The following is a 72,089-nucleotide window of genomic DNA, read 5'->3' as shown; positions in this document are numbered from 1 at the left end:
TTTAGTGTTGCAAACAATAAAAATGACTTTGAGCTGTGTAGTGTGCTAAATAAGCTTCTGCCCTGATCAGTGCTGTAGCAATATTATGTTGATATTCTTCCAGTATCATTTAGGCAACTCCCTGTTTCTTTTATCCCAAAAATAATGTTGATCTGTTAATTTTGTTGAAATACATAATAACTAATCTTCATAGTTATATTCTAAAAAGATCTTTGTTTCTTGCTGAGATGGGCAGGTTAGTAGTGAAAGATAAATTTTTTTTAAACAATATTTTATCTCAAAATTGTGCATATCAGTTACAGTCGCCTGTTTATGTGGTCAAGGAGTTTTAGGATCCTGCTGTTTGGAAATCTAAGCCTTCATGCTAATAGCTGCATGGCCTGTCACAGAAAAAAAAATTACTGTCATATCTTTCTGCTTGAAGAAGTTTGAAATAACTAATCTGCTCAAACTATTTGCCTGATATTTGTAAAATACTCTATATAGTTTGAAATAACTGTTATTATAATTTTAAAGGAACACAATTTTTATGTGCTTTGTTTTACCAAAGTTTTAATCCTAAGAGGAAATAGCTTTTAAGCTTTATGTGAAGCTGTGGGTGTCTTCTGTTGAATCATGTAATTTGAAAATATTTTAAAATAAATATTTGTTTCCTTACAGATGGCGGAGTTTGACCCCAGTCGGACAGCCAATACCAGGAACTAGATTTATTGCATTCAAAGTACCTTTAAAAGGGGTATGTATAAAGAGCAACTACAGATTGGCTCTATTTGATACAGTGCAAAAGTAACAAAAAATAGTGTCGATATTCATGCAAACTTCAGGAAAGCTTTAAGAAACAATAATTCAGATTTAGCCTTTCTAGTCATCTATTAGTGCCTTTTTACATGCTATTGTACTTTTTTCTCTTTTAAAATTTGTGTTTGGAGTTACTCTTTTTTTCTTTTTAAAATATAAAATACTAATCAAATCAGCGTTATTAACTTGATCACTATTAAGTGGCCTAAATTCATTATCATATTTAACATCTTTTTATGACTGTTCTAAGAAAATCACATGGAAGGGGTTATAATATGAGTAACAGGCTTCCCCATGTAAGCCAAAATGTAATTTTATGGAAATCAAGAAACTCGTTAAGGAGTACCAGCCACTGCAGTACCTTTAAAATTATAGATCCAGATTACAAATTGCATAAGCAAAAAGCTTCAGTGATCTGGAGGAATACAGTATATTTCAAAAAGATGTCTTCATAGATTTCTTCTGTTAATCTGTTAGTACTTCCTTTTAGATTGACAGTAGCATAGAATGCCATCTTAATCTGTTAGATATACTGAATCAGACCTTTTAATTCTTTGTGACAGTACAAAACGTGGAGGCTGTCTTTTTTACATTGTTCAGCGCTTTGGTGGATTAGAGGCATAGGGTAAATGAGGGCAAATAGGGCAAAATTATGCTTCTGTATAAATTGGCCCAAGTACTGTATACATTAACTCTTACAAGTCCTTGCTTCAGATACAGGAAATAAAAGTTTCAGCGTTCTTTTAAAGTACAGTGGCTAGGCATATCCTTAGCGGTTAAGAGTAAATATTCTAAGCTGTTGTCTACAGATTGCACTCTAGTTTTCATATACAAAACATTGGTTCTTTAGTGCCCATTACATTTACAGTCACAGTTCAGTTCACTTTTCTCAGCAGAGACTGAAGTGGACTGCTTGCAGGGTTTGCTTCCTGCAGCTGCTTCTACAGCTTTCGTGTGACATCTGGTTCCTTTGATACCAAGGATCTCATACTTGACATTGGTCATGTTCTCCATGGTGTCTTTCTACCAAAGCTGCCAGTGAACAGATGTAGCAGTGAAAATAAAACTCAGTAGATTTACAATTAGCTTCTTTGCTCTTGGGGTATTGGAGAGAGGATTTTTTGCATTATCAACTCGAATAATCCAGCGGCAGTTTTTTGCAAAGATGGACTATTCTAGACAGGATTTGTGTAGGTCTCTGTCACTCCAGATTTCAGAGGAAGATACGTTGTTGCTAACTTTACTCTCCCTGTAGCTCCTGTGATAATGTGAAGGGAGCTTCATAAAAAGAGCAACCATTCTGTGGGAACAAGTAGGCACTCTACCTCAGTGTGTTGCTCACTTCCAGTCCTGCTGATCTCTGGGGCATAGAATCCTGTTCTGTGAAGCTGTCTTTGAACATAGTCAGATATAAAGTCAGGTACCCAAGAAAGCAAAACTTGTAACGTTTCTGTCCCTTCAGTTTGTTCACTCTCAACTGTGCAAGATAAGTGCTCCAGAGACTTTACGCTTGAAACTCATGGAGTTTATGACACGTTGCACATAAAATGCATAACTGGCTAAACTGTGATGTCTTTGCAAAGATGGTGGAGATCAGTAAATCTGTCCAGAAGTGCTGAAGTCCTGTTTTGTCATAGGCTGTTGGAAGTCCTATTATTAAATTGCTGGAACAGACCTCTTAAATATGCAAGAGTTTCCTTCTTTGCTACCTACTAGGAAATTGGTGGTGATTTCACCCAAAAGGGGAAAACATTTTCAGTATTTCAAGACTCAAGGCTTGTTTTAGTAGATGTGTTGCTAGTAAAGGCTTTAAGATCATGGGTTTACATGGAAGGATTTTCTTTACTTCCTTTCATTGTAATGTTGACAGTAACATTGTTGGATAATAAGGACTGGGCGAGTTTTTTCCCGTCACGTAGAATGGTTTTGGATAACAGATTTCTCACATTTTCATAGCTCAAACACCTAAACTAATGAATACTTGCAGAAGTTTTTCAGAAAATTCTGACTATTCCCATAGCACATGTAAGTGATCACTCAAGCAATATGTTTAGAGAAGTTATTTTTGTAAATTGTATTCCACCTCAGTGTGTGTGACTTCACATAGTAAAAGGAAAAATTCTTATAACATTCTACCCTAGCCCTTTTGCAAACTTACTGTTGTCACCTCAATGTTAGTAAGCTCAGTTTCAGATATTACTAAAAGTCACTGCTGAATGACTTGTGCTTGTTTTGTTTGAACCTCATCAACTCTGCCCTGGTCAGACCCCACCTGGAGTATTGTGTCCAGTTCTGGGCTCCTGAGTATAAAAAGGACAGGGATCTCCTGGAGAGAGTCCAGAGAAGGGCTACGAAGATGATTAAGGGCCTGGAGCATCTCCCCTATGAGGAGAGGCTGAGTAAGTTGGGACTGTTCAGCCTTGAGAAGAGAAGACTAAGGGGGGACCTAATTAAAGTCTATAATTATCTGAAGCAGGGGATGCAGGGGGAATCAGCCAGACCCTTTTCAGTTGCCTGTGGAGACAGGACAAGGGGCAATGGCTGCAAGTTGGAGCACAGGAAGTTCCGCACCAACATGCGGAAGAACTTTTTCACAGTGAGGGTGACAGAGCCCTGGGACAGGCTGCCCACGGAGGTGGTGGAGTCTCCTGCTCTGGAGATATTCAAGACCCCTCTGGACGCCTCTCTGAGTGATATGTCCTAGGGAGCTACTTTGGCAGGGGGACTGGATGCCATGATCTCTTGAGGTCCCTTCCAACCCCTACAATTCTATGATTCTATGATAATTGCCACTTTTTTCAGCAGTGCACCAGTATCTGAAATACATAGGACTGAGTTCTATATGCTTTTTACCCTTCCCTTTAGCACAAGCTTCCTAATCACATAGCATCTTTGATAGGACCTGCTGTTTCTTCTTTAATTTGGTTTCCTGTCTGTTTCCAGACTGAAGATGAATGCTTGCTAGCATCTTCGATTATAATCTGTACAGTCAAAAGAAGGAATGGTTAGTTACCCTGTAGCATCTGTGGTTCTGAGAGGTATATGGTCTGTGGCTGCCTTCCTTTCAATTAGTTCTGAGTTCAGTCTGCTTGAATTTCTTGTTGACAAAGGAACTGAGAGGTGGTTGAGGCTGCTGCATCTTTTGCCACTGTCTTTATTGGTTGTGAGTGAGCCTATGTCAAAAGGCTCTCACAATGGACAAGCGCACTATTCAAAGAGAATCCAGTCTTGCGTATATGAGCCATTTTCATACCTAGAGTGAAGAACACATTCAAAAAACACAGCTACAATAGGGTGAGTAAACATTTTTCCATAACATGTTTCTGTCAAATGAAAGTAATTATTCATTACCCACCAACACGCAGCTTGTTTAGTCACTGTATTTTAGTTCCATTTAATATTTCCCAGTGCTAAGTGACATGCAAGTACACTCTGCCAAGAGATGAAGCAGGGATAAAAATGTCTGCACAACATTTGTCCGGAGAAAGATAAAACCTTTAGAAGAAATGAACTCTTATGTCACAACTTATGTAAAACACTGTTCATTTTGTGTTGTGCGGGACAAAGTATGTTTGGGGAAGAAGGGGATTGGGATGTTTTACTTTTTGCTGATGTTTAGTTACTTAAAATCAGTATATTCATGCTGCATTTTGCAGGATATTGTGTCTATCGTTAATGCTTATTTTAATAGTGTTTGTTAACATTGTGCAAGTGGAAATTCTCACATTTTCTTGCATTTTCATCTGAATAGGATTATATGATAAATTCTTGGTTTTATTTGGTTCCTTTTAATTTTTTATCTGTATAATACATGGATATAGTTCTGATACTGTAAAAATTTCCTTTTGAATACAGATACTTCCTAGTCCCAATTAAAACAGCTGAATATTACGAATATTACATTATTAGAACATAAAACGAAAGTCTTTTCCATTTTCATTGTAGGCAATTAACCAGAGGCTTACTCCAACCCAGAAATTTACACCAAAAGACTTAATTGCTGCAATGAAAGCCCTAAATGTGGAGCTTGGATTAATTATTGATTTAACATATACCACACGATACTATGAAGTTAAGGTAATGTAAGCATAATAACAAAATAAATTAGTTACTGCAACCTTTGTTTTAAAGAATTTAAGCATTTGCTTACCTGGAATTGGAAGACAAGTGAGCTGTCTAGACTTACTGTGTGTCTCCAGTAGAAACTAAATGCTTTATCACAGAGGGAATAACTCCTCCTCACAGCTAGTTGCATCTGTGGCTTATCTGTATTGTGGTAACTCAGAGTAATGGATAAAGACTTCAGTGCCAGGCACTACAGAAAGGGTGCAGAAGACTTAGTCTTTGCCCAGAAGACATTCTTACATTCTTCTTTATTCCTGGGGCCTTTTTAAACTGATTTCTTGTAGAATCTACTAAGAAAGTGTATGTTTTTTCAGCTACTTAATTTATTTAACTGGGGGGGGGGAGTGTGGTCCAAACAACTGTGATTAATCAGCCTCCTGTTGAAAAGGAGAATAAATAGCAGCGTTATCACTGAAAGTTAATCTTTGAAGGTGCATGGGCTGTAGTGGGTGGTAGGGACAGATATTGCTGATAATTGTAAAATGGAATTACATTACATTACAATTGTAGAATGGAATTACAATAATCTGGTCTCCTTAGTTAATGTGCTGCCTTGTTAGCAGGGATAAATATGTTTTCTGTAGAAAACTTATTTGTTTCAGATCAGGTCTTCAAAGTGGAAATGTAAATTACAGTTTCTGAGAATATATGTCTATAGAGTTGTGTCAAGACTTTTCAATTTCTACTCAGGGTTTTGAGTTACTGTTTTACATTGGTGTTATGCTAGATACTGCTTAAGAGTTTTCATTGATGCAAGACTTCAATAATTTTTACTTTTTTTTTTCCTTCTTGTTGCTAGGATTTACCTAAAAGTGTGCAGTATAAGAAACTTTATACTGTTGGACTTGAAGTCCCCGATAACGCTACTATCCTACAGTTCAAAAAATGGGTCAGAAAGTTCCTATGGGAAAATGTGGGAAATGGTAAATATCAGCATCTTATGCTGTAAAAACCAATAACTTGTATTTCAGTGCTAACTGTTATTTATTAATTTCAATAGATATTTAAGACATCAGGGATCTCAGACTTTCCACTTTACTATCATCATCATAATGTACATTTTGTCAAGGACTGAATATCCCTTTTGCATGCGAAGCATGCATTTTTCAAAAATTACTAGTAACATAAATGACCTTCCTAATACTTTAGATATGTGTAGAAGCAACTGCAACAAGACTTTGATCTGTCTGACCCAAGTTGCCTATCATCAGCTTAGTGTTGTAGCTGCCAGCTCTTTATGGATGTTCTGAATAGCACAAGATTTCTCTGATGGCACTGGGCACCAATATGTCTGAGCAACTTAAGTCCATTTAGTCTGCTGTAGCAATTTTTTGATTCATGAGTCCATTATTGCCCTCATATCCTAGCAGTTCTTAAAAATTATATTACACAGTGTCAGTGTTTCCACAGTGTGGATCTGCTGCTGGTTTAGTGTTTATGTAACAGTACAATTCTTGCTGAGATGGTGTACGGCAGTTTTTGTGGAAATAAATTTGTGTGTATTTTGCCACAGCCTGTGTTCAGCTTCTACCTTCTCACTTTTTTGACTCATGGTTTTTTGTAGGCAGATTTTAACTGTTTATCTATCCAATATCAGAGGACTATTCTTTCAAGCTTTCTCATGCTATTTTCTGTGGTTACTTTGGCATTTTATGAGAGAAAGTAAATATATTAACTACCCAAATGCATAGGTTTTTGCTGCAAAGCACAAGCATGTTTTTATTGTGGATGGTCAACTCCATTTTGTGAAAGAGCTCTGACCTAAATCTCAAGTATGACAGCCTGAATTAGAAGTGCTGGTACTTTCTCTGCCATGGTTTTGTTATTCTAATGATCGACATTTTTGCATCTGAAAACCAGCCTAAAACTCTTAGTTAATAAATTTTTATTCTTATGCCAATTTGTCCCTTAAGTATTGTTGTTCTCCATGCCCATTATTCAGTTTCTCAGATTTGGTTTTGCAGATTAAAGACAAACCTCCTAGGTCCCTTTCTCATAAACCCTTCTGTACCATTATAGTAGCCCTTTCTATATATACTCAAATTTGATTTTTTTTTTCATTAAATAAGGGTAATTAGAATTCTGTGGAATAGTCTGGATGAGGTTTTACCAGTACCTTGCATGACAATATTAGTATTTCCCTTTTCTGTTGGACACAACTCATTTGAAAGAACCTAATAATAGTAAATTATCCTGCTTTTTAGCCTTTGACGTGTATATCTTTTCTGAAAACAAGGCGATTTCTTTAGAGATTATTGGTCCCCATTAGAGTGCTGCTCTTCTCTATACACTAACCTAAGTTCTTCATCTCTATGGTTTGTCCTAGTAATGATCCAAATTTTTAATCCAGTTAAATTAATTCTTACATATTTCATACTCCTGGGGTATTAGTTTTGTTTTCTCCTTTTTCTGTTTTACAAGAACCTCTTTAAGTTCCTCAATGTTACATTTAGTTGTTTAGATTTGCTTTCAAAATCATATTTTATTCTCCTGTTACTGCAGTTCTGGCTGAAGCCAACCACTTTACCTGTCACCACGTCTCTCTTTTTTTTTTTCCTACGTTCTGCAGAGTTAATCTCAGTCTTCACAGGTTTGGAAGTAGTGAGCCAACTGCTGCTAGAGATCCAGCATGAAGAAGACAGAGTCTGAGTGTGTCTGTTCTTTTACAGGCGTGACAGTATAATTCTGTAAATAGCAAGCATTATTTATCAATTCTTTGCTAGAAAAATACAGCTTTTTCTTTCTTTTTTTTTTTTAAATACAGCTTTTTCTTTCTGTTTTTTTTTTTTGTCTTGCACTATTTTTTAAAGTAATTTCACTTTTTGAGTTATTAAAGACTCTTTTCCTTTTTCATAGAGAAACTCATCGGCGTTCACTGTACTAACGGAATTAATAGAACTGGCTACCTTATATGTAGGTAAGAGCACTTATAAAAACACAAATTATTGCTCAAAAAAGAGTGTTTTAATCAATCTGTAATTCCTTTGGGACAGTATTTTCTCAATATTTCCTATTTTTCTTCAGGTATCTTATAGATGTTGAAGGCTGGGATCCAGAGGCAGCAATTCAAGGTAGTTATACAGTTTGAACTAAGACACAGGTTATAATTCACAATTACTACAATTGTATTCCCAAATGCTTCAATTATCTTTTAGTGTCCTTAGAGTTACATCATGTGCTGGCTTCCATAGAAGATTTTCTCTGTGATACTATTGATTCTATTCCAGGCAAGATTTGAGCGTTTGCAAATTGACAGCATAGTAGGAGTATGTTTCAGCTGCTTAAAATATTTTTTCCCTTTTGCTTTGAAGGATTTTCAGTCTTAGATTGCTACCACTACTATTTCAGTTGTTTAAAAAAAAAAAAAGCTACAAATTGTCAGCTTGCTGAAATATTTAATATCAATTTAGAACTGTTTTAAATAAAGCATATCATGGTGAACAGAAACTTGCCTTTCACATTTTTGTGGTTCAGTTTGACTATATTTCATCAAGATTTGTGGCTTTTTGTTTTCTTTAGCTTTTGGTGATGCTAGAGGTCATCGCATGGATGGTCTTGTGTATCTCACAGATCTCAGAACACAACCAATGAGAAGGTAAACAAGAGCTTTTAGCCGTATAGTTAAGATTTTCCAGTATGTGTACTGGTATTTTTAAAACTTCACTTCCAGTCATAAACCAAACCTTTAAAGGCTCTTAAACCTTTAATATGGAACTGCACATATATTGTAATACTTCTGATATGAAGAACATAAAGTACAGTGTATTGCCTTTGTTCATATTTTGAATTTATATGGTCCAAAAGATATTTTAATTTGACAGCTACTATTGAACATTGGTGTGGTTTTATCCTACTGTAACAAGTGCATTGAGTCTGTATTGTCTCGTGATATGCTCTAAGAAGCCACTGCACAGATTTCTTCATAAGCTTTATGAACTGCCTGCTATAAGCATGGTAGAACCAGTTACTAAAAAAAAATGAAACCTAAAGCAAAAAAAAATCAAAACCAAAAAAACCCCTGACAGTTTTAGGAATGAAAAGTATGGGAAAGTGGAAGATTGTTCTCAACTCCTCTGTTCAAAGTAGTTCATTGTGTGTAAGAATTCTATGCTTATCGTATGCACCTAAGAATAGTTAAACTTTACATCTTCCTAAATTATTTGTGCTAATGATATCTTGTAGCAGTTAATTGATTTTAAAATAGTGCCTGATTAATTTGCATCTTCTTAGTTTAATTGAATGCCCTTTGCTTTACTACTTTACTTGTTTTATAGTCTGTGCATGATTAAATTAGTCCTGTGTCAGATTTTTGAATAGGTATGGTGCTTGACGCTCAACCTTTAGGATGTTCTTCCAAGCCTGTGAAGTTTAGGTGTTTTCTGCTTTCCTTGTAACCCTTCCCCATATACATTTACAACATTAAAATTTGTTAAGTTACAAATGTCTGTAAATTTAACCTAACAAACTAAAATTTCTGTCGTTCTAAACTGAAAAATTTTTCCCTCTCTGAATGGTATATTTTTAAAAAGGAAGCTTATGTGAGATGTTTTTATTCTTCTTAGTAACCTTGGAATGGATGTATGGGATTCAAATGAAGATGTTACTCCCCCATCACATGCAATGGAAGGACCTGTAGAGCAGTTCCCAGATGAAGATTTTCAGGGGTAATAGGCTGAAACATGGAATTAAAACAAAAAACCCCACACCATGGAGAAGATAATTGTTCTTATTGAAAATATAGATATTCTAAACAAAATTTTACAAATCTAGTCTACTTATTCAAAATATATGTATAGAATTCTATGAAACGTTGAAAAGATAAGGCAAACAAAGAGAATGTGCGTTACTAAATGTCCTTAAGTAATTTCCTAAAGTTCTACTTTGCCTGTTCTTAATATTATTCAAGAGTAAACTGCAATTAATTTTAATTATTTTTGGAATCACTGGGTTTTCCTGCTTAACAAGCACTACAGAATTATAAATTAATGTCATAGCTTCTACTATGACACTAACAGTTTTATAATTTTACTTACAGTTTGGATTCTTAGTAGCTTTAGTATTGACACAGTGTCTTTCATATAAATTCTTAGTTAAAAGCACTTGTTTTCATTAATGACTTGTAGCACTTCTAAGTATGATGTTCTATTTAAGACACAAACTTCTTTACAGGTCTGGGAAAAGATTAAGAATTTATGATAACCACTCTCACAATGATTTGCAAGGACAGATACAGATGAGAGATTTTGATTTCATTAATAATGGACCTGGACAGAGACAAAGACCATTTCATGACCATCAGACTCAGGATGATTTAAGAGCACCAATGCAGATGAGAAATTTGGACTACAGTAGGGGACCAGGACAGAGGAGAAGACTCTTTCCCAATCACCAGCGTTATGATGATTATCAAGAAGACATGCAGCTGAAGGACATAGACTTCAGTAACAAGGGATCTGGACAAAGGTTGAGACCTTTTCATGGACACCAGTTTCATGATGATTTACAGGCAGAGACACAGTCGGGGGACATTGGGTTTAACAGACGCCATGGACAGAGACAGAGCTCTTTTCCTGACCATCCATCTCACAGTGATTTGCAGGAAGAGAGGCAGTTGAAAGATTACAATTTTGGTAGCAGGGGCCGTGGCCAGAGACAAAGGCCATTCCAGGACCACCAATCCCATGATGAATTTCAGACTCGGATGCAGTTGAAGGAGACAGAGCGTGTCAACAAAGGTCCTGGACGAAGACTGAGATCTTTCCATGGCTATCAGTCACGTGATGACTTGCAGCCACAGATGCAATCAGGAGATTTTGAATTTGTTAATAGGGGTCGTGGGCAGAGACTGAGACCTTTTAATGATTTCCGGCCTCACAATGACTTACAACCAGAAATGCAACTAAAAGATTATGATAATAAAGGTCCTGGACAAAGGCGTAAACCTTTTCATGACCATCAGCCTTATGATGACTTAGAGGAACAGACTCAGTTAAAAGATTTTGATTATGTTAATAAAGGGCATGGACAAAGACCAAGAGCTTTTCATGATCATCCAGGTCACGATGACTTGCCACATGAATGGTGTTCAGACAGGTAAAGCATCCTTGAGCTGTAAGACCAGAATTAGAGGATAAAAGTGTAAAAGCTAGCAATTTTAAGATCAACTTAATTAAGTTTTTTAAATAAATTAATTTTACATCTAGTAATCATCTATAAATAATCCGGAAATTGATTCTTATTTTAACATATGGAAGGGTTTGATTATAAACTAGTGTGTTGCAGCTTTGAAAGCCAATGTTTCTTAAGTTAGAAGGTTGTGTTTCTTTAAATTAAAGTTTATGTGTTCTTTTTACCTTTTTAGAGTCAGCCTGAAACAAAACTTTGTCCCACTTTGTACAGAAACTTAATTTTAAAAGCAATCTTCAAGACAGAAGACAATAAGAACTTTCATTTATGTCCTAAGCCAACAACAATGCTATAAGGAAGTTTAACTTGCATTTGTTTATTCCATGAGTTAATAATTCATTGGAAATCCCCTTCCTTCTGAACTTGCATCATATTCTCCTAAGTGTGTATATCACTTATTAGTAAACCTATTGGATTCTGACATAATATTTTAAAATATTTTTAATATTTCAAAATGTATTTTAGATATTTGTTGAGCCAGTAAAGTTCACTGTACTCTCCTCCATTATACAGCTGAAGCAGAGGACATTATATCATTACAATGAAGCATACTATTTTGAAGAGTTACAATTGAGATAAAAGTTCAATAAAAACTAAGTACATTTTAATAAAAAGTAAAAAGATTTTTATCTCACTTAATAAGCACATAATTTTCAAACTTTACAGCCATTTTTACTTTTCTTAACATGCAACTCTTGGTTATTTGCAGAAGTCAATCTTTTTCTTCCCATGAAAATGTACCAGAGCTTCATTTCTCCTCATCCCCTTCACTTCACAGAGATTATGGGTCTGATAATGATGACTTTAACAGAAGTTATAGGTAAATATTAGATATTAAATATTGTTCCCTGACCCTTATACTGTTACTCCTCCAGTTTCCCAGCTAAACAAAAAAAAACCAAATTAACTTCATGGTTTAAACCATTGAGTCTGAACACTGAGCAAATAATGTGACTAATTTGTAGTCCATCTATATTGAGTTTGAGTGTGATTATGAAAAAGTTCAAGAATACCTGACACAAAGTCATTGACATGACAAGTACAGTTCAAGCTAACGTACTACAAAACATGAAGAGCTGTTGCTAGTAAGCAAAAAAGCAAATTGCAAATGCTATTTTTAACTCAGCTGCTCTCTACAACAAGCTAATGAGTTCTGCTGTGAAAGTTGATCAGACACTGAAACAGGTTTCCCAGAGCAGCTGTGAAAACCCCATCCTTCCCCTCCTTTGAGAAGCTCAGAACTCGGCTAGATATGGCTCCTGCACAAACTCATCTAATTAAACCTCCTTTGAGGTCTAATTGGAGTAGGTGGCCCTAGGTACTTCTCGAGATCCTTTCTAGTCTAAATGAATTCATGACAGTGATGGAGAAGGTTTTAAAAATACAATGATTGTTCTGAATTGGCTTGTACACCACTAATTTTACAAAGTAAGGAAGGTACTCGAGAGTAAAGAGAATCCAAACCAGAAAGTGTGTATATTGTATATGCGTTTTTAGGTCTTTCCAGATGTATTTTGTGTATGTAAAAGAGTGGTTCTTCTGTTGCAGTAGAACTAACTTGGAGACACAAATCTAAAGTATATTACTGCCTGTTGAGGCTATCACAAAAATTAAAGCCTGGGTTTAGGAACAAAAATGGCCCCTAGGTTAAAGAAACCCTCAGTAAACAAGGAATTTTAGTTAGAAGTGACACTTGACACAAAATATCTTCTAGCTCTTACTATAAAGAGCTGTCATTTTAATCCCTAGAACTGAAAACCTAATGTAAACAATTTTCAACATACAATTTTAATTTTAGGGTATAAAATCAAGAATGAGGGTCTGAATTGTTCTTTCAAGGTTACACAAGTTTGATATCTAATGGTGACCACCAACAATAAATCAGCTGTTTTATTTCTAAAGATTTAATTGTTCATATTTGTTCTCCTTACAGTAATCAACCAAATTGTCCTGAAGACAATAGGAGGATGCATCCCTCACATGAATTTAATAGAGGAAAAAACAGATTTGCACCATATTCTTCACGACCAATGCATCCATCTTCATCTGTCCACCAAGAAGACAGCTCAGTAGACTATGAAAGAAAACCTTTTAAAGGTGAAACTACCAGAGAGATCGAACAAAGTAAAAGATTACCAGTTGTAACAGTTGATTATAATTATGGTCTGCCATTAGATTATGGACCTGAAGAGGACAAGAGAACACATTATGATTTACCTCCAAAGGACAGCTACAACTGGACCTGAATAGAAAGGACAGTGTTTGCACAGCTAGACTTACTTTTACCTACGTTACTTTGTATGTGGACCAATTTTATTTTTTATTAACAATTTCAGTAGAGAACTAGTCTCTATCATAAGCTTAGCTTCTACTAATGTTTGGTTATTTAAATTTATTAGGGTTTATTTCTTAGGTGTAGTGGGACACAATGTCTCAGAACACACAGAATTAAACTAGTCTTTCCTTTGAGTGAAATTGGGGCCCTGTACCTTAAACCAAACAACTTTCTGAGTGGTTGTAATTGTGTCTTTTGGTTTACATTTCTTTACAATGTATAATTGCTGGACTTAAAAGTCATAATAAAATACTGCGCTCTCAGGTAGATAGCATGAAGAGTACAGAAAAAATACTATGAAATGAACAAAGTTATATCCACTTCATCCTTTAATTTGAAAATAGCAGTTTGATTTACTGCTACCAGTGTCTGCAGCTCACAGTTTAGTTTCACATTTTCTCTACCATCAGCTGAGCTGACCTACTTGCGCTCTTTTTCATAGCAGAATTTTCCCCGAATTGCTTAGAACATGGAAGCAAATGGAATTTGAATACTGTAAATGTCAAACTTGTTTTTCAGTAATCTGAATATCCCATCCTGACTGCATCTTTTTTCCTGATCCCATAGGTTAGGTAAGTTTCAGAATAGCCTGGTGCAGATAAATGTCACAATTTTCTCTGCAACACATTTGAATGAGGTAGCTCATGTGTCATTAGCTTACCTGTCTCAACTGGCCAAGATCACCAGTGCCTGTGTAGTAACACCTCCCTGTTTGTCTTACTCTCCAGTTCTATTTTCTATAGGTTTCTTTTTACAGCACAGCAGAGTAATGTAATAAGAATAGAAGAATAACCTCTTCAGGTAAGTTACTTCTAAGAGTCATGTATTGTATGGTCTCCTCTGAACTGCCACGTTAGTGGGTCTCAAGAACATCGTGCGGCAAGCGGTAGCTAAATTCATGCCAGCAGCTGCATAACAGCACCAAGAGCTCCTAGTGAGGATAAACAAATCTTAGTTCATAGGATGAAGAAAAGTACTAATGTAATACTTGGATAAATTAATAAACCCTGCATTCTTAATTATTATTAATTTTATAGAATCACATTTTTAAAGGCATCACCGTAAAAAATGATGAAGCTAGATGATTATATTAAAAAATTAAAATGAATCCTAGATACTTAAGTCATACAGTTAAGAAAATGCCTCAAAAGCAGCAGAGCTGAAAAAGAATAAAGCAAGAGGGTGTAGGTATATACCAGAAAACTGAAATGCGGAGGGGAAAAGTGGCCATAGTCAGAACCTCAAACACAGAGCCTTTTTGCCTTTTAACTAGCAGCTTAAAGCCCAGATTTCTGAATTCTTGACTCTATAGCTACTAAATAAGTACTAGATTTTAAAAGAACATCTGGAAAATCCAGTTATCTTGCAACACATGCAAAAAGTTCCCCAACTCAAAGGATTCTGTGGATGTAAATTCAGACTTCGAATGGTGCATTGCCTTCACAACTGGTAGAACAACTTCAGCTTTGTTCATTGTTCGAAGTAAATAGTTTTCTCATTTTCACAGCAGCCAGTCAATTGTATTTCCCATTAAATCTCCAGTTGTGAGCCTCATTCATGTGGTCTTGGGAATGAAGCTCTATATATAAACTGGTTGTGGAACTGAGCACTGAATGTTAAGAGACATTTGTTCCTTTTTCACTTATTTGGGGGGTTTTGTGGTTGTGTTTTTGTTGGTTGTTTTATGGGGGTTTTTTAATGAGGGATAACATGAGAATCTTTATCTAGGCTTCTTTATTTGGCAGTGAGGAAGATCTGCAACTCAGCCTCTTACATTGGCAGATTCTTTAAAACAACGACAACAACAAAACCTTCCTGGTATTCTCCAGCAGGGAGCCAAGAACTAGGGACTGGTATTAACAAGCATTTGCAGTTTGGGGATTATTTTATACTATGTATGCAGTATTCATAAAGTGAATAAAGAGCAAATATTTGCCCTTCATATTATCTTTTTGAGTATTGAATTACATTTTTTAGGATTGCAGTGACTCTACAGTCAATCCTAGGACTCCCTGGTGCTTAATGCAAAGTGACATGGGGTGTAAGGATTTAGGATCAGCGCTAGCACTCACCAGTCCTTGGTCAGCTCCTGCAGGACCCTTGCAGGGTTTAGATACAGTCAGATAATGTAACTCCTGTTACCTGACAAAATAAACCTCATGTCCAAACAAAGTGAATAGACACAATGTTTCCACAACTGGCTTTGAGATGACTTTATGAAAATAGTTGCGTTTGATTTATTTATTTATTAGAATTTAGGATAAGGCTTTGCACCCTATTGTTCCTAATGGAATCAGGCAGAGTTAAACCCACCTAATACATTGCAAACTGTTACTGACATTTACCTCAATGTCATTGCTCCATATTTGCATCTGTAGCATTCAATTACTAATTGATCCACATGGTGGAGAACGAAATTAAATGCAATTAAAATATTTCTTGTTTTTTAACCAAATATTGTATTACAGTTGCACTCATTTAAAAAAAAAAAAGACACACAAACCCAACACTGTTTCATTGTTCTACTAAAGTGTCATAAAATCTCACTGGCCTATTTCATGCATGTTTTCAGCAAACCTAGAAATAGCTGCTGTTCTATCACAGGCAATAAAAGCAAGACTTGGATGGACTTTGTTGATTTATAAAAGCTATTGAACTCTGAACTCACAGAAAACTACTTTTTCTGTTGTTCTGAAGTTATGATTTAATTTGAGGTCTGATACTTAGCAGGTGGTGAAGCCATGGGGGCTGTTTGTCCTGAGTTGTGATCAAACTGAGTTAAGAAAAGTTCAGGTGGTTCCTGGAAAGTGCTGGGCAGAAGTTTCAATGAGCTCTGTGCAGAAAGCGGACTCCTAAGGAAGGCTTGGGGAAGAGTGTGATCAGCTCCAGCAGAAAACTACAGCATGGAGATAGGACTAAATTTATATGTAGAAATCTGCATTACGTGTATAGCTAATTTAGGTTTGTGTATAAATGGTTATTGAAAGAAGGGTTAGAAAGATTTGTGTGTAACTCTTTCTCTCAGGTGGGGCAGAATGTAAAGGACCTACATGAAGCCCCAAATACAATTAGGATCCTTTCCTGTTTATTTGCATCTAAAGTAACTGCTAGCATGCTGCAGGCTTTTTTTCATGTGCAGAAGTGATCAGTGATGTGTTACAATTCAAATTTAGGCTGCACTGCTACATCTGGTGTGCTAGGAGCCAGCAGTTAAATGACCTGAGCACTACTTGCATGTCAGACATCCAGAAATTGCAGACCCCCAAAGATCATTTGTGGTTTAGAATCTGCTCAGTGCTGGGGAACAGAGGACTGCATTCCTTGTCTGGGGCTCAGCCATGGGATATGAATCCCTGGTCACTGTGAACAGCAGTTTGTTTAAAATGTATGTGCAAACTAAAAGCAATAGCTTCCACGCTGTTATCAACCACGAGTGTTTGCTTCCTCTCCAGGGTGACTCATTTGCTCCAGCTGTCAGTGGACTGTGCTTTACTGGTTCCAGTGGGCAAGAATTACCAAACCTGTAGATCCCTTTCTTTTTGTGGGGAGTCAGAAAAAAAACATTACGAAAAGGAACCAAGGGAAGAGGCAACCTGGCTCTCCTTCTGTCTGAGGTGAGAAGACAATGAGGGTTGAAGGATAGGAAACAAAATATTTGAAAAGAGAAAAATTGAGGTGGGAGGAGGAAATTAAAATTGTGTGGGGAGAGAATTACCAGTGTGACGAAAGAAATGTGCAAGAGATGTGTGTGTAAAAAGCCGGTGAAAGTACTGGATATAACAAGATGGCACATGCTGGAGGGAGGAGTTCCTGGCCACTTCTTATCATGGCCTTCTACCTGTGCCTGTGGCTTTCTGTAAGCACCATGCTGATATAAATAACAGTTATCAAAAAAATACAGAGGCATTCAGACCATTAATCCTGCAGTAAAGTCATGAGGGAGCTTAAAACTAATTAAGGCTTCCCTTTAAGCTTTAAATCTAGTCTATATGCAGTATAATATTCCGAAGATACTCCCTCCAGAATCCAATGAGAATTTCAGAAAATCAAGTGAGAAACTACTTCACAGATCTGTTTTATACATTGAAAACAAGCTAGGCTTTTACTGGATACCAGGAATCCCATAATTTGAGGAATCTGAGAATCAAATCCAAATTGTTTATTACAATTACCTGATTTATTGCACACTATAAGCTATAATGTCGCTATTACCATACCCATCACACAAAACAGTTACCAATTAAAAGCATAACAAATCTGAAGTATCTGCCTCTGTAAGAAGCGCAACAAGCAAGTCAATGCAAAGTCATACTGAAAACAGTAGGCATTTTCTTCCTTCATAAGGAATGGTTAGGCCTGAATGTTCCACAAAGGAAGAGGAGGGAGCCCCAAAGACAGATAAACTCAAAAGCTGATAGATGGGGATTATCCTCACACAGTTCTTCAAAGGACCTCTTATAAACAGAAGCTTACTTTTCAAGTTACACTACCAAACAAAACTCTATACAGCAAAATTAACCCTTTAAGAAGATAAGAGAGCACAAACCATTGCTGATACGATAATCGCATCTCAATCCATCTTTGGGCTGTATTCAGATGTTCAGGGATGTGCACAGTAAATACAAGAATGTATAAACTGGCATTGCAAAATGAACGCTACAGCAGATTCAGCCTTGTCTGCACACCCTGGATGGAAAATGGGACTACAATACCCTGGTATCTGTATCATGTTGGAGCTATTTAATAGCAATTCTGATGCACGGTGAATGATAAATTCAGGTTTTTCAAAAGTTACACACCAAAAATCTTTACTAGGCCTAAAAGCTATTCTCAGAAACAGTGTTTACAAATTTAAAGAAAAATACCACTTGTTTTCTATCATTTAATAAGCTATTTATAATAAAATAGAGAGCAAAGAATATGTTCACCCAACTTGTTTTTAAATCTAATTTAAACTCATTAACTGTGACAGATCTTGTGATGATGTCCACAGATTAGCCTTCTTTTCTATCTTTGAAAAGCAACAGCTTTTGGAAAGAGCTGGACTAGATGTGAAACCTCTGGCCCTGTTTATTCAGCATTATAGTGTGTTTCTGAGTCCTTATGTCCCTGATGACAGAGGTGCTTTTCTGTTTATGCTCTTTGTATTCAGATTGTGCACACAGGAATTATTTGCTTTTTTTTTTTTTAACTGCACAAGCTAATGTCCCTCTTGCCTCAGCTCATGAAAAAAAGAACAACCTGACTATTGAAATTAAATAAAGGAAAAAAAACCCTTAGGGTCATATAAGCTTAAATAATAGAAGAACTTAAAGGTCTCTACTTGTTTCTCTCCTGTTATTTTCATGTTGTTTTTCCACAGGCTTATGCAGAAAGACCTGCAGATTTATAGGAGGAGTTTGACCTCATTATTTCCATTTCTCTTTGTCTCTAACTGTGGGTCCTCATTTTTGCATGTTATCTTGATAAAAAAAAAAAAAACAAACCACTTAGATACTTGACAGGAGCTTTTCTCCCATTTAGTCTTCTTTCCAGATATACAAAGTTTTAAGTTAATTTTTACATATGTATGTATATCCAAGAATAAATGTATGTATAAACATATATGTAAATTTCTGTCTATAAATAGACATCTCTGCTCTCCTAAATGTCGGTGAGAGACCAGGTATAAAGATGTAATTGTCCATGTGAGTTACAATTATTAACTTCCAAATACTTTAGAGTTCATAAACTACATAGGCATACAAGTCTGACATTCAGAAAAGTTGTCTTGAATGCACAATATTAAATATGATCAGATATAATGAAAGCTAATAAGAATAATATAACTTTACAGCTCTGGTGCCATTTGGAATCTTTTAGACATTGATGATTTTTACTAACTGATTGTTACTGCAATCCTGTTTGATGTTGAGAAATTGGAGCCCATCAAACTGTCCTCTCAAATGTTGCTAAATTAGGGCAGTGACTTCACCCTGCTTTGTCTCTCAGAACACAGCATTTCACTGGTATTGCTGGGTTGCTTTTTGGACTACAAGAGCTATGGGTCAGCATCCAGCCTCCAGTCACCATCGCTTATCATGAAGAACCTAAACAGAAGACCATGTATAAGCTGCCAGTTTTTTAAGGAGGCTTTCAAGAAGATGATGCAGTTAGTGAAAAATTTCCCCGAAGTAAAAATAAGACAAAAGCATGAGAGTTGGCATGGAAACCACTGCTTAGATAATAAAAAATGAATGCACCTGTAAATAAAAAATAAGCAGAATAGCAATAAGAAGTTTTAATTAGCAAGAAACACAAGATTATCCAAGAAAAATCCCTCAGCAATCAGAAATCTGATGTTAGTGACACTAGTAAAAAGGGGTGTAACATACAGAGATAAAATGGAAAATGAAAACTAGGAACGTGAAATAATGCTTGAAGATGAAACAGTTAAATATATAAAAATAAGAATTTTAAATTATGCTAGAAATAGTCTAGAAGATAATTGGTTAGTTTGAAGACCTCAAAACAGAAAGCATCATTAAGAAATACTTGTTGCAAAGAACCTGCACAATTTACCTGCATAAGATCATTACAAGTAAATTTCTTAGAGCAATTTTCCCCCAGATAATCAAAATTACCAGAGTGATTAACACAGCAGCAGAGATGTCTGAACAAACTGCTAAGCAAGGCCAAGCTTTGAAGACCAGCTTCTCTTCAGACAAGATTTCCAAGGGAATTTAGAAATCAAATAAGACAGCCACTAAAATGCATGGAAACTATTAGGAAAATAATATTTTTTTAGCAGACTAGGAGGCATCAAATGTTACATCCACAGTTACAGAGAGGTTGATGTGATCCTGAGCAATGCAAATCTACAAACTCTCAGGACACAAAAAAATAACCAGAAAAATAAAGCTATAAAACTTGAACATGTAGAAGATTATAGTATGTCAGGTCTAATCAGGAGGGATTCCACTAGAAGAACTATGCCTCTGTCATCTACTGTTTGCACAGCTGTAGTAGTTGGAGACTGCACCTATTTTTCCCCAGGCTCTGTAGGCATACATTGCAAATAAGAAAGCTGCAGTTGCTGTGAATCTGCAGACTAAGCAGTAAGAGTTCACAGGTGGACACAGCTGGCAGGAGGAAGGAAACAAAATAACTGAGATCAATGCAGGAAGTAATGATCATGACATACCAAGTGACTGGAAATTACTGGGGTTTATCTAATTTAGGAACAGGTTTGAGAGAGTATACTGCCACACAGCAGGTTTGTCGGGGAGGGAGTTAGGGGGTGGGACTCTTTTAACATATTGTGGTTGTTTAGCCCTGGCTGGAGGCCAGACACCCACCAAAGCCAGTCTATTACTCCCCTTCTTAGTTGGACAGGAGATAAAATATATATTAAGAGGCTCAGGAGTCAAAATAAGGACAGGGAGAGATCATTCTGTCATCGAATGACATGGGCAAAACAGACTCAACACAGAGTGAAGAAGAGAAAACTATCTAATTTATAACACTACACTAAAAAGAACAGTGAAAACCAGAGTCGGAAGTGTGACCAGATCTTAAAACAAACACAACCAGATCTTAAAACACTTTCCCCCCACCACTCCCTCCTTAGCAGACTTTAGTCATGATTTTGCTCCCTTCTTCCCCCTGCTCGCAGTACAGGGGGGCAGGGACTGGGAAAGAATGGGGCTCTCAGTTACTTCTTCATGAGCTGTTTTCCAGATCTTAAAACACCACTAACCTTTCCCCCCTGCCACTCCCTTCTTCGCAGACTTCACTCTAGTCAGGATTTCACTCCCTTCTTCCCCCCAGTCGCAGCACAGGGGGGCAGGGACTGGGAGATGGGGGCTTTGGTCAGTCCCTTGCAATTTGGTTTCCTTCTCGACTGGGGGGCGGGGGGGATGTCATTCATTCCACACCCTCCCCCTGCTGCATCATGGGGTCTCACCCACAGGAGACAGTCCTCCATGAACTTCTCCAATGTGAATCCTTCCCCACAGGGCGTTATCTCTTTATCACAATGTCTCTCAGTCCCAGTCCTCCATGGGATTCCAAGCCTTCCCCAGCAAATCTGTTCCAACATAAAACTCTCTCTCGCTCATCTGTGTGTCTCTGTTTCTCCTCATGGCTGCAAGTGCTGGCAGGGGCTTATCCCAACATAGGGTCACAGCATCTTCTCTATGTCTCCACCTGCTCCATCCAGCGTGGAGCCCCTCCACTGGCTGCAGGTGGGGTCTCAGCCTTTTCCATGGGTTTCTCCACAGGCTGCAGGGGCATCTTTCTCTCCCACACCTGGGCTGCCACCACCTCCTCCCCCGCCCTTTCCCGGCCTGGTGTCTGCACAGCTCGTTACATCCTCTCATTCCCCTCTCCGGTGGCAAAATGCAGCTGCTTCCAGGCTTTTTTCTCCTATATGTGATTCTCAGAGGTGCTATGACTATCTGTCGGCATTGAATTGCCTGAAGTTTACATTTTGAGGCTGGCAGAAAACTGTAACTGCTGCTTTATAAAAACCATCTCAGCAGCACAGCCTCGCAAAACTGCAACACACATGCAAAAAGAAAAAGGAGAAAATGTACCTCTACTCCTTGAAAAATGGGTCAAAACAAAAGCAATGCATAAAGAGGATTGGCATGCCTTTTGGAGCAGGTGAACAGAATTGGTTTTCATAAGATGTAGGGAAAGGATTGAGCAGAAGATACAAGTGAACATTTACATAGTGATATGCTTTACATAAAAATGCAAAAATATATGGTGTGAAACTTGAATAATTGCGTTTCAATCCAAAACACCTGCTATTAGGTAAATAACAGATCATTCTTTCTGTCTTTTGCAGACAGTTCTGTTGTGACTGCAGTTTATCATCATTTCAGCAAGTATTCGGTGCTTTAAGACTCACCACCAATATTTTTCCTGCACTTATTTTTACCAGATAGGATAACCCTGATGGTGCTCTTCAAAACAAATTTTACTGTGTGTTTGATGGACACACTGCCTTGACTGCTATTGAAACAATACACAAAATGTTTTTATGGAACCTAAGAGGAAGTAGGGTGTGAGAATTGGAAATAGCACCTGAGAGTCATTTCAGTAACGCCCACAGCAGAGCAAGATGGCTGCTGATTCCTAGCTAAATAAAGGTGGAAATATTATCAGGGACATCTGTTGTACATCCCTGTCAGCAGCATCTAGCATGCAAAAAAAATATATCTACCTTCAGCATATACCTTGCTGTTCTCTACCTCCACTCCCCCCTGCTCCTCCCTATCATGTGAAAACATGTACACAGGTGGGACAGGAGTACACATGTGCCTCAGCTCATGGGTCAGGGACACAGGCAGATGTACCTGCCAGTGTACAGTACTTTGGTAAGAGGCTTTTGGTCTCAAATCCACTGTATTTTTTGTGTACTCTGCTACAGGAGGCATACTGAGCTATGAAAAGGTTCGTTACTACATCAGAGCCGTGACAGGAAAGAGAAAAGGCATTATGTGGGTGTAGTGTGGTGACAAAAAAGTCTCTACCACCAAAAATGAAGTCTGTGGTTTGTTCTGGCCACATTCTGTGATGCAAAGCCCTTGGGCTGACTCATATTGCTGGTGTTTGGTTTAACCTGAAGCTGCTGCTTTAACACCAGCTCCCAGGCACCACAGAGCTCTCACCAAAGGACAGGAGAGGGAAAGCGGCAACAGGGCAGATCTTTCTAGAGACTCAAGTATAGGCTGGACCCATGTGAGTATTAATAGATTGAGGTATTATGTACCAGTGTCTTGTTTATAGAACCATAAAATGACAGCAAATGTGCAGATGGCACAGGTACATCTGTTTGGAGTACAGATGTGTTAGCAGGGAATGCATGAGCAAACCCATACACGAAGAGTTAACTACTACAGGGAAAAGCAATCTGTCCAGTAGAAAGGCAGGGGTCAGCAGAACTCCCTATGGAAAGGTTTGGTATGAAATATGCACCATGTAGGCTTTCAAGGAAAACTTTTATGATACAATGTTATGCAAATTCATGTCTTTATGCAAGCTTATGCATCACTTACAGGAAAGAAAAATCTATTATTGTGTTTTCAACTTATCAGATGAAAGGTTACATGCGTCAGCTACACTGACATCCCCGTCTGGGTTCGTTAATTTAAATGATTAGTCAGGGGCTGATGTCTCAATTTGCATTTCTCTGGAGCTGATGGAAGCCGGTAGCACGCACTTGGAAAGCGGGGTCTTCTGTCCCGGGAGTTAAGGAGAACGGCAGCCCACGGTACCCGCCTGGCGCAGCAGGCTGCCAGCCGGCATCTTGGGCACCTTTAAACCCCGGGCCAGGGGCACGGGCTAGCCGCCTCGGTGAAGAACGAGACGGGAGAAACTGGAAGGAAACGCAGTCGGTTGTGGAACCACCGTGGCTGGGCCGGGCCGGGCCGGGCAGCGGGGAACGGCCCTTGCTGCCTGGGGAGGGCTGATGCCTGTTCCTAAACCCCTGCGAGTAACCGAAGCGAACCGCGCCGAAGCCGATTCCCGCCCCAAATGCCTTCCTCCCCGAAGGGTGGGGGCCAGGCAGCGGCATGGAACGAAGAGTCGGCCTCCCGCTCTCCCAGGCTCGGCCCCCGGAGGCGCCGGGGTGCGTCCGCGCACAGAAGGGGCAGTGCCGAGCGCGGTGCACGCCGGGAGCCGTAGTCTCCGCAGGCCGAGCGTTCGCTCTGCAGCACCGGCTATAAGCCGAGGGGCAGCGAATCTCGGCGGGTGAGGAGTGCAGCGTGAGGTCGCCAGGTTGCCGGCTGCCCTCTCCCCCCACGCCGGCGGGGGAGAAGAGCCACCAGCCGGTAGACTGGAAAGAAAACGGGTGTACTTTGCGTTGCGGTGTCTCTCTTCTCCCCTCGGGGTGAGGGACTGGGGCACTCCCCTCTGAGCTTACCCCCCACACCTGCAGATGGTACGTCCCGCCGGAGGCCGGCGCCTCCTCCTCGCAGCCGGCTCGGCAGGCTCCATGGTCGGCCCTGCTCAGTCCAGGCGCTGCGTGCGCCCGCCCTCCGTGCTCTTAGAAGCGCGCTCTCTATTGGCTGCGGCCGGGCACCCTTGCCAATCAGGAAGCGGCTATCATGGAGGAAGGGAATAAATACAAGATGGCTGCTCATATAAAACCAGGCATTGGGCTTCGCCCCGGCGATGGGGGAATAGAAGCTTTAACTCGTGCTCCGAGGGTTGTGCGTCGTTCCTGCCCGCGCCGCTGCCGTCCCCCTGGGGGGAGTGAGACTTTGACCGTTGCCGGCCACAGCTGTGCTCAGGCGCTCCCCGCGGATCACTGGTGGGGCCGAGGCCGGGTGCAGCGCCCGAGAGGCCCAAGCTAGGCCCTGGGCCCTTCTCCCTGAGAGAACGGCGTCGGCCCCCCCCCGCCTGCTGTCCTGCCGTTCCCCTCCAGCGAGGCCCAGCTCCGGGCGGCCATGGCCGTCTCCAGGTCGGTAGGAGTCGGGAAGGGTGGGAAAGGAGTGCCCTCAGCGGCGGCCCAGAGTCCCTGGCCCTCCGTGTGGCTCGCCTTTGGGGAGTGCGGGGGTGAGGAGGGGTGCCCTTCCCCCCACCTACACCTCCCCCCTTCCCCCCAGCCTTGGGAGTCTGCGGAGGCCTCACCGGGCCCTCTACGCCATGGGCGTTTCAGTGGGGTTTGGGGGTGGCGGCGTGCTCCAGCACCAGGGCTTGCTTCCTGGCCTGGGGCAGCTCCGGTCCCTGGCGTGCAGGGAAGCCCCCTCCCTTCCTCAGGCCGCAGGGACTCAGCCTGGGGCGTCTCAGGCTTCCTCCGGAATTAGACGCCTTCGTTGCGTTGGCCGGCCCTTCCTCGGGTTAAACTGCTAGGGAATGGGGGGTAATGATACCGAGTCTTGAAAACTGGCAAGAAGCCGGTTTGCCTTTCAGAGCACTTAGTTGTAAAGAAAGCTGAAATAAAACAAGCTTCCATGGAGAAAAGTGATTAGTGTGTTCTGGCTGTGCCTCAAGATGTTGGGTAGTATCTGCTTACACACATGTGCGCTGGGGTGTGCCAGTGCTCAAAGTATTTCATAGATACAGAGATGTGTCTTAATAGAGCTATTTTATAAAAAATGCTGAGCACATTTTCCTGCCTTTTTTTTTTTTTGAGTAAAATAGGGACGTTAAGCTTCCTAACAGGATAGTTAAAGGAAACCATAAATCCAAATTAACCTTGTGATAGATTAGATTCAAGTCACGTGCTGGTAGTACCTCTGTACTTCCGAAGTGCTATCACAAAAGTAAATTTATCTGAAGCTGTGTATGAATAAGTTTACAATTTCATGTAGCAAAGTAAAGCTTTGTATGTTTATAATGGAAACCAGTTATTAATCAGAATCTATAGTAGGAGTGTACATTTTAAGACTCGTAGTAGCAGGTGTTTTGAGCTTTGTAGTTCCTACAGAGTGTCCCTCTATCTCATTTTCTATCAACTTGTCATGTATGTATGTGTTGTTTCTTTCCCAAAGCTGTTCATAAGATTCTGTTAATAGTAAGGATTGCTGTACCACGTCTACAATGTACATTGAAATAGTACTGCAAGCCATCATGTAAAATAGAGCAGTAGTCTAATTACATTAAGTCTGGAGCAGTCTACTTAAATAACTGCTATAAAGTGTATGTGATGTGGGGGCCAAGTGGAATATCAAGATACAGCTTTTCAGCTGTATGCTGGGGTTGTGCCTACTGTAAAGGTTGTTCTGTCAACAATATTTCTGTATTTATGTAAAACCACATGGCTTTGGTGAAAAGTAGTAGTGTTCTGTGCCGAGATGTAGTTAACACCTGTTTGGTATGGTAACTGACATGAAAAAAACTATTTTTGACCTGGCTGGTTCTAAGCTTCAGCATGGAATACTAAAAAAGTTGCTATGTTAATAATGTAACTTGATATGTTGTTTTGGGTTTTAAGATGAAAATGTTACACAATTCCACATAAGGTACACAAGTTAATAAAGGTGCTGTAATACTCGTGGGTTCATATAGAATTGTTTCACTTCCACAGGGAGATTAGGTGAAAGAATTATGTGTTTTGGTGTGCTCTAACATCTTGGTTATCTGGCAAACCCGAATGATTCTATAATACTGTATAAAGTTGCCCTCACCCATGTTTTTTAATAGATACAGTGAAACCCTCCATATCCCTTCAAAGTTACACTGTAAGTGTTGACTGAACCTTTTGGGGGCTTTGCCATAGGAACACTGATGATACAACGTCAGTGTTGCGTTTGTAAAAAAAATAAATCTTGTTTTCAGTTACTACTTCAGAACACTGAATTTCTGAGGTCCTTTCCTTTCAGGCACGTTACAAAATAATCGTTTTGTACGCTTAATATATCACATAACGGTGTTTTTGTAAAAGGTGTAGTTGTACCAGCTCCTTTTAGTTAGTAGGGATCTGCACTTTTAGGTAGGCAGTTACATTTTATATTTTTGAGGGGCTAACATAATACTTCATTGTTGAATGATTCTAAATACGCAAGTGGAAAGTGAGGAAGAAGTTGATTGAAGTTAATCTTTCTCCATGGACCACAGTCTTTGAGTGCATACCAAACACTGATATTAACAAAATGGTCCATTTGGGTTTTGTATTGGGAACCATATTATTCAAAATAAACGCTTTTTCGGAGAGCTATTTTTACATTCTTAAAACGGTTGCTTTCCCACTAAAGTTTAGTTTCTGCTCTGGCAATTGGAAATGTTTCTCAAAGACTGTTTAGAAAGAGCAAAATAAATATGGGGAATGCTTTGAAATACCTCAAAATTAGATCAAGAGTTTCCAGCTTTTTATTAAGTGACAATTAACTTATGATTACCTTATTTCTAATCTATTGGCAAAAGACATTCAGGTATTCTACTTTGTATTACATGTGTACATACTTGTTTTACCAGATTCTGCTGATATATGGACTGAAGATCTGCTTCTCTATCACTTCTGTGATGGTACACTAGAAAACAGATCTAAAAGTGGAACAGTAGATACCTCATACCAGAAGATGTTGCAGCAGTTGCTTCATATGTGCTCATCTCTTTGGTAGCTTTGTGCTGAAAAGACCAGCTAATGAACGCCACCCTCCAAAGCATGCATAGATGCCAGAAAGGTTGAAAATTCTTGGTAAATTCTAGGGAAAAAAAAAAAGGAAGTGACAGTTTGCTTTATCTTTTGTTCTTGCAAGTGAGTAAATACAATGGCTCACTAGTGACCTTTTGGGATACTTTAAATGAAAAAGTAATACTGACAACTTATGAAAAGTGGCAGTGCTTATGGATTACTTGGGGTGATAGAGTTTCAGTAGCTATTGAAAGGGACTATCCATAGTTAGCTAATAAAACTTCTTTTCCAGTTTAAGGTATTCAAAGGCACCTCATGTATTGTTATGTCAGTACTAAGGCTGTTAATGGCTTTGTCCTATCTTTGAGGGCCTTTGCAGTATGAAGGGAAACAAATATGCCTCTAAAATGTGATGAAATGCATGAAGCTGGTAAAATGCATTAAGAATAAACAATTTAATTTTTTTATTAGGTATATCTTTAAGCTCACTCTTAAAGACAACCTCTTCAGGGCATTTCCAAGACACTTCCTTAAGTATAGGAGAGCATAACAACTTGCTCCTCTTGCACACCATTCTTGATTCAGCTTATGTAAGTTTAATACTAGTTTCTAGAGTTTTCAGCATTTTTATTTACTTGGATTTGTATACAACTGGTGATATGTGGATTAGGAACCTAGTTTTTATTTTTAAGTAAGTGTTAGAAAGCTATGATAGTAAAGCTCCTGGAAAATAAGTAAGCGTCATGTTGCTCTTGGCTGTGAGTTCCCAAGAACAAATGGCTGCACTGGTTTGCATCATTATTTATGAAACACTTCAAATTTAATACTGCATCACTGGGAGGTTGAAATTCTATCAGAATTATCCAAAATATCTTCTATGGGCTGTATGTACTTTTTAGACATGTTCTTTTGGGGTATCACAAACTTTATAAAGAATTAATTCAGCTCCTAGTTTGTTTGGAAGCGATTACCTTTTCTGCTCTTGCATGAAAAGCAAAAGTTAAATCGAACAAAGGTAGTATGTTCACTACTCAAAGGCATATGCTTGTACTATCAGAATAGGTACATGCTCTGTAACAATGCAATTACAGAAGTTCTCACTCAAAATAGTGCAATTTCCCTTGTTGATGGAGATTTGAAGACCAGAACAGGGGACTGCCCCCCTAGTGCTGTGAATCATGTACTATATGAAATACACGTTCCGTGTGGAATTAATGATGCTTATTTTAGTGTTAGTTTGGCTTCCATATGCATTATAATATTATGACCAGTGGGAGCTCTTGTTTCATTCCAGGTGTCCTTTCCACTGCTCTGTAGGAAGTAAAAAGATTTCTCTGTTGTCCACATCCCCACCTTCATAACTACCCCACAGTCTCCCATCTGTGGGAAATAAAATCATAATTGATTCTTTGTGTATCATCACGCTATTTTTGTTCAGGATTCTGTTTAGTTTGCTTGTTGGGCATATATTGGAAAGTTTACTTGATTACTTAGCAGTCTGTAAGTGTTTTAGTAGGGGCTTGAATTTTTTCAGCTGTGAAGCTGACCAGGCTGGGATTTGACCAAGTGATGGAATACCATAAAGGATTATAATGTCAACAAGAAAAACTAAGGCATCTCCATTAGAATTCAGGCTGAATTTCATTGTATGTGTCAACCCTGGTCGAGTGTAAATTTTAATTTAGTGATGATTTCTGGGCTATTTCTTTACTAAGATATAATGCCTGGGAGGAAGTTGCTGTTTGAGAGAATATTTATACTGAAAATGCCTTTGTAATATTCCCTTGCCTTTTGATGGGTGCTGGCTACTGTTTTTCCATGTTTGACATTAGTGATGTAGTTCCTGCAACTCTTAAGGGTTTTTTCTGTGCAGGCACACAATGTTAATGGGTTGGATCATATGCTGGGATGATTATGAGCAGCTCTATACCAGTTGGTCTTTACTGTCAGACTGCTCCCTTGGCCAGTTAAACATGCTGGCACACATACAACTGTAGAGTCTAAACAGATCATGTCCTTGATAACAGTGAGCAGTTCACTGTCACTTTCAAGCCTCAACTCATTGAAATCAATGAATTAGAAGTTCCACACCTGATGGCCTGTGGGGACTGGATCCAGGCAGAATGCTTACACTGGGATTATCAGGTCTTTATACAATTAAGCTGCATATGTTGTCAGTGGGCAACAAATTGAAGATACTGTTGATAGTCTCTGTACCTTCACCTGGTCATTAGCTATCCTGCTTCTAGCTTTCTAATTCCTCTGTAGCTGGAGAGCTTTCAAATCCACATCGTGCAGTAAGATTCACTTTAAATACAACTCTCCCTTCAAATGGAGATGAGCCCTCTGTTTGGAGACATAGCTTTAGGCAGCAAGAAACTGAAGATGAGCGTGAAGAACCAAATAGGTCATTTGTTGCAACATTTGTCTACCATGCCTGGGTACAGTCATGTCTAGCTTAGTTTTACACTGAATATGCAAAACTGATTGGAAAGTAGTGACCAGAACATGCAGTCACTATGCTACCTCAAGAGTCACTGAGTTAGTTGTGGTGGCTGTTTTGAAAGTGCTTGCTTTCATGTTTGTCCTTTTTCATTTTTTATTTTGCTGTGATAATGCACTGCAAGAGCAAAAGGCTTACTATGCTTAGTGATTGGGGTTTAATAATATTTTCTGTGTGCTTTTATTCACAAGACCACCTTTATTAACTACGCTTGTAAGCATATACTTGTATATTCTGCATAAATGTTGATTAGGGAGATAATGTTCCCCCTTGTGACAGCCAGCCTTGCTATTCTGATGAAGAACAATTCAAATAAATTTGTTTACTGTTAGAATTATTCTTGCCTGCAATCTTTTTCTAAGAATTAGTTTATTTTAGGATTGTTAAATAAAAGTGAGTGGTAGTAATCTAGTGGTGGAAGGGTCTGGTCTGGTTTGCGATGTCTGTTGCAGTTGATAACCTGATCACAGACCTGATTCAGGCTTTAGTCTTTTGAAAACTAGTGTGCTTTAAATGCTCAGCATTTGATGACTTGTATGAAGAACTCGCTTGCCTAAGCTAGGTGTTTGGTGTTAGTTTAGATGGTATAATGTGTCCTTGGTACTTCAGAATGACAAGGATCTTCTGCATCCTGTGTCAAGTCTGACCCCATGTGCGTAACTCATTGTGAAATGTCTCAGATGCAACTAGATGCCTGTTCTTAAGCATCAGAATTGATGTTTTTGTCAGAAACAATTTCTAATGAACTCTGTGTCAGTGTAAAAGCTCATGTGATATTTCTTAAAGTAGAATGTAATGCCTGTTCATAAGGACTTTGAATTGCTGCTCCAATTTCTTGCTGATACTTTTTTTTCTTTCACTTGGGAAACTGGAGATATTCTAATAGCTGCTGAAGTGTATCTACCTCTTTGAACAAGGTAGTGCTTTGCAGTGAGCTCATACAGCATGAGTTTACATAGAGGTGGTGTGTATGGTTGCCATCCTATTGATGAGTTGACTCAGGATTGGAAGGTGACACTCAAAAAGATTATCTAAGCCATGGCTTACGAGTTAAAAGTGCCGGACTTCGTATTTCTAAGCTCTGATAACAGCAGTTAACAGAGAAGTAGCTTTCATCGGTATTTATTTTTTTTAATAATCCATAAATCTTTTTGGGTTTCTTTGAATTTTTTTCTTCATGCATGTACTCCCTGTATTTCTTGTTTGCTTGTCTTCCATATTCTTACAGCAGCTTTCTGACAAGCCTGTGTTGAGCTCTTACATGAAATAATGAATTTTATCTGCATTGTTAGAGCGTTTCACTCTACTTCACTGATTCAGGCTTATGTTACACTCGTGAATGATGAACCACACAGTGCCCTGCTTACAGTGCTGTCTAGAGAGGCAGAACTACATGTCATTAGAAAAGTCTTTTAGTTCTCTCTGGCTTTAAGAACTATTTAGAGACTGATAGTTTGTTCTGAAAATAAAAACCTTAACAGAACCTGGAGGATCTCAAAATTAATTGGCTTAAAATTTTTACTACTTTTTTCATTCTTGATGAAACTGAGTGAGAGCTTTAGTTTAAAAAAGTTAGTGCTGCTGATCAGTGACAACTTTCTCAGAGCTACCCTTCCAGCTAGAGCAATAGAATTCAGGCTCTGCCATACTCTGCTGCAGCAACAGCAAAACTTAATCTAAGAATCTTAATACCTCCAAAATATTAACTGTTTGGGAATTGTACAGGACAGACAAGGGGAGGGGAGTACTCTTAGTCTGTTAGTTGTATTTGCTCATCCTGTTTCCATTCATTTTGCTGGGCCTGAATGCTGAAATGTTCCTATAGCAATGTGAGATGATAAGAATATTTCTTGGTTTATTTCACATTTGTATGTAAGTTAAGTGTTTTACATCTTAAAATCAAAAATCACAAACCAAGTGTACTGCAGGTTAGGAAAAAACCAAACGGTACTGTATTTTGTAGGTAATACAGCTTTAAAAAGTTGTGGTGTTTAGGAGTGAATAATGTTCTAACTAATATTGGAATTAAATTTGAGATTTTTTTGAGGGTAGGCAGTCATAGTGGTTTTTTCCTGTTTTGACACATGAAGAGTTCTAGCTGAGGAAGTGGTCTGTGTTGCACATTCTGCTTGAGTTTGGAAATGAAAAAAAGATACTTTGATAGCTAAAGGAGTGGGTGGTGCTAAATGGCAAACTTCTTGAGCATGGAACACTGAAGTTTGATGGAAAGAAGGTTGAGCTTAAGAATAAGAGAACCAGCAAGGTAAAGCAAGCTGTGGTTGCTCTGTAAGCTAGCATATTTTGCATTAAGTAACGAAGAGTGCTGCAAATTAGGTTATTGCTGTCAAATGTACTAAGGAAAAAATACTAGTCAATAACAGTGTCTGGTATGTTCCTCTTGAGTAGTCCCCGTCAGTTATTTGGAAGAGTCAGAGCTACAAAGCTGTTGCGTTCTTCCTTGACTGCCTAATCATGCAAAGCTGATAGTTTAGATATGCTTGGCTTTTCATTTTTTTAATGTAACTTTAAACCAATTTACTAACTGCTAAGTCATAGCAATTGAAACTCTAGTTTTATCTACAGAAATTGAAACAGGCTCACCTGCTTTAATAGTAGAAAAGGAATTACTTCAAAGCTGGGAAGTATCAGAAGTGTGTCTAACATACTAGAATGATTTGAAATACTTTCAGTTAGAATTTTTATCTAATAGGAATATTTAATCTGCTATGTCCAGTTGTTAGCACATTTGGGTTTGGGGCCTTATTTCTGTGACGTTACTGCCTTGGCTTAGTGTAGGACTGCTGTTTCTAATGTGTTGTGACACACAAGGTATTTTCAGGAGTAAATGCAGTTTAAGTATTTCAAAGAAAATGCAAAATCCAGTGATGTTGGAAAGAGGATTTTTTTTAAATGATTGAAACTAATGTTACAAGAAATATTGGTGAGATATAATTAGTGGCAACAGGCTAACAGGCAAAATGTTTGCCCTTTTTCTATGTTTGCTCAAACCTAGGGTATGTGTTTCTGAGGAAGGGGAGTTGTTCAGGATACCTGTATCCATGTTTCATTATGCAGGTCTAGGTGGGCTTCACTGCGATGGAAATTCCAGCTTCATATTGTTGCAATATTTGGAGTAGTATCTTTGTGATGAGGGCTAGAAGGGACAATTCTGATTGCACTGAGCAGGCAGATTCTAGGATTGCATTCAGTAAAAATGCAATAACTAATGAAAAAACAGGCAGCCTATAAAAGAGTTTTAACTGTCTTGCTTAACAGAGAAGGGAAGAATGGACTTGTTACTTCTATCTTTGGTGGTCTCCATTTTATGTGCTTTTTTTTATATGATGGCTTTCTGATTCAGTAACTCTAAACAAGAAATAAACTAGCTAATATGAAAACAGCTGATTGGGGTCTCTTTCACTAAAGTCAGAGTTACTGTTTAAAAAGATCTGCTGGTTAAATTCCTGTGTTTCATGGGAATGTCAGAAGTATTATTACTTCAAAGTTGTAAATACGGTATTTGTCCTTATATATTCCAGGTTGTTGGGGGGAAATATGTGAGAAGTAACAATCTGTATCCTCGAAAAGCAGAGTTAGAGATTATAGTTCACAAGCTGTGTCTTAAAAATGAATGATGCACAATATAAGCAATTGAGCCCTTTGCTTTCTGAGACAAAATTTGATCATCACTTGCAACTTAACAGTATTTATTTTTCTATATTGAAGATGTTCTATCACAGAACAAAGGAGGGAATAATTAATCTTTTCTTGTAACTGTGGATATTTTTAGACTACTGTTTCTAACAGTTTATCTGGATTTTTTTTTTTTGTTGCTTACAAAATTAAATGTGCTTTTAGAACAGCTATGCTTACTATTAGAAAAAAGTACACTTGTCTCCCTGTCAATTGACAGCATTCGGGCAAATATTTCTTCTGTTTGCTTTACATAAACTGAAAAATATGGGGGAATATTAATAGAAATGGGCAGCAGAACTGTGAATAGCTTAACATTTTCAGTTTTTGTCAATCATATTTAGGCTTGATCGTCTCTTTATTTTACTGGACACCGGTACAACACCAGTAACAAGAAAAGCAGCTGCACAGCAACTTGGGGAAGTAGTGAAACTGCATCCTCATGAACTGAATAATCTCTTATCTAAAGTAAGCATTTTTTCAGTACTTTTAATAGTGAGGATAAAACAGATTTGGAGGGGTGTGGGGAGGAGGAAGTTTCTGAAAACAGAAGACTGAAAAAAATGAGACTACTTGTGTGAAGACTGCTGTTTTGTCAGCCTTTGAAATGGTTACATAAGTGTAAGTTTCGCTTTGCATTCAGTATTGATATTCAACATTTGCTGTAAGTTGAAACTTCTCTATTAAGAAAGCTTTGCTGTCTTAAATTTCTGCTCCTTCCATTAAAGATAGCTACTTGTGTGATATAGCATTAAAAATATAGGAGTCTGTATGTCTTTAAAAGGGTTGGAAAATGCAAAGAGATGTCCATTACTTTGAGACTTCAATCTGGCCAAGTCTAGTAAAAGCACCAAAAATAGTCTGTATCTGACAGCTGGAGGTGGCTGAGTGACCTCAATTCTGCTCTTATTGAACAGGTGCCCTCACCACAATTGATGGTATCAACAAAGTAGCAAAGGAATCATGACTATCAAACCACTTTCAGAGGAAGAAATAGTTTTTCTAGATTTGAGTTGTAGTGGTAAATTAGTTTAGAAAAGCATATGTTCCTTCAAGTGACCCATGTTGTCTGTTGTCTTGAGTTAAGTGACTTCCAGGTTTTAAAATCTATTAATCTCCTGTGAATATGTCCTTTTAGAAAGCAAAATCTGAAAGTCACAAGCCTTGTTCAGTGCCTGGAAGAAATCAAGGTTGATTTGGCTGGTGGGACTAAATATATTCTTAATATAAGACGGCATGAGTTCTAAGCAGCAAGCAATAGAGAGAAAGCTGCTTGCATTTCTTTGGTTTGTTTTTTGTCTTTTGTTGCTTTGAATATTGTCTTAATCCATAGCATCCGAAGTAAGTGTGGTTTAATAGAGTATAACAACTGATGGAATTTTTTTTGAAAGTATGTTTTAAGCAAATGACTCTTCATTTATTAATCTTTCCTTAAAGGTGTTAGTGTATTTAAGAAGTACGAATTGGGATACGCGTATTGCAGCTGGCCAGGCTGTTGAAGCCATAGTGAAAAATGTACCTGAGTGGAATCCAACTCCAAGATCAAAACAAGGTGCTGCTTAAATGAATTATGTAGAAGTCACTGTTTGACGCAAACTGACTGTGATATGAGACTTTTCAAACCAATTGTATCATTCTGTTTCTTGGCACATACTTATTTATATGCATGGACTGTGGTAAAATTCCTTGGCTTCAGAAGTTCATATTCTGTTACAGTGATGTGGCTGACCTTTGTTTCTTCTAAAATTCTCATGCTGGTGCTCTGTACTCACATAAAGCTTTTATAGATAAAAGGAATAATAACTAGTAAAATGGCAAAACTTGTAACCTATCAACTTTTTCATGATACTTTGCAGACATTCTCTTCTCCACTCCTTTGCTCAAAGCATCTTTGAGGGAAGTGAAATGGCAGCTTGCTGATATCTATTCTGTTTGTACTCACTTTGCATATGAAATTGTCATGTTAAGAATATTAGAGTTGCTTTTATTGTCAATCTATTGTCAGTGATTTTTATCTAAACCTGTTGACACTGACTATGTTCATCACCTTATTTGGCACATGTTCCAGAAACTTGCTGGTTTTTTTAATACCCACTGTATTTTTAATACTTGCTGATTTTTTTTAGTACCACAACAAAAACCCCTCATATCTGTTTTGAGGTGATCTCGTATTTATTTCATTCAGTGCCTCCTGGTTCTGTTGCAATAGAATCTGGTAAGCACGTTCTGAATTTGCCTTATCTATTTGCCTTTATGATTTTTGTAAATTGTCATATTTGATTTCCTCCAAAAACTTCTCTGCAGATTGAAGAGTTGCAGTCTTTTCAGTCTCTTCCTCACAAGACAGCTGCTATGTCTTTTAAAGAACTTTTTGTCCTTCTCTTTTCCTTACTCCTTGAGATGCATAAAAGTGTACACACTGTACCTACAGCTGTACAGTACCATATTTATACATAGTGGCGAAATTATGCACTTTGTCATGTTTTCAGTGTCTTTCCTGATGATGCCTGCACTTAGTTGGCTGATTTGGCTGTCACTGTCCAGTAAGGTGGTAAATACAGAAAACTGTCCAAGATCTTTATTGAATGTTAACTGCTAGTACTAAATTTAATCTTGTGTAGGCATGATTTAGGTTATTAATTTTGCTCTTTATCTGCCTCTTTGCCCATTAGTTTGTTTTGAGAGTCCTCTTTGGATTCCTAGTGCCACTGTGACTTTTGATTACCCAAAGGAGCTTAGTGTCATCTGCGTGATTGGAGAAGTCTGTAGTGAAATCTCCTTCCCATTGCTTAAGACTCATAGAATTGATTTCAGCACTGATTCCTGCAGGACTCCAAAGCTAACTTTTATCTCTGATCAGCTTCTAGTCTGTAAAAGGGTATTTTCCCCAGTTCTGTAGTAACTCAATTACTCACGTTTTTCTGATATGAAACCTTGCCAAAAGTTTGGAGTATGTTATGTTTACTGGATCTCCCCTATCTACTTGTTGGACCTCTTTAAGGGCATTGATAATCAGGTTAATGAGAGGTTTGGGTCTTTTAGGAACCATTCAGACTTTCTCAGTAAATCATATTTATCTATATACTTTATGGATAGACCGTTATCTCACCAAGGATGTAAGTTAATTTTGCTAGTCTGGTTCCAAAAACTACTTACAGTACTCCCATTGTATTTGAAGATTGACAGGTTGCCCAATTTCCAAGTACAGCAGCCCTTTTGAATGCATTGTCCAGTTCTTTCATATCTGCCTATCAGATATGGAATTGAAAAGATACCATTTAACAAGGCTACAGGCTATGCAGACGTTTGTTTTTATTTCAATTACTGTTTGATGTAGTATTAAAATACACATTTTACAGTGATCTGGTTGCATGTAGGTTCTTAGGCTTGCTGCAAATGACTTCTCATTTGTGTAATGAAATGCTGACTTCAGATCTGAAGAAATGTAGGTGGTGTTTATTTTGTGCAGTGTTTTGTGCACTTAGACTCATTCTACTGTGAATGCAGGCTTTCAGAAATCAGTGTGGGATGAAACACCCAAATGCTGTATTTCTTATAGTTGATTTATACTTCTGGTTGTAATTCAGGATGTGAGTGTGCTGGACTATGTAGAAATAGTCATTCTTTTTGGGTACTAAGCTGCATGTGGCAAGGATATGATGCCTGGGAAAGCCAGAATCAAAACTCAGTAGCCTTGGTGACTGTTAAGCAGGTATCCCTTATTGCAGCGCCGGGCGCACAGGGGATCGCTCCTCCGAATGTGTGCGCCCTTTAAAGCCAAATTTCTCATATTTATGCAGATTAATAATACATATTCATTAGAATTTCTAGGGAAAGGCAGGGTTATTCAAATTATTTCCAGGAAGTCATTTACATTAACTCCTCCCAGATAAGGCATGCTCAGTGAGACTTAGGGGGTCTCCTGGTGGTCTTCAGGGATGAAAGCTAAACATCGTCCTCACTCTCAGTGCATGCTCTTTACGTTTCTTCTCTATGGTTATCTAAGCTCAAAAACACATTCCTTTTTGCTGAAAACAAGATATACTCTGTCTCTTAATTGGTCATTAGTCTCATTATTTATGACTCCCACTATCTTCACTAGCTTCAAAGCTAAGTTTTGTAGCCGCTTTCATGAAACAGCTCACACAGTTACAGCACAGCCATATTCTACTAAAATCCAAACCAAATATATTCTTAAAATACACAAAGTTATATTAATTGTCTCAAGCTACATCTACATCAATCTATTCAGCATTATTATATTTCACTGAATCATTCCCCCCATTCATTATTTCATACACAAAGCACACTGATCTTTGAGTGCTGGGGCGAGGGACTACTTAGGAAGTGAATTCATAACCAAGACATGGAGATTCCTTGTGAGGAACAAAACTCATCTGTGTCGGTATTGAACTGCACTGTACCTGCAGCTGGGTTTGAGAAGAGCTGATAACTAGTCTTCAGCAGCCCTTGGTAGCTGACTTTCTCCCATACCTATTAAGACTGCCCTTCAACTTTGTAACAGGGATGCTTGGCTGTTGGTGATGTGATACAGTGTTGGCATGATAACTTTTTTGAGCTATTTGTAAGCCATATGCAGTTCACATTGCAGGTTGGTCTTGTGTACAGAGAAGACCTAGTGGTATGTCAGAGTCCAAGATTTAAAAAGCTAAATTTTTTAGGGGGAAATTCTGATTTATTTTTTGATTATTTTTTTTTCTGTTAGGTGAGTTTTTTCAGTCTGTCTTCATGAAATGGAGCCTTTGGACTTTGGGAATCAAAACGTTGTACATGTGATGATTTGTTTGGAGGAAAGAAATTCTTCCTCTTTCACTTAATTTTCTGCCAGAACTGTGAGCAAAACCTTCATCACATTGTCTTTAATATTATTTTCGATGTCCTATCTAGAGCCAGGCTCAGAAAGCCCTATGGAAGATTCACCTTCAACAGATCGGTTGCGCTTTGACAGATTTGATATATGTCGGTTGTTAAAACATGGTGCATCTCTCCTTGGCTCTGCTGGTGCGGAATTTGAAGTCCAAGATGATAAATCAGGTATATTTTTATATTGTACTGACAAGAAAATTTACTGATTTTTCTAAAAAAGCTTGTTGTGGCAATATTATGTGTCTAGTTGTCTATGACATCTCAGAATGCTAGTAAATGATCCACCAATGTAACTGGTTTGTATTGTCTTAAGTGGTTTTTCTAAATGTGCATTTTGGGTTTTTTCTCTTACCAGAATTAGTATGTGTACAGGGAAAGAGGATGGTCGAACATCAAAAGGAGTAGAAAAAGCAATATTAATGGTTCCTGTAGAATTTCTGTAGACTTTAAGAGGTGCAGGAACTATCACTGCTTTTCTTCATTAAAATGGTTTTCTCAAATATGGCAGTAAGATGTGGCTTATTTAAAAGCATGAAGTCTTTCAAAGGGAGATTATATGAAATAAAAGTGTTAATGTTGGAAGGGCAATTATCAGTGCCTATGTGATGTCTTTTTGTCTCAAGTGACTGGTCTGATAGCTTTCTGCAACTTTTTAGTTGAATTTGTTTGTATCAGTGTAATGGCACTGAATTATTTTAAAATAGAAATTTTTTGTATTCCTGTACTCTGCTCTAATTGCAGTCCATCTTCCAGTTTCTGCACCAGATGAAATGATGCTATATAGATAAGTCTACCCTGACTGCATAGCCCTCATTCACTTGTTCCTTGTGAGTGACACGTCCTGTGCAGTGTATGCAGATCACTGTCTCAGCAAGGAACCTTATGGCTCCTGACAATTAGGCAGTATCTTGTCAGTGAAGCTTTGCTGCTATTTTACTGCTTGCCCTCTCTTAGGCTAGGTTAATAATGTGGTGTACAAGTTCAATGCAATTAAAAAAGCAGTTTATTGTTATAGTTATAATTAGCTACCAATTACTAGACAGCCTGGTGTATACGCCAAAGTTCTGCCAATATTGGTCACCTGTTTACAGGTTTGTGTGGATGTTTGACAAAAACCCTACCTCCTAACTGCTTTCCATGCTGCACATGTAAAAAGAGTGAACTTGGACAACCCTACAAGCTTCACTTTACTTTGGAGGGCTTATTCTGCCTGGGCACTAAAATTTTCTATTTGTTTTTTAAATGTAAATGTGGATGCTCCCAAAGTCTAGGTGTTCAGTAATTAGTGTTGCAGCTTCACAACGTTATTGAGGTAGCTTCTGTTAACTTCCTAAATGATTCTTGCTTGACACATGAAGCTTGAAGATAAGGTTCCTAACAGACTCCCACATCCTAGTAAAATTGTGCTTCTGCTGCAGTCTACCTTTCCATCAGGAATTAATTTGTGCAGAAGGAAAGGAGGCACTTGGGTTTAGTGCATTTTACAAGGAAGGAAGCTTCTGGAGAAAACAGGGTCAGATTCAACCTAGCTTACTACAGAATATTGGGTTGACTATCATTTGAGGGGGTTTACTGGTGGCTGTTCCTTCTTAGGTCTGTTTCTCAACAGAAGATAAAGTTTAAGAGGAAAAGAAGCCTTTTAAAAAAATTGTCAAAGTTGACAGATCCCATAAGGATGCATGTAGTCAATAAAAAAGTGTTGGTTCTTGAATCTGTTGTTGGATTTATCTTTTAGCATGTTAATTCACTGCTTCGAAGTGTCCTTTCCTAAAAATTATTGGGAAATGTTGGTCTTTACTTCTGTAGACCAAGTGTAATTTAATGAATGTTCATGGTAGCTATTTTCTGCTTAATTGATGGCAGTTTAAGTACTGGTACAGCTTCAGGAGCAGAAAAGGTCTTCCTGGGAATCAGTGTGATCTGGTTTAAAATATTGTATTGATGTATTAGCCAAGTACAATTTAATTCTGTAACTTTTGGCTTTCTTATTTGACTTAGCAAATCTTCAATAATACAGCTGGTTGGAAATCTGACACATCTTTCCCATCTTAAAAACTTTTTTTAAGGTGAAATTGACCCTAAAGAGAGGATTGCACGACAGAGGAAACTGTTACAAAAGAAACTCGGCTTAGATATGGGTGCTGCAATTGGGATGAATACTGAAGATCTGTTCAATGATGAAGATCTGGACTATTCCCCTTCTTCAGTGTCACTAGTAAACAAACAACCTGTAGGTAAAACCTTGGGCTGTTTGACTGAAAGGAAATAATACAGTGGGTTTGCTTTATTTCATAAATTACTTTGGTTGGACTTTTAAGATCAAGTCCAACTGTAAACCAAACACTGCAAAGTCCACCAGATTTATGCTCCTCTGGTTCTAATCTTTGTACTTTTAAGTATGATGATCAACACCTAGTATGGTATGCTTTGTCTTCCTGAATCCCCCACTCCCCCACCTCCCGGTTGCATGTTAGTGTTATTTGATGTCAAATTGCTGCTCTGGTCTTGAAGTGATGGAGGGTTGGGGAAGTTGAGAGCAATGTGGGTTTGAGAATTTTTCAGGACCTGCATTGTATGAAGAATTGACAATGAATGACTTCTTTTTTCAGACTCTTCAGGCTGCTGAGTTAATTGACTCAGAATTTCGAGCTGGTATGAGCAGTAGACAAAAGAATAAAGCCAAAAGAATGGCTAAGCTATTTGCAAAGCAAAGGTCCAGAGATGCGGTGGAAGCTAATGAGAAGAGGTATAACAGTGAACTGGTTTGCTTTTTTAATTCCAGTTAAATCATAATCTCAGTTTGTTTGTTGGAAAACTTCCTGCAGTATTTGCAGCTTAAGTCTTTTATGTGCTTATTGTGCCAATGATAAAACGCTTGTGTGCTTGCTGTATTATTCCCAGTAGAGCTTTAGGAGCTTAGTTTCAGAAGGATCTTGAAATAATGGGATGCTCAGTTGAAAACTTATGGTTTGCTCCTGTTGTTAAATATGGCTTGAGGATAGTGCATGAGTATGTAGGACTTCAGATGATGCTTTTCTGGTGTATACAGTAGTGTTCTTCACTAATTTATAGTGACATATTACCGTACCTACTGTGTTTATAACAAGCAGTTAAGAAAGCTTTTCTTGATTTTCATGTAAGAATTCTGTATTTCTTGGAAAAGACTGAGAAGGATTGCCGGTTTGGGACATTGTACTGCTGTTGCCATGCTGAAATTTTTACGTGTAAGCCTGTATTTTGCATATTTCAGTGTTAAACCTTTCTTGCTTTGTATCCTTGCCACGCTTTATTGTATCTGAGGCTTCAGTTGTAGAAGTAATTACTTCCCCTAAAACATGCTTTCAGTTCATCAATCTATACTTGTTCCTTCTTAGCAATGATAGCACTGATGGGGAACCAGAAGAAAAGAGAAGAAAAGTTGCAAATGTCGTCATCAACCAGCCTGCCACAGATTCAAAAGCACTGGTAGAAAATGCCCCAGAAGAGGTATGATATGTCCTTCTGCTGTTACAAGGAATGATCGTTCAGTTTTGGAGCAGAATAACTTAAAACTTCTTTATGCTCCCCAGTTCTTTAGTGATTTTAGTGTTGAGAGATGGAGTAAAGAATGCCATTGACAGCTTAACTTTTACATGTAACGAAGTGAATAGGCTTTAAACTGTGCATAGCACTGAGAAGGAAAACAAGTTTAATCCATTGGTAGCAGTTTGTGACTGGAATGAACTTGAGTAGGTGGATTACAGGTGTCAGACCCAGGTATTAAACTGTAAAACTGTGCTAAACACTTAGATGATAGGATTACACTGAGCCATAAATAATTTGATCTAAATGTTCACGTACACTTTATTTAATCTTTGCCTTTAATTAGGCTTAATTTAGAATTTCTGTCTTTAGTAGTTGAAGACTTTAACAGTTATCTTAGTCTTAGGAAAAATTTGCATTTGTTTCAATAGGCTGAAAAGCTGAAAAATTGTAATAAATACTGTATCTGAATACAAATGGTACTTAGTGGTTTATTTGAAGGGTGTTTATCTTGATTTAGCTCTATTATAAAAAAGTATTTCCAATTGTAACTTAGTAACTAAATAATCTGCAGAACGATGATTGGAAAATTAATTTGAGAGATAAATAGGGACTGACTACTTGCTATTTGTTAGCCTTTTAAATGCTTTGCTTGTAATGATGGTGTGAACTTACTAATGTTAGTGTCCATAGTTGCCTTTTCACAGCCGCATCAGTTTGCTTATAGGAAACCTTGTACAGTGGATGTGCTTCTGGCTTTCAGAAATGTGAAATGTGTTTTGAAAAGGGTGATGAATTAACCCAATTTGATTATGTAGTGTAACCTCAAACTGAGGCTTGCCTATTATGTTCATGAATTGGAAGAATTGTTGGGGAGAATAAGAAACTTTGCTTTATTTTCTGACTTAGCATGGCTCTTAAAGGGCGGCTGAAGTCTAGAACATGAAAATTAACTACTGTAGAGAAGAGGTTATACTACTAACAGGCGAACTTTGTAAGCTTTTTGAAAGATCTGTTGACAATCAGCAAAGTTTCTGAAGTGTGGATGAAGGTAGATACTCTATTTCAGTTCTGTCCAGTAAGAAAGAAAAATACTGAAGGTTTTGGAGATCTTTGTTTTCTTCATGTATCATAAGTGGTGTGCAATATAAGCTCTGTTCACCTGATGCCTTTCTCTTTTAATCTTGTACTTTTTTTTTTTAAATTGAGACAAATGAATGGCCCCTGGAAAGCTTTTGCGAAGAGGTGTGCAATGATCTTTTTAACCCTTCTTGGGAGGTAAGACACATGTGATGTATTTAAGATACAGCATTAAAATTAAATTGCTAAATTAAAGGCTGCAATAGAAGCACAGAAACTGAGTGCATAGGACTGAAGAACACTTTGTCTGGATAGCAAAAACTGTATCAATTGTAAATACAGATTATATAGGACAAGTGTTGCTTTAAGACTTGCTTAAAGGGGAAATGAAAACTGATGTGTAATGTGTACTTTAGTGGAAAGTGGGAAAGAGATGAAAACGGATTATAAGTGAGAATTCTGGAGGTATTCAAATTCAAGCAAAATAAAAGCATGTTAATGTATGGCCAAAAAGGTTAAGCAATTATAACAGGCTTGGATTCTTCAACAGTTTAAGGAATATTGTGGGAGTCTGCTGTTGCCAGCAGTGGTGTAGTTTAATACTAAGCTAGTAGAAAAGTAGGAGAGAATCAATCCTTTGGTGACAGGGTAGACTACAAGTCATTAGTAGTTTTCTTCATTTATAGAAAAGGAACTTAATATTTTTTAGAGCAATAATAAGTACCAACTACAAAAACTGTATATTTGGTATATTAGACAAGTTATTTAAATTATTTTCACAATTCAAAACCTGTTCTGCTCACCCTTCTATTCAGTCCTTATACTATTTTCTGCAATCTTTGATATCTGATCACTTTCTATGACAAGGTGACCCGCTTAATGGACAAGGGCTGTTGATATGGTCTGCCTGGACTTCAGTAAAGCCTTTGACATGGTTTCTCACAGCATTCTGACTGAGAAACTGGCTGCCACTGGCCTTGACAGGTGGACCCTCAGCTGGGTTAAAAACTGGCTGGATGGATGGACCCAAAGGGTGGTGGTGAATGGAACCAAATCCAGCTGGAGGCCGGTCACGAGTGGCGTCCCCCAGGGCTCAGTCCTGGGTCCAGTCTTGTTCAACATCTTTATCAGTGACCTCGATGAAGGGATTGAATGCTCCCTCAGTAAGTTTGCAGATGACACTAAACTGGGAGGAAGTGTTGATCTGCCTAAGAGTAGGGGAGGCTCTTCAGAGGGATCTGAACAGACAGGACCAATGGGCTGAGACCAACTGGATGAAGTTTAACAAGGCCAAGTGTAGAGTGCTGCACATGGGACATAACAACTCCATGCAGTGCTACAGGCTTGGGCAGGGAGACTGGCTGGAGTGCTGTCAGGAAGAGAAGGATCTGGGGGTGTTGGTTGACACCAGGCTGAATGAGAGCCAGCAGTGTGCCCGGGCAGCCAAGAAGGCCAATGGCATCTTGGCTTGTATCAAGAACAGTGTGGCCAGTAGGTCTAGGGAGGTAATTGTGCCCCTGTACTCGGCATTGGTGAGGCCACACCTTGAGTACTGTGTGCAGTTCTGGGCTCCTCCCAATAAAAAGGACATTGAGGTTCTTGAGCAAGTGCAGAGAAGGGCAACCAGGCTGATGAAGGGGCTGGAGGGCAAATCCTATGGGAAGCGGCTGAGGGAGCTGGGGATGTTTAGCCTGGAGAAGAGGAGGCTGAGGGGAGACCTTATCACCTACAACTACCTGAAGGGAGGTTGTAGAGAGGTGGGTGATGGTCTCTTCAGCCAGGTGACAGAAGATAGAACAAGGGGAAATGGCATGAAGCTGTGCCAGGGCAGGTTTAGATTGGATATGAGAAAAAAATTTTTTACTGAAAGTTGTCAGGGCCTGGAACAGGCTGCCCAGGGAGGTGGTTGAGTCACCTTCCCTGGATGTGTTTAAAAAAAGGGTTGATGAGATACTTAGGGATATGGTTTAGCATAGGATGGGAATGGTTGGACTTGATCTTCAAAGGTCTCTTCCAACCTTGTGATTCTGTATTCTGTACCAAGCAATAAGATGAAATAGCTGACAAGGGTGTCTCTGAGCAGAAGATGGAAATAACTGTTCTCGACTAACTTCAGTTTTTAATTAAAAGATTCAGTTTTTAATTAAAAGATTGATCTTTTCAAAGATGAAATGTTAACACAGAGTATAACGTACATAGATGGATCTATAACATACTTTCAATGATAAAACGTTGGTTCTGCTTGTACTGACCTCAAATTTGGAAACCTGGTGATAAATCATATGCAGCCAGCACAGTTATTTTTGGCCCAGGAAAGAGTGACTATATTTGTGTGGCACATCAGTTCATCTGAGCCTAGTAAGCCACATTTTATTTGAAAGCAGGCTTGTTGCATTTGAAGCCAAAGTCCACTTGTCTTCTGGAATAGCTTTCCTAGTACATTTGGTACAGGGCACAGGCATCTTAATTAAGGAAGTAGATCAATACTATGTGATTATTACGGTATGTTCTGGATGAAAAACAGGTTAAACTACCTCAAAATACATGTTTTTAAAATGGCCCTCTGGCATCTTCTTGCAGTGTTTAGAGGCCGCTGAGATGACTAGTTGAGACTGCTTGCCTGGTTTATAGGCAGCTGAAGTCAGGCAGGATGAATCCTACTCCTGGCATTTCCTTTATGCATTTGTTTGCCTTACTGTTTTATGTTGGCAGAAGCTGAGAAGTAACTATCAAAGTCTTCCTCTTTTGGCTTGTAAAAGCAATCTTGGACCAAGTAAACAAATGATTGGTATATTATGAACAATTAGGATTTTAAGACTAGGTGATGTAGCTGGTTTTTATTGGCTTTCTCATTGCTTTTACCAACAGCCCCTGAGCTGTAGGAGTGGGGGGGATATTTATGCTTGTGTTTCTTCCAAGGTACTCTAGTTAAGGGAGGGGCCTTCTAACTACTCAGTCCTAGTTGTTGCTGTCATGACATGAAACACACTAGTTCTCTTACACTTCTGCTGGCAGCTAGGGTATATATGCCTCTCAGTGAAAACCCAGTTCAAAACTTTGCTTTTGCAACTTTCTGTGCATCTATTGAGTGGGCTTTTCTTGATTTAGCCATATACTAGCCTTGTTAATACTAGAAGTCCCAGGACAGGTCTGTCTGTAACACATCTTTCTACTGGTCTTCTGTCATTTCCAGAACTCTTCCTAGTATGTTCAACTGTTTGTGTTTGGGGTGAAACATAAAAAGTGCCTGTACTGTGCTTTCCTATATCACTTGTTCACCTGTTTTTTTAATACTTAGCTAAGCAAGGCAGGTTTGTAAGGTATGCAGAATAGCAGTTCTCAGAAGTTTCTTTTGCAGATCCCAAACTACGTAGTGGAGATCCAAACTGTTAGAGGGATAAGGAGCTGTAGAGAAATAGAAATATACAGATAAATAAAAGTATTTAAGAAATAAGAATATTGCTTTTCTTTAACTTATAAGCTTATTAAAGACAGTAATACCTTCTAATTGCCCTTTCTCTGAAAACTAGTGTCTTAGAATGCAGTGATGTAAAACTAAATAAGAACTGTCTTTGGCTGCATTACTGCAAGTAAGATAACAATATCTTCTGTGTTAAAAATAGAAACAACTCTTAATTCCATTAATTCTTAATTCTAACTGGCAAATGCTTAGGGAAAACAGGTTGGGTTTGGACAGATTAGTATTTAAGTAAATTACTTGATCTAATAAAATACTACACTTTTCTAGAAGTCTTATGTACCACTAACTCTGCAACACTTGAAACATATCTATTAACAATAAAGTAGTATTGTTGAAGTTACCTGGCACGGTTTTTATCTTACATACCTAAAAATCGACTTTTTATTGCAATTCTCTAGGTTCGACATGGTGCAGGTACCGGACTGAGAGAGATACTTAAAGCTCATGGTAAAAGTGGTGGAAAAATGGGAGATAGCTCTTTAGAAGAGGTAAGCTTCCAGTCACGTGGACTCGACTTAAATGAAGTTTAGAAAACAGAATAATTCTTAAAATACTTGAACTTTGTAGGAGGTGGATTATCAGGGGCGGAGGGGAGGGAGTACAAACTGCAATCTTTGTCTGTTCAAAACAATCTGGGTTAAATAATTGCATGCACTGATTAAATATTTATATGTTTATATTTTTTAAAAGGACTGTGCAAAAAGCCAGTAGTACAGTGTAAGCAGACATTAATATATAGACTATGTGTAAAGTTACTAAATACTAGCTTCCATACTAGAAAATAGTTTTTTGGGTCATCGTAAGGGTGTGCTGAAGCAAAATTGACATGATTAAGTAATTGTAGTAAAATGTCTCAGGCAATCTAATTCTGTTCACTTAAGTAGTAAGTGACTTGATCTGCTTACTATGCTGTTATGAGGGAAAGTATTTAGTCTATTGGAAAGGAAAACACTTTTTAAAAATATCTTGACAGCAGTAAATGGTTTACTTAATAGTGAATTTCACCCAAATTTTTACTGAGTTCCCTGCTGTAAAAGCAGCTGGAAGAGCTTGTGGTTTAGAGAGTGTTAAAGAATGAGGGGGTATGTTTATCAAATGGAAATCAGAGTAGTTCAGCATACTTTGTATATAAGGAAAACAAAAGTGGCTATCATTTGTTGCTTCCATGTGGAGTAGTATTTGTTCCATGGAGATTGCAGGGTAATGACAACACATTCTGCAATGAGGAGAAACTTTAAACAGTTTCTTTAACTATTTATAGAAAAAGTGTGTGTACTCCAGGCTAAGTTCAAAGCCTGCAATGTATGCTGTATGCAGGCTATCAATTCTGTGTCATGCATAGGAATATGAAATCCATAATGTGATGAAAGCTTTGCTCATTAAATTTAAGAGTTTAAGGAAGTGGTGATCTTGTCGGCAAACTGGAGATGAGAAAGGTGATCCCTGAGCAGTTGCTTTTCTGGGGCTTCTGCTCTGAGATTCTGAGTTACGAAGCTGTTGGGCCTCTTAACAGAGACCACAGCTTCACAGAATTGTAAGGTTTGGAAGGGACCTCAAGAGATCATCAGGTCCAACCCCCCAAAGCTTTGACAAGAACAACCTTTGTCTGGGTCTCCCACAGTGGAGAAGCACTGCTTCATGTTTCTTGTTTATCTGTAAATACTCTTCAAATGCGTATTAGTTGATTTGCCTAGAATATGTTCACATTAGTCAGTGTAGTTTATCTGAATGACTTTAGCTTCCTGTGCTGTGTAGGGATACAATTATCTGCCTACCTTAAAAGATGCTGTCTAGTCTTTTGATAAAGCTACTACTCGGTTTAAAAAACGAAGTTTTAATAAGGCAGGTGTGCAAGATCACTATATTCTGTCAATTTAAGCATACATCATAATATCTTTTGTATAAATTTTAGCTAAAGCAAGCATATCATTAATCTTTATAAACATAGTCTTCAATGTTTCTCTCTACAGATGATTCAGCAGCATCAGGAGTGGCTAGAAGATTTGGTTATTAGACTTCTTTGTGTGTTTGCGTTGGACAGATTTGGAGACTTTGTTTCAGATGAAGTAAGTTATCACTGAGTGAACAGGTATCAGTGGTGACTTCTGGAGATACTGTAGCACATCAGTCATGCTTTGCAACTACTACTGCTTGTGCCTATTGTAACATGCTTATTGCAAAGTAGCTGATACACAAGCAAGGTGAAATTTATGTAGCAGATTTGAGTGGTATTCTTTCTAAGTTGCAATTCATGCAGAAATACTTATTTTATCATTTATTTTATCCTAGGTTGTAGCACCAGTACGTGAGACTTGTGCTCAGACTTTGGGAGTAGTATTGAAACATATGAATGAGACTGGAGTTCATAAAACTGTTGATGTTCTCCTGAAGCTGCTTACACAGGAACAGTGGGAAGTGAGACATGGTGGTCTCCTTGGAATAAAGTATGCGTTGGCAGTACGTCAGGTAATAACCCTCATGACAAGTTGTAGAGAGTTTTGGGACAAAAACCTCTGCTCCTAGTTGAGGATGTGGCTGAACAGTAGGTGGGTATGATCAAGCTTGCTGGCACTGCAGCCTCATGTGGGTTATAACGTGTGTGACTGGATCTTTATATCCAGGCTGTGGAAATCTGCTAGTACACAGCAAAGCTCTACTGCTATAACTTGAGTAATTTATTTAGACAAAACATTACAACAGGAGGCTATGCTTGCCTGATTTTAGTGGTACTTTTGTGTGGGAGGATAACAGACCCAAGTGCTACAAGAGGTTTAGTCTATTCGTTATGATACTATGAAAACACTGAGTTTTGTTTATAGCAAAACTGAGTTGAGTTACAGTTAATGCAAATTTATAACCTAGGTTTCACCTCTTGAATGGCAATTTAAGAATATTTAGATTACTGTCTTGGACCTGTAACTTCTGTTTTATATAAGAAATGGCTTTATTCACACACTTGGAGTATTCTTAGTTGTTTGGGGCATTATATGCTTTTTAAGATTAAAAATGCTTTTGATCTTTTTGGCAGGACATGATCAACACTCTATTGCCTAAAGTGTTGCCTGCAATAATTGAAGGTCTCCAAGATCTGGATGATGATGTCCGAGCTGTTGCTGCAGCATCTTTAGTACCAGTAGTGGAAAGCCTGGTCCAACTTCAGTCTCAGAAGGTGACTGAATTGTTTCCATCTGTCTGAAAAATTCTCTTTTGGTCTGAGTGAATGAAATTCAGAAATGACACTTGTATTTTCCTTTTTTTATTATAACCTCTCCTGCTTTTTTGTCTAGGTGCCTTTTATTCTCAATACCTTGTGGGATGCGCTTCTGGAGTTGGATGACTTGACAGCATCCACAAACAGTATCATGATCCTTCTTTCTTCTCTACTGACTTATCCTCAGGTTCGCAAATGCAGGTAACTTTTTAATTAGTATTGCTTCAGTATTGCTGGTCTGACAGTCCAGTTCCTTTCAGATTGGAATAACCAATGTTGCTTTCAAATCATGTGCTAAGGAGATGCTGGATTTAAATCAGTATTTTAATTTTACTCTTGATTTTCCTTAAAGCAAAGGTTAGGTCAGTGTTTCTATTTTTATTACAATAGTAAGTGGCATGTTCAGACGTGACTCTGCCCGCACACACTCATTTTAATAAAGGATATCAGCCCCACTCATGTGGTGGTCCTACTCACAAGTTTCTTGTTTGCCTCCAAACAAGCAGAAACTCTTTAACACATGCATGTACCTGCAGAAAACGTTACTATTGGAACAGAAAGCTGCAAACGTGAACATTCACATCAGTAGTACAGTGAGCAGTTCTGTGACTGGTTGAAGACAATGCATAGTTCCTCCCAGTTTCAGACTGTCAAATCAAAGGAAGTGCATGTCGTTATGCCAGTGTTTCTCAGAATACATCCGGCAAACTCACAGCATCTGCACTTAAGGTAGATGCTTTACATATCTTTCTCCTCCTATGTGGCTGTCATGGATTGCTGGAGCCGAAGTTTTGCAGACTCAGCTCAGACCAATGTAATCAAATGCTGAGCTCGTGTATTGAAACACACACACAGCTTTTGTAGGTTTCTATACCAGTACACAGGTTACATTACATTGCTATTGGTTAGGTGCTCTGTTCACCCGCCTTACATGCACCTCACTGTTGCTAATAATTGGTTGAGGCTGCACAGTCACGTCATTCCTTTTTAAGGCAGTTGTTAACATCCTTGCAGTTTCTTATCTCATGGATTTTCTTGCAAGCTCGTGTTCTCACAGACATCTGCTCTCCTGTTACTGCATACCAACGTGTCTCTTCTGCCTTCTCCAGGCCTGATCATATGGGGGTCAGGAATAAATCTGGATGGGCCAGAAAACCCACTCCTCTCAAAATGCATTGCTACAGTGGATGAAGCTGGTTTTTGCCAAAACACCAAATTCCAAATGAAGCTTTGTCACTAATGATATCTTTAATTCATCAAGTAATACTTGCATCAGTTTATGAACAGGTTCATGCAGAAAAGATTTCTGCTTGTTTTAATTGTTCCTAAACTCATAGATGCCTCATAATAAATTCAAAACAAAACCAACAGACACAACCTCTTTTTTTCTTAAATAGCTGAACACAGCCCAAAATATAAACTGGGAAGCAACACAGTAAAAATACCTGCTTGAATTGACTAGTTCTTTATACCGTTAAGAAAAAAGTGTTTTCTTGAACAAAAGGTACTGACTCAAACTATTTTAAATGCTTAAACTGTAGTAACTTCATCCTTCACTTAAAATCACCAAGTATATGCAGTAGTACTTTTTTAAAAAAGAAAAGCTTTCTTTTTGGATAATTTTTCTTATTATTAGTTTTAACTTGAGACTTTTTTCTCCCCTGTCCTTGCCTCTGCATCTCCCCTTCATGTCCTAGTATTCAGCAATCACTCACAGTTTTGGTCCCACGTGTGTGGCCATTCTTGCATCATACGATATCTTCTGTGCGAAAAGCAGCACTGGAAACATTATTCACACTGCTGTCTACCCAGGACCAGGTAAGGATTAGGGTTATTAGCCGTTTACTATGATACATATTGAATTCTGCTTCATCATATAATATCCTTGTTTTAGAGCTCTTCAACATGGCTGACTCCAATTCTGCAAGATATGTTGAGGCACATATTCCAATTTTGTATCTTAGAAAGCAACCAAGAAATTCTGGATCTTATTCACAAGGTATTTGCATAACTTATTAACTACATGCATAGTGCTTTTGTGTCCTGCTCTTTCATAGCCTCAGCATTTTTGTGCAGATCAAGAATATTGTGTGTTTAATTATTTAGTAATTTGCCTATAGGATGCTTTACTATAGAATGAAGAATAGGATGTCTCCTACAGTTTATCAGCACATATATGATCTCACATAGACTACATAGAATTTCGTCATGATTTCCATTATGTTTCTTTTCCAAGGTATGGCTGGAACTGTTAAACAAGGCATCTGTACAGTATGTGGTTGCAGCTGCTTGTCCGTGGATGGGAGCTTGGCTCTGCTTAATGATGCAACCATCTCATTTACCGATTGACTTAAACATGTTGCTCGAAGTAAAAACCAGATCAAAAGTAAGTGAAACATGACTTCAGTTGGAGAAAGGAGGAAGGTGATTAGCTGTATATAAAGACATGCTCTAAAGGTGTTAGAAGGGAGCAGGGGTGCCTTTCTACAACTCTAAATGTAGCCTGTCTTAAAATCTTCAGTCTGTACAGCAAAATAGTTCATGTCAGGTTATCAAGAATTCAAGTTGTCATGTAGCATGCTCCCTGTGAAGACTTCATAAAACGTTTACTTACATGGCTCCAAAACCATCTGTTTGCAGGACTGAGTTAAAAATAAAAGCATTGTGTGTTATTTCTGAAAACATGCTGAAAGGGGTGTGGACTTAAGTTTATCAGCTGTATGTTGAGTATGAGTTTTAATATTGTAGTGAAGGAACCATATTGTACACTTAATAGGACCATAGAGTAGTTACTATTAGTGGAGGTGATTTACAATGAGTAACTTTAGATCTGTTATTCAAACAATGTTCTGACTTAGCCCAAACTTCACAGGGTATGATGGTTACTGGCAATGTTATGGAATATGAATTGATCTTTTTCTTTTACAAACGCATTTACTTTCAATGTCTCCCAACTTTATTCTGTAGGAAAAGGCAGGTGCTAAGCTGCGTCAAGGTCAAACCCAGAATAAGGAAGTGATTCAGGAATATATTGCTGGGGCAGACAGCATTGCAGAAGATCCAGCAACCAGGGATTATGTTGTCATGCGAGCTCGGATGATGGCAGCAAAGTCAGTTTACTGGAAATACAAAAAAAGTTTAAAAGCAATTTACCCTCTTTGTTTATAGTGTTTTTCCCCAAATTAATCTAGTTTTTGCATCTTTGTTTTCAATTGTTAATTGCAGAGTAATTAGGATATTGAAGTGTTTGTACTTTCTCCTTTTGTCAGGTTGCTGGGAGCTCTTTGTTGCTGCATTTGTGACCCAGGTGTAAATACTGTTACTCAAGAAATAAAGCCAGCTGAATCGTTAGCTCAGCTACTGCTCTTCCACTTGAATTCTAAATCTGCCTTGCAGAGGATTAGTGTTGCATTAGTAATCTGTGAGTGGGCAGCCTTGCAAAAGGTAGGATGTTTCTGCAGCAAAAATAAATTTTATTTACTATCTTAATCCACAGCTTGTCGTATGCTACTCGAAATACAGTTTCAGTTGATAAGCTAAAATGGTGTTTATATATCTACATACTAAAATCTGGATTTTTAGACAACAGGAATATTGCTACTCGGTAGCTACAAGCCAACTGTCAGAACTATGAATCAGTAAATATGCTCACATTTCTTCTATGAACAAGTCTATTCTCAACATACGTGTTACCAAAGGTCAATGTTTCATTTTCAACATGACTATCTTCTCTGTATTCACCATAACTTCTGTTCTAGTGGCAGACTGAAGGTTTTGTTCATTATCTTTAATATTCTGGGTTAGAAATGTTAATGGTCCCTCTGGAAACTGGATTTTTGTAGCTAGATGTCACTGTTTGGTGGCCAAAACCAAACAAAAGAAACTGTGATTACTCAGATATTCCAACTATGCCTTTCCCTGTTACAGGAGTGTAGAACTGTGGCCACTTGTGTGCAGCCTCGCTTACTGGGGGTCCTTTATGAACATCTCTATTACGATGAAATTGCTGTCCCTTTTACACGTATGCAGAATGAATGTAAACAGCTCATCTCATTGTTAGCTGATGCACACATTGACATTGGAAACAGAGTAAACTGCAGTGTATTTACAATAGATCAAGCTAATGAGTTGGTAAGTAGAGGCGTGCTTGCCTTTTCTTCAAATCTATTCTTGTCTTTTAATAATTATGCTGAAGATGTATTTCAGAAATGTAACTTCCAGAAATAATAGGGTGATTTTACATATCACTTGACATGAGATGTGTTAGATATTTACTGCTTCCCCTGTGGTATTTATAGACTGTGCCAAAAATCAAGAAGAATATAAGGTAGACACTTAACAGGAGAAAAACCTGACTGTGTTCTGATTCCAGATGTAGATTGAAATCTATGCAGAAGAAAACAAAGCAGACTAGTAAACAAACTGCATAGATTCTAGACTGACCACCCAAATGTGTTTTAAAGGGGGGGAGGGGGTTTACTGACTGTTCAATTATTTTGTCTTTAAACTTGGAAACATCAGTGCTAGGCTAATAAAAGGTAGTTCTTGACATGAGTAGCTCGGTGAACAAAAGTAGAGCTAATGATGTAGGACAAAGAAACTAAAAGGCTTTTCTTCCAGCCCCAAACTGGCCTCTTCAGCAGAGAGAAAGGTGAGTATGGACAGATGAGTTAGGATGTAAATTAAGAGCTTTTGGATTTCAGAGCCTGTGATATAAAAGGGGACTGGGGTGGGAGGCATATTTAGGAAGAACAGCGGTGGATGTAGTGCAGTTGAGGATGTGGGAGAAGGGGATTTAGGATCCTGCATGTATTTGTGTGTACATTTAGGATGCTACGGGTAAGAATAAGAAGAGGTTTCAGTTTGTACGGTTATGGTCATTGTGACTGTAGCATAGTAGATATTGAAATGGTCAGATGCATCAACTTAGCTTGGAAGTCTCAATGTATCTTTGAAGTGGTAGATAATTCTGTGTACAGGCTGAGGGAATTTTGGCAGCCAGTCTAAATGGCTAACATCTAAAATTAATAAATTCCCAGGGTAAAGCCAGACATGGTTATATGAACTCATAGTCTGTGAAGCACAGGAGTTTTCCTGCACATCAGTTGTTTACTCTGGAGTCTAGTAATAGGGCTGCTTGACCAGCATGTGTTTCTTCAAAAGATAGCCATGCTGGATTAGAAGACTCATTCCATAACTACTTGCTATTTTGTCTGGCTCTCTTCTGTGCTTTTTTCAAATCTTCACGTTTTCTTGAAATACAGACACCAAACCTATGCATTAGATGTGAACATTCTGTGCTGCTCCTTGCTGGTCGTATTTTTTGCATCCTTTGGTCATTCTAGTCATCGAGGTCATGTGGTACCTGTTGCATGAAGCTACATTGAGTTAAGGTACCTGTAGCGTGAAGCAGCACAAGTCTGATAGTTGAAAGACTTGATCTGAACATTTAAAACTAAAAGGCAAAGACCAACAATACACACACACTCCCCCCTTACTAACAGCTGTCATCTTTCCTTTCCTTAGGAGCCTAACTGTCCTATCAGTAGAATAAATTCAGCATTCCCATGATTCCACATTGCTTTTAATCCATTTCCTGTGAAAGATGTAAGCAGTAGTAGTTAGCTAATTGTGAGTGGAGGAGATAGGGCAAGTCCTCAAACTACTGTTGTGATGACTTTTCTTTATGTTTTCATCCTAGACTCTTTCCTTAAAAACCAAAAAATCAGCTTAGAAACATCTCCATGTATGGAACCTTGGACATTCTTTCTGGCCTCTGGCATTCATAACATGTTTTGCTTTGCTTGCTTATCTGTCATGTGCTTGAATATTGTCAGAATATCTAGATCTGGCATATATAGGAAAATCTAAATTTGGAGGCTCTCTTAGCTTTGGGAATCTAGATTTGACATGTTCATAATATGCCTGACTTTCCCCTTGAGCTGCACCTCATTTAGCATTTCCTGTTATTTGCTGGAAAAATGGAGATGATAATACCTGATTAGGTGTCTCATGTTTTCAGAATATGTCTCATTTTGCAGTAAGTGAAACAGTTTTGTAACTTTCTTCCTTTTTATTAGGTTACTTCTGTTTTCAATGAAGTGACATCGTCCTTTACTTTGAATCCTAAAACGCTACAACAGTTGGACAGTAAAAGACAACAAGTCCAAATGACTGTTACAGAAACGAATCAAGAATGGCAAGTGTTGCATCAGCGAGTACATACATTTGCTGCATGTGCAGTTGTGAACTTGCAGCAACTTCCAGAAAAATTAAATCCTGTAATAAAACCCTTAATGGAAGCTATAAAAAAAGAGGAGAATACACTTGTACAAAACTATGTGGCTTCATGTATAGCGAAGTTACTTCAGCAGTGTACAACAAGGTCTCCTTGTCCCAACTCAAAGATTATAAAAAATCTCTGCAACTCTCTCTGTGTGGATCCACATCTTACCCCTCTAGCAGCATGTCCTGCTCAGCCTCAGAGTAGCCAGGAAAACTCAAAAGGTATGATACCTAAGTATCAGATTCTTAAAATATGTCTGCTTGTCTCTGAAGTGTTACAATGAGTGAGCCTTGTTCTGAGTGTTGTTCATGTATTTATTTCATTTAGGTGTCTTAAACTACACATTGCTTGTAATATGCTCTTAACTGAGTTAACTTTATGCCTGTACTTAATTTTTTTCTGTTTGTGAGGATGATGAGACAGGTTTTTTAAAGCATGTTGAGGTGTACTGATGACTTGGACGTAGCTGCTGCTTCCACATACGTTTTAAAATTGCAGCTTAAATTTTTGTTAGCTAGTCTCTTTTTCTTTTAGGGCCCAACTCTGATAAAGATGGGATGCATCATATGGTTACTAAGCACAGGGGAATAATCACATTGTACAGACATCAGAAAGCTGCTTTTGCCATCACAAGTCGGCGAGGTCCTACTCCAAAAGCTCCCAAAGCTCCAATTGCAGATCTCCCTGCTGGCAGCAGTGGGAGCATTCCTACAGAACTTGATGAGGTAAATTTCAAAAACTTGCATTTGCAACTTGCCCATCCATGTCTCCTAGTACTTAAATTCACTGGAGTTGATAGCTTGTCATAGGGCTCTTTCATGAGAGAACTGTGTTGATAGAAAACTTTGGGTTGCAAGTGGCATGTTAGATGGTGGTTTATATTTTCAGTGTGGTAAGAAAATTAAAAGTCCTGAAATAGCTTCTCTTTAGTACAGGATATGAATATCTCAGTATAAATCCATGCAGATGGATTCCACAAACTGCTGTGGTTGTGTCCCATTACCCATGTTAGTGTTGGTCATCTCGATGCCCAGTGGAAGCTCTGAAGCATTAAAACCAGTATTTGAAATATGACTGGCCTGAAGATGTATGTGTGACTTCCACACTTGATAAACTAATTTTTTGTTACAGTTTTAGTTGTATAAATCTTTAGTGTGTTTCAATAAGATTCTAGTCAATACTGCAATTCCTAAACAGCTATTGTGTGGATTTTTCTGACTTGTTAAAGTTAATTTTTATCATTTCCACTTTCTGAAGAGGTTGGGTGCAGCTAAGGGTTTAATAAATAACAATGTATTGCTTTTGGGAAGTTCTGCTAAAATGCTACTGTTCTTGGTGTCCCCTATGTTGGAAATATCTGAGGTTCTGGAACTGGAGCCAGTTGGAAAACTTGTTGATGAAAAGGCCTGAATCAGCAAAAGCCTTTTCACAAAGCCAGATTTAGAGGATTTAATTAATCTGCCTTAAATAAAATGTTCTTTATCTGTATAAAAATAAACCGGGGAAAAAATAATCTGGAAATGTGTTGTAGGTAGCTATAAGTACAATCAGAATTGAATGCCTTTATAACAGAGCACTCTCTTTAAAATAATTGTTCTTAAATGTATCTGTCTTCATTTGTTTTTTTTCTAGGCTCAGAAACCTTATGTTGTACAGAGGAGAGGAGCTGAATTTGCCTTATCTACTATAGCTAAACATTTTGGTGCTGAAATGGCAACGGGATTGCCACATCTCTGGGATGCTATGGTCGGTTCATTAAGGAACAACATTCACATAAACAATTTTGGTAATTACTCTTCTGACGTAAACTGAGGGGGAACTGTTAGGCTAGGTGCAGTATGTCAGTCTTAAACTGAAACCTTTTCTGTTTTTAACAGACAGAAAGTCCTTACTGGAGAAAGGAGATGTTCCTGCCCAGGAACTAGTAAATTCTTTACAGGTTTTTGAAACAACAGCAGCTTCAATGGATACTCAGCTACATCCTCTGGTAATTGTATTCCAGAGTAGCTCTTTCATGAAGCAATTAAGTCTGTTTATTGCCACTGCTTTAAGTCTTTGTTGTATAAGTCTTTGCTTTAGATGCTTTTCTGATTTTGCTGAAATTGTGTTTCTATTACAGTTGCTAGTTTGCCTGTTCTCCAGGTCCTGTGTCCTAGTCTTGATAAATAGACATGGAAGACATAGCCTTCCATCTTCAGCAGTTAAGCTATCACACTCAAAGCTGCTTTTTTCTGTGTCCCCTATAGGATGTTAAATTACATATTTGATTTTGCAGGTTGTAGAATAAACCACAAAATGAGACCCCTCTACCTGCAACTTAGATTTGGCCTTCCCTTTTCTGGATGAAATGATCCAAAGCATGAGTTACAATATTTCTGCTTTTGCGTTCCATTGAAATCAGTATCTCAACTCCCCTTTATTCAATTCTAGATTCCTTAAACCTGGAGAACAGACAGGCTTTCTGTGCAGGGAATGCAAAAATGATAGAAAACTTCAGTTACCCTCAAGTAGACTGGATTTAGGATAGTTATGTCAAAGTATCAGCTCAATGTAAGATACTGCTGTGGGTGTTTTGGTGGTATTTGGGGTTTTTTAGCAATAAAGACTTAAACAGAATAAGAAAGTCGCCATTATGCCTGCATCTGTATACGTTTTAGTACTAGCCTATATGCAGTGCTATAGTTCAGGATTAACATAGTCCACTGAAAGAGGACAACAGGATAATAAAAATACACAAAGACTCCCATACAGTAAATAAGTAGGCCAGAGCTCTGAATGGAAAAGATATGATGGGAGAGGATGTGCATAAGGAGTGGCTGTAGAGTTCCAAGCAGATGGAAAACAATTCATATGGAATTGTTTCTGTAGCTATTTTAATACATTATTGAGACAAAATTGAGTGAATTTTGTATAGAATGTGGAAAGGGGTTTTTATATATACATTTTTTTAATAGATATAGCTATGGTGTGTAGTTAATATATAGGTTGGTTCTGGGGGTGCTAATAATGTATACAGGTTTCAAAACAATAAAAATCGCAGTCAAAGACATGTGAACCAATTCCACCAAGAGTTAAGACTCTCAATATAGATAACTAGTTTCCATAAATACAAATGGGATGAGTCTAGGATAAACTTGCTAGCTGGAAGAAATGCTTTAACATATATATATATATATATATCTGTACTTAAGCAACAATTCTTTTTATAAAAACTTCTGAGTACTTGCACTGTATTTTTCTAGTGTGAAATGCCTCCTTAATTATCATGGGCTTCTTAAATTAGTGTTTTGACTAAAACATGAAACACTTTGTTACTCTGTGGATTTTTAACTGTATGGGGGAGTAATACTTGTGCAAAGTTCAGTTATCTCTCTTCTGAAACATTATTTGGTTCTAAATTAGATCTTGTTAAGGAGCCATTTCAAGCATTTTGTAGGAGACAGCAGTGACTTGAATTGTTTACTTCAAAAATAATTCAACTTGTTTATAGTTCATATTATCTTTCCATCCCTCCTTCTATTCAGTTAATACAGCATTTGCCTCATCTTTATATGTGCCTTCAACATCCCAGCACTGCAGTGAGACACATGGCTGCTCGTTGTGTAGGTGTTATGAGTAAAATAGCTACCATGGAAACAATGAATATCTTTCTAGAGAAAGTTCTGCCGTGGTTGGGAGCAATAGATGACAACACCAAACAGGAAGGTGCAATTGAAGCGCTTGCATGTATCCTTGCTTGAGTATGCAAAAATGCAGAATCTTCTTTGCAGCCATATAATTTGGAGGGAAAGAAACTGTTGCCAGACAAAAAAAAATGGGAGGAGGAATGTTAAGCGATGAAATAGAAGAAACTTTTCTTTCCATTGCTTTTATGTATCAAGTGCTTTACTGGAAGTAATTCAGTTTCTCAAACCATGGAATTCACTGGGCTAAATGTAACTGGGTACATCAGACTTCTTTCCTTTGTTTTTGTACTTATTTTTTAGTAGAAATTTTGTTCATTTGGATGTGATGTATTAGTAACTTTTAATAACTTTACCTTTGAGTGTAAAACCTTCTGGGTATATTTTCATGTCAGACAATTCTGAACCAATACAGATTATTTCCTTAATAACTGATACAGGTGTAATGGAACAGCTAGATGTTGGTATTGTTCCATACATTGTTCTTCTGGTGGTGCCAGTTCTGGGTAGAATGAGTGATCAGACAGACAGTGTACGTTTTATGGCTACTCAGTGCTTTGCAACACTAATTAGACTAATGCCTCTTGAGGTAAGTTTGGGTTGTAAGTATACTTATGTGAACTGTCCTGTGTTCATTTCTTCATCAGCCACAAAGTCCAAGCTTCTGACTTCTTAAACACTGAATAAATGACTGCTTTTATAGATGTGGAATCTATATCAGATAATTGAAGTTATGTCCTTTAAAATGTAAAATAGGTCATTTTAACATGAAATTGGACCCTCTTAATAGTTTTCTAAATGAACGATAAAGTAAAACTTCTCATAACAAACTCCTTAGAACTGCATACATGAAGCTAAAGTGTATGTTCATTAATTGTGCATCTAATGCTTCTTTTGCTAGTTTTTGCTCAAAAGTCTTGGAAGTTGTATGTGTGCTGTCCCTGGGTTATGTGTGGTATTGTATATGTGGTCAAGAGGAATGCATTAAAGCATTACTGATTTAAAAGAAAAAAATGAAATAACAGTAATAGAAATAACGTGGAGATAAGTACAGTTAGTTATTCCTTATTCTTCAAAATCAAAAACTCCTATTCCATGGCCTTGGGCAAAATATTACATGTATTATCCAGTAGTGTTTTTAATGAGTACAGATTTGCTTCAGTTTTTCAGTCCTACAGCTTGCATACCTCGCTAATATTGCACTTCAAGGAATACAAGGTTTTTAAGTAACTTATTTTCACCACCAGATGGTAATAGAAGACAGTTTACAACTCATATGCTTCTAATGGGAAAAAGTTAGTTTAATGACTTATCTTAAATATCTCTTATTACCTAAATTTTTAATTTAGAATAATCTTAAAATCGGATAACAAGCAGTCTGCCTTAAATGGAGCAATCGTGTTTTACTGAAAAGTAGAAGATAATTTCTGGCATGCTGCTGTTCATTCCATTGCTATTCCCACCCATGCCTGTTGCATGCATCTAACTGTGTTCCTATGGAATACCTGCAGTTTGAATTTCTTTAAAGCAATTTTAATACAACTCAGCGAGCATATCAAAAATGTAGAATACTTGTTCTGTTTATTGCATACACATGCATGATCAGTTTGTGTTTCTGTACTGTAGTTACTTAAGAACTCCCCTAGCACTTCCCTTTACGTTAACAGAGTTCAGAATCAGATATTGAACCATTTTCAATATGCAGACATACAAGCTTATAGTGAAGATAACTGATTATTTGAGAGAAAATGACGTTATGGTTGTGGAGCAGTCTTTTGAATGCTAGCTATTTTAAATGTTAGGCCAAACAAGGAATTGTAGTTTTGTGTTAGTTTCTAATTGTGAGGAATTGGAAACAATAGCAATAAAGGAGCTTGGCGAACTTAGCTATGCTTAGTTTCCTGTATCTTTATCCTCAATTTCATTATTTATTCAACCATAAACATGAAAATATGACTAAGAAAAATATTGTAAGATAAATAGTTCACTTAACCTGTCCTGTTTTATTCATAAGCAATCATGCTGCAAGTTGACAGTATACTTGAACTAAATGAACTGCCATGGAATTCATGTCAAACGGGTTTATTTAAAGGAGAGTAGGAAGAGCAGTTGAACAAGTAGTCTGCTGCCTGTGTGTATGAATGTATTTAAACACCTTATTGAAGCACGGAAATCTGGGTTAGTTTTCTCCCTTTCTTATTAACCACATACACAGTGGAATTACTTGATAGATCTTTTCTCAGCCAGGAGTTCCCCCTAAGTGATTAGTAACTTCAGTTTTGAAGGAAAGCTGGAGGTGACTCAGAAGACTGGGATGACAGATGTGATGATGGAAAATATCAGTGCATCTTTGCTTATGTGTGTTATTATCAAGCAGGAATGTCCAAGCATATTTGGTCCTCAGATACAGCTTCTTTGGGCTTCTGGCCTAGTGTGGAAAATACTTAGGAAGCCAAGGTCTGCTGCTACAAAGCTGGAGGGGTTTGGGTTTTTGTTTTTCCCAACAGTTGCAGACTGCTTGAATTCAACCTATGGATTTCCGTGTTGCTTTAGATCTAATTCTACTATCATCTGTAGGAGAAAACTCCACCTAACTTTATATGATGGATTGTGGCTAAGGAGGAGTTGATGTCAAAGGATTCTCTAGCCAGCCAGATGAACTATCTGATTAGAAGTAGAATAGCTCAATCTTTGTAAAATCTTAACAAGCATGACCAGCATTTCCTCTCTTCTGTGCAACAGCAGTGTGACATTTGGGGCAGAATTTGTCTTTTGCACCCTAAAACCCTGCATGAGCTGATCTGCAAGGAATCAAGCAAGTATAGCACTGAGTTTGGATTCACACACTTGAGAAGATTGCAGATCTTTGCCATCTGTTTAAAGTGTCTAAGCTAGTAGGAGGTTTTATTTCTTACTGTCTGTGTGAGAATAAAATACTGTAGCCCTTACATTACTGCATTAAAAATATCCTAGGCTGGAATACCAGATCCACCAAACATGTCTGAAGAATTAATCCGAATGAAAGCAAAGGAACGTCACTTTCTGGAACAATTATTGGATGGAAAAAAACTGGAAAACTATAAAATTCCAGTACCAATCAAAGCAGAGCTTAGAAAATACCAGCAGGTAACAGCTTACATTCTTATTTCAAAAGAGCAGTAAGTTCCAGTCTGATACATTTTTATGGGAAGGGAGTTGTTCTGATGCTGGAGATGTTTTGGGGTTTTGTTTTGGCTATGCAATGTGTATCTTGGACTCCTGGGTAAGAAAGAATAAATTAAGTATCCCCCTTATACTGTTTTTGTTTCAGTGGTATTTCCCCCCTGCCCTCTGCAGTCTGTGATTTTTCTCAGGGAATGGCCAGTGCCCTGCCTAGGCTGACTGTGGCAGTTCCCCACTGCAAAGCTAGGCCTTGTTACGCTGTTTGGTTGCTTATGTTTCATCCTCTGCCTTGAGTGAGCTGTAGTGGATGCATTTATGGTGGGAAACAAGCTCACAGTTTGGCAGTGGTGGGTGATAGAACATACAAATGTTTGAATGGAAGGTTAACTAGCCAAAAGCCAATTTCTGAGGCACACTTTTAAATTTTGATTTCAGGATGGAGTGAACTGGTTGGCATTTCTCAATAAATACAAACTTCACGGGATTCTTTGTGATGATATGGGTTTAGGAAAAACTCTACAATCCATTTGCATTCTTGCAGGTGATCATTGCCTCAGGTAAGCTGAAACAAATAGCATTCAATCTTAAAGACTAACAATAGGTTTTATCTATGGAAATGATTCTTGACATAGTCCTGGAGAGCTGGCACTGCTTGCTCTGGGAGTTGGACCAGTTGACCACCAGAGGCCCCTTCCAACCTCAACTATTCTCTGGAAAACAATTTTTTCAAACTTTATATTCTTAAAGGGCTCAAGAATATGCAAGAACAAAACTGGTGGACAGTGTTCCTCTTCCCTCCTTGGTGGTGTGCCCTCCTACACTCACAGGACACTGGGTGGATGAAGTGGGCAAATTTTGCTCGAAAGAATATCTTAATCCTTTGCACTATACAGGACCTCCTACTGAGAGAGCAAGGTAATATTTTACACTTATGACACAAAATCTTGCATTCCATTTTACTACTACTACTGAAGCATAGTTTGTGGGTATGGCAAAACTGGTGATAGTACCTTTAAAGGCTGAAACAACGTATGTAAGGAACGCTTTAGTTATGATCTTTTTTTTTTTTAAGATTACAACACCAGGTGAAAAGACACAATCTCATTGTGGCATCATATGATGTTGTGAGAAATGACATTGACTTCTTCAGGTAAGAATTTGTTTTCTGTGGTTTTAATACTTGATAATTTTTAATTCTTATTATAAGTTTAAATGTCCTTCTTTTCTAGAAATATTAAGTTTAATTACTGCATTCTCGATGAAGGCCATGTAATAAAAAATGGGAAAACAAAGCTATCAAAAGCAGTAAAGCAACTGACTGCTAATTACAGGATAATTCTTTCTGGGACACCAATCCAGGTAACTACCTTTTTTATCCTCCTAAGGAGTTGAGTAGTAAAAAACAAACAGCAAATCTCACATGCAGCCCACTTTATTGTGCTTCTTACTGGAGTTGTCTTGTTCAAAGTACACATTGTAAAAAAGCCTTTCAGAGCTAAATGCTTGAAACTATATCTTTTTCATTTCCCAGTGTACCTACATGTAAAGGAATGGGAGCAGGTTCCACGGTACCAATGGGACTCAAAAGTTGGCAAAAAGGCTTCCTCTAGCACTTGTTATTTAAGTATCCCATAGGGAAGGGGAGGGAGCATTTCTTTATGCCTCTGGTGAAACTGGCAAGAAACTCAACTCCACATTTTGGGGTTTGTCTAATGACTTGTCTGTGCGGTATCTGTCTTGCCTTGGGCTAAGACCACTGGTGTCTCCTGGGTTTTGTTGTCCAGAAGAACTCAGGGTGTGGCTTAAGAAACAGTAGAAAATCCATTTATATTTTAAAGTGCATGCACTTCCTGTAGCTTAGGTTGATGAAAGAGCTACCAAGTTCCCGGAGTGGAAAAGTATGTTGTATGTCTGTAGTGCATTACAGGCAGTGTTAAACGTGTATGGAAATGTTTCTGATAACTTATAACACTTCATTACTTCTGACAATAATATAACAAGTGTTTCTTTTATGTTCAGAACAACGTCTTAGAGTTGTGGTCCTTGTTTGACTTCCTTATGCCAGGATTTTTGGGTACAGAACGCCAATTTGCAGCTCGTTATGGCAAACCAATACTGGCAAGTAGAGATGCCCGAAGCTCCAGTCGAGAACAAGAGGCTGGTAAGGATTAAACTTTAAATCTTGTTTTTCTTGCTTTCTTCCTCAAAATGAGAACTGCCAAGGAAAGTAGAAGACGTGGAGTTTCAACACAAGACTGAGGGGGAGCTGAAGGTTTTGAATTTTTTTCTAAAAGTGTTTCCATTGCCCTTACTAGGGGTTCTTGCAATGGAAGCACTGCACCGCCAAGTTCTGCCATTCCTGCTAAGAAGAATGAAAGAGGATGTACTGCAAGATCTTCCACCCAAAATTATTCAAGATTATTACTGTATTCTCAGTCCTCTACAGGTATGCTTAAAAATTGTCTGGAAACTTAGTGTTTTCAGCACAGCTGAAACCATGAAGGAACCACTTTTGTATTCCTCAGTCAATCTGATGTCAGCTCTGACACTGTCTGAGACCACAGGACTAAAGTGTCTCTGGTACTGATCTCAGTGCAGTTACAATCACATACTACTTTATCTTAATTTCTGGTATCATTCTACCAGAGCAACATCTAGGCACCTATATGTTTTTTTAAAGAATACTTTACATGCTAAAATAAAAATAAATTGCAAAAGATTCCACTGTTAACATTGATCTTGTACTACATATGAAATTGCTTTCTTGATTTATGGTAATTGAGAACTTTAACTCAGAACTAAATTCTAAAAATTACTGTTCATTTTCTGTTGGGAAGAACACACTCATTCTCTTGTCTTGTTTACAGGTTCAGCTTTATGAAGATTTTGCCAAGTCTCGTGCCAAATGTGACATTGATGAAACTGTTTCTTCAATTTCACTGAATGAAGAAACTGAAAAGCCAAAGCTTAAAGCTACAGGTCATGTATTTCAGGTACAGATTTCTTCAGTAATTTTTACTACCTAGTTATTTCTGATAACTATATTTCTGGGTTTAATAAGGAAAATTAAAACAGTAACTTACACATTTGTGGCCATATGATTTCAATAAAATACTTAGATTTTTGGATCAGATGGAATAAGATATATTATGCTTAAATTATGTTTTTGTATCTATGATCTTAAACTTTTTAATGTGTTGTGCTCAAGTGGTGTTAGCTATTTTTCAGATCTTCTATACTACTCTCGGATAAAAACAGATTACCAAAAGGGTAGAACCTCAAGACGGAACTAATTTTAATCTCAGCTGTTACACAACAAAATTAAGATTCTAAACCATGAACAAATAAGTTTCTGTAGGGTTAGATAGGAAATGATGAAGGTTCATGGTCTTATAGAATTGAGATTTTTCTTGTCTACTTGGAAAAAATAATTCTCAAAGTCTCTGCACAGCCCCCAAACCCGTCAACCATATCCCACACTCATATCAAGGAGTGGGAAACAGTAGTCCACACTGCCCCTGCAAGAGGAATCAAGGTCATTGTGCTCCTAATGGTTCTTTTATACAGTTAGAAATCTAGGTTTTCTTAATATAAACATGCAACTTCATTTTAATGAAATGGGACCCTAACACCCAAACTGTGAAACGTGGCTGGGTGTTCCCTAGACTTGTATTCAATTTTGTTCATACTTCTTCTGTAATTACATTGTTGCTAACCGTTTCCTTGGACTTCATTTCCTAAATGATTAAAGGCATTGCAGTACTTAAGGAAGCTATGCAACCATCCAGCATTAGTGTTAACAACCCAACATCCAGAATACAAAAGAATTACAGAACAACTTGCAGCTCATAATTCATCCCTTCGAGATATCCAGCATGCACCCAAGCTGTCTGCTTTAAAACAAGTAAGTAGACTTGCATGTTGTGCCTTCAGTTTCCTAAATGTTTCTCTGCTGATGATGCAATTTTGAAAGCTTTGTTTAAGATTTTATCAATATGAAAACTGATTTTAAAACATGAGTTAAATAGCAAGTTAAATAGTACAAGGTGGTTTTAGGCCTATACCTTATGCTTCCAGTTAATTCAAGGGGAGAGGGGAAGCACAGACTTCCTCTCCCTCTTTTTCCAGAAATACTTTTCTCCTTTTTTTTCCTCCTACTAGCTTGATAAAGTTAAATTGTATTACATAAATTTTATTGTAAATAAAGCAAAATGAAGAAAATTACTGTTCTGACTATTGAATTTTTCCATTTGACAGTGAAACCAAACTTTGTATTACATCATTTAAGCAACTGTGATTTACATATTTCTATAGTTTTTTACTTCTACTTTCGATAGTCCATCAATGTCAATATCAACATGAGATTGACGTAATTTTGATGACGCATTTTAATGCTCTTTTATTTGAAGCTGCTGCTAGACTGTGGTTTGGGAAATAGTGGATCTTCAGAAAGTGGAACAGAAGCTGTTGTGGCCCAGCACAGGGTACTTATCTTCTGTCAACTTAAAAGCATGCTGGACATAGTGGAGCATGACCTCCTCAGACCTCAGTTACCTTCAGTTACTTACTTACGACTAGATGGCAGCATACCTGCTGGTCAGAGGCATTCCATTGTTTCACGGTAAGCATATTCCTTCATAACCACTGTGAGGCCAACTGGAATGAACTACACTGTTTATGATGGTACACGGTTGTTCTTTTGTTTACCCCCAAGCAGTTGAGGTTCCTAAATTAGTTATTTAAATGAAATTTACCACGGTTAACTTTTTTTGTATGCAGGTTTAATAATGATCCATCTATAGACGTTCTTTTGCTCACCACTCATGTTGGTGGATTGGGACTTAACTTAACAGGGGCTGATACAGTAGTATTTGTGGAACATGACTGGAACCCAATGAGAGACCTGCAAGCCATGGATCGTGCACATCGCATTGGGCAGGTGAAAAACTCTTAATCATACAATCACAAAAAGGCTTTGGGTTGGAAGGGACTTCAAAGGTCATCTTATTCCAATCTTCTGTCATGAGAATGGACACACTTTCCTAGCCCGGGTTGCCCAAAGCCCCATCCAGCCTCCCCTTGTACAGTTCTTCGGGGGATATCCACAGCTTCTCTGGGCAACCTGTTCCAGTGCCTTTACCACCCTCACAGGGAAGAATTTTTTCCTAATACCTAACTTAAATCTCCTCTCTTCGGGTTTAAACTCATTCCTCCTTGTCTACACTACACTCCCTGATGAAGAGTCCCTCTCCAGACTTGCTTGTATTGCCCCCTTTAGGTACTGGTAAGCTGCCGTAATGTCTCCCCCTGAGCATTCTCTTCTCCAGGTTGAACAACCCCACCTCCCTCAGCCTCTCCTCACAGGAGATGTGTTACAGCCCTTTGAGCTTTCTGGCCCTCCTCTAGACTTGCTCCAACAGCTCAGTGTCTGTTTTTGTACTGGGGGCCACAGAGCTGGATGCAGTACTGCAGGTGGGGTCTCACCAGAGTGAAGAAGAGGGACAGAATCACCTCCCTGATTTCCTGGTCACACTGGTTTTGAGGCAGCCTAGGACACTGTTGGCTTTCTGAGATGAAAATATGCACTGCCATCTCATGTTGAGATGGCACCCCCCTAAGTCCTTCTCAGGGCTGTGCTCAAATGCTTGTCCTTCGATGCCTGAACAGGGAAAGAGTGTCTGTCTCCTTCTACAGTTGTAAAAAGCAGTGAATTACTAGTTTCCTGAATAAAGATGCAATTGCAGGGCCTCAACTATATGCTGACATAGTCTTCTTTTCATCTAACATCAGTCATGTTTTGAGTGCAGTTACTGAAGGGTTATTCCAAGCTAAACTGCTTCCAGGCTGTCCATAATGAATACTAAAATGCTCTGCTTTCTTGAATACCCAAGATTATATTTTTTAGCTAAATGTGCTTTTTTCCCCCCCAGAAACGTGTTGTTAATGTATATCGCCTGATAACCAGAGGAACTCTGGAGGAGAAGATCATGGGTCTTCAAAAGTTCAAAATGAATATTGCAAATACAGTGATCAGCCAAGAAAATGCAAGCCTACAGAGCATGGGAACAGAACAGCTTCTTGATCTGTTCACTCTTGACAAGGTAAAGAACCATTTTTACAAATACCTGCCAAAAATAGAGTAAGCTCAGGGAAAGGCTTTGCTTTGAAATGTGAAATTCAATCATATGAACATTTAAAGTTGGAGTAATGAATTGTAGATAGCTGGGGGGGGAGGAGAGGAAGTGATATTTCCCCAAAAGATTAATCAGAATTGAAGAATGTAGTATATATCTGAAAACGCTGTTCTGTATATTGATTTTTTTTTTTTTTTTTGGTGAAGGATGGAAAAACTGAAAAAGCAGATACCTCTACCTCTTCTGGGAAAGCATCAATGAAATCAGTACTCGAAAACCTTGGAGAACTATGGGATCAAGAACAGTATGACACTGAATACAGTCTCGAAAACTTCATGCATTCATTAAAGTAACCATCATATATTCGTAATACAACTGCTGCTAGTTCACATTTTTCTGCTGATATTCAGCAAACTTCAAAGCATATATAGTGAACCTTTAGCTTAATGTGTAAATAGATTATTGAAAGACGAATCTTCAAAAGACTGGCACTGATTAGTGTCACCTATTTCACTGGGGAGTTATTCTGTCTTAAACGTTTGCACTGTATAAAACTTTAAATGTAAACATTGTGAAGTGGTTTGAATTTTACTTGTTCTGAACAGCTGCAAATTCTTATTTGGTAGAATAATAAAACAAAGAAAAGTTTTTACAGATGCTAACAAGCGTTACTTCTGTTGGAAGTTTAAGTCCACCATTATTTCTTTCTGTATCTATAATAGTTTTGTACAGTTGTTTCAGTGAGTACTTCAGGTTGTTCAGTGTACATTTTTCTTTTAAATACAACTTGCTTTTATGGTGTATTAAAAAACAATTTTCAACTTAAACCTTCACTCAGATCATTTCAGGGCTTGTATCACCAGAGGTAAACCCTAGAAGCCTTGAAAGTATTGAATAATTAAACGGCACTAGGTATATGCACCCACCTTTGTAAATTGAGTATAAATAAATTATGCTCTTCAGTCTTTTGACATCATCTTGAGAGAACAGCTGACTTGAACTTTTTAATGTAATGAGCTATATTAAATACAGGTAATGGCCTATCTGAGGCCATGTTTGCATCCTCTTAGCAGGGGTGTACTTTTTTAATTTATCTATAAGGCTAGAATATAGCCACTTTGAGAGATGCAGCATGTATTCAGTATGTTTCAATCCTATATATTTTTTGTAACTAAAAGAAGAAATTGAATATACAGACATTTTCCAGAAGTAGATTTTACACTGTCTAGGATTCTAAAATCCATGCTAAAGTGACTGTTTACTAAACTGATGCATGATTTAAAGCTTCTTAAAAGAATAGGGAGAACTTTTTTCTTTAGGAGAAAATATACATAGAAATACTTCAGTTTGAGGGAAATGAATAGTTGAAACTAACAAAAGATAGTAAAGGACTTCAATAGCAGTGAGTGGGAATAATATGGCTGTACGTTACACAGCTTTTATAAAAGGGAGGCAGTAGTAAAAGTGTGTTTCTAGATGTGCATATGTACCAGTACATGCACTTTTTATAAATATTAAATTATAGATAACTTACAGCAGTTGTCTGAATACATAGAATATATGTATAAATATAAAACCTAAGGTTTGTAGCTTGCTGTGTGCTTAAGCATCAGAGCTTAAAAACCACCAGAGACCTCAACTATGTAAAATAAGATTGTTTAAAAACAATATATATAAATCAAGACTGTTCTGCAGCATTGGAGATGGATTAATGTCACATTTCAGTAGTTATGAACTGCCATATTGTAACTAAATTAGCATTCCATGAAAATAAACACAACTGGGAATATATGACTTGTATGTTGTATATGTCCATGTTTAGTTTTTTTCTGTAAAGAAGGATTTTCCACTGCAGCTGACTAGCAAAAAAAAAAAGCTCTTGGAAATTACAGCTGGATTATATTAATTTCTACCTTCATACGTAGATTATTTTTGTTGTGCTTTCAACTCATAATCCAAGCAGAGGGAGAGAAAAGATGGGACTTGATGTTCTGTTTGCAGGGAAATTACAATGCTGAAATACTGGGTACTTCCTGGTGCAGTGATGCAGTGATAGTGTCCAGAAATAACAACATATTTGAATAAATAAACCTCTTTAGTCATAAAACACTGCATGTGGTTTTCTTCAAGAGTTTCATTAGTTGGAGTGGTTGGAAGTTGGCTTCTCTTGGAAAAGAAATGCATGGCAAAGGACTGGTTTAAAGCAGTTAGTTGTGTTGAGGTTGCTATGCAACCATAATACTCTTATTGATGGCTCTCTTAGATATGACATCAAAAAGACTCTGGCACCTGTAAAATAGGGGGAGTGGAACCTAGAATAATTGTTCTGGGATTATCATAGGTACTGCCTGATCTTCAGTGTTCTGTGAATTAACACTTTGAAAATGGAAACAGTGCCGTGTTCCTGCTTAAGTATATAAAACATTTTTAGTTCAGCTTCATATTAAGCTCAGAGCTTTTCTGTGTTTTCCAAGCTAGCAGACAATTTACTGTGTTCTGCAGGTTAATGCAGTGTTCTCAGTGCACAAGCTGCATTCAGTTACAGCAAAACTCATGCAAGAAATGCATTCTTGGGACACCTCTACCTGCACTCTGCTTGTTTAATGGGCATTCAGCTGGACCAGACCAGAACTAGGGTGAAATAAAAAACTGCAAAGATACTGCAGGGATGTCAGGTTTTCAGTACCAGCCATCGTCCTCTCCAGCTCTGCCACTCCTGCAGCATATTACCTCCTAAAGAAGACACAGCCTAAACCTTGATTGACTGCAAGTTCAGTCATAAAGGCCCCAAAAAACACGACCCGCACATAGAACTATGTGTGCCCAAGGCTTGATGCATTGTGTGTAACTTGCACTGAATTACTAATTCATTTCTATTATTTAATAGCATCAGAAGATCTCCAATAGGCATCAAAACCAGACCTCCAAATTAATG

The 72,089-nt window shown here is 38.1% G+C and overlaps 2 protein-coding genes across 2 annotated transcripts; both read left to right on the top strand.

Annotated features, from left to right (window-relative positions):
* Positions 1-5,776: 5,776 nt before the first annotated feature.
* LOC311192199 (RNA/RNP complex-1-interacting phosphatase-like) lies at positions 5,777-9,620 on the top strand (the record flags this gene model as incomplete). Its single annotated transcript, XM_084264623.1, has 5 exons — positions 5,777-5,846; positions 7,780-7,840; positions 7,948-7,994; positions 8,443-8,518; positions 9,486-9,620. Coding segments are annotated over 5 exons (360 nt in total), but the record flags the coding sequence as incomplete, so codon positions are not given.
* Positions 9,621-25,081: 15,461 nt separating this feature from the next.
* BTAF1 (B-TFIID TATA-box binding protein associated factor 1) lies at positions 25,082-70,130 on the top strand (the record flags this gene model as incomplete). Its single annotated transcript, XM_084264622.1, has 38 exons — positions 25,082-25,275; positions 34,053-34,176; positions 35,146-35,260; positions 38,617-38,763; positions 40,662-40,825; positions 41,205-41,341; positions 41,970-42,081; positions 43,327-43,395; positions 47,077-47,166; positions 48,649-48,744; positions 48,968-49,144; positions 49,707-49,847; positions 49,966-50,090; positions 51,587-51,707; positions 51,784-51,888; positions 52,126-52,275; positions 52,857-52,999; positions 53,159-53,333; positions 53,817-54,020; positions 55,970-56,396; positions 56,710-56,900; positions 57,808-57,961; positions 58,053-58,162; positions 59,700-59,901; positions 60,299-60,447; positions 62,832-62,984; positions 63,456-63,577; positions 63,768-63,935; positions 64,093-64,170; positions 64,250-64,379; positions 65,040-65,181; positions 65,336-65,466; positions 65,888-66,013; positions 66,772-66,924; positions 67,430-67,641; positions 67,800-67,959; positions 68,951-69,121; positions 69,361-70,130. 38 exons carry the CDS (start codon positions 25,082-25,084, stop codon positions 69,505-69,507), a joined length of 5,715 nt encoding a protein of 1,904 aa, XP_084120748.1. The 3' UTR covers positions 69,508-70,130.
* Positions 70,131-72,089: the final 1,959 nt, after the last annotated feature.

This window comes from Gallinula chloropus, assembly GCF_964237585.1.
Source record: "Gallinula chloropus genome assembly, chromosome: 5".
In the NCBI taxonomy this organism is placed as follows: Eukaryota; Metazoa; Chordata; class Aves; order Gruiformes; family Rallidae; genus Gallinula; species Gallinula chloropus.
The sequence above is the reverse complement of the archived record's forward strand: the minus strand, read 5'-3'. Positions and strand labels throughout refer to the sequence as shown.